General features: G+C 43.9%; 2 protein-coding genes and 1 long non-coding RNA gene across 3 annotated transcripts in view; 2 read left to right on the top strand and 1 right to left on the bottom strand.

Moving 5' to 3' along the window:
* dnk (deoxynucleoside kinase) overlaps positions 1-19515 on the top strand; it is a gene marked incomplete at its 5' end in the record, with an annotated part of 35196 nt that extends 15681 nt beyond the window's left edge. Inside the window, 5 exon segments of the mRNA XM_037427280.2 lie at positions 2217-2380; positions 3488-3576; positions 6770-6849; positions 9788-9868; positions 16943-19515. Coding sequence (XP_037283177.2) covers positions 2217-2380; positions 3488-3576; positions 6770-6849; positions 9788-9868; positions 16943-17059 — 531 coding nt within the window.
* Positions 19516-40864: 21349 nt separating this feature from the next.
* LOC142775555 (uncharacterized) lies at positions 40865-43780 on the top strand. The gene is made up of 2 exons (XR_012886789.1): positions 40865-42889; positions 43577-43780. It is a non-coding gene; the product is annotated as an uncharacterized LOC142775555 (long non-coding RNA).
* An 866-nt stretch (positions 43781-44646) lies between these two features.
* On the bottom strand, positions 44647-46370 carry LOC119176136 (mannose-1-phosphate guanyltransferase alpha-A). Its single transcript, XM_037427279.2, has one exon. The coding sequence runs from the start codon at positions 46011-46013 to the stop codon at positions 44724-44726; it is 1290 nt and encodes a 429-aa protein (XP_037283176.1). The 5' UTR covers positions 46014-46370; the 3' UTR covers positions 44647-44723.
* Between the last annotated feature and the right edge of the window lie 25719 nt (positions 46371-72089).

Raw genomic sequence — 72089 nt, 5'->3', positions numbered from 1 at the left:
GAAAGCCTGTAGAGTGTGTCCATATATTGCTTCTCACAATCAAAAAATATACAGAAGCCCTTGAAGCAGGCTGGCCTTTTTTTATGGAGTGCTGCGTCGTCTTCACTGTATTGAGTTCGTCTGTTGGGAGAATGTAATCCAGAGCCTCTCCCTTTTGTTTTGTTCTCAATTACACTTTACTACACTCCCATCACTACAATTCTTATAGGCTATATCTTTTTGTCATTTATGTCTTCATAAGCAGAGTTGCTACTGACTTTCGAGTAAAATTCACGAAACAACGAGCGAAATGTTGCCAAAAGTCGGCATTTTTCTTCAAATTTCGCCAAAAAAGTCACCACTGTACATATGTGCAGCGTGCCTAGTGATAAAAATTCCAAATTATGTGTGGCCTCCTGGAGTTTGGTACCATTCATAAAACCTGAATTATATTGACATTTCTTAATGCCAGTCACATCACTCGCTTCATCATAAGAGCACTGAGAAAGGGAATGGATGCACTAGCAGCGTCCTTGAATGCTAGCGCCTCATAACAAAAGTTTGTGATGGTTTCAGTTGTAGCAAATACAGAATGAAGCAGTCACTACAACAAGAGAGGGACACTGTGCGTAGTCCTTCTGTATATTTAGAGAATTTCGCTGTAGTGGAATCATGAGTCCAATAATCGGAAAATTTAATTACAAAGCAACGGAAATAAATTCGAAATTGCTGCATAACCGTTGCAATGCCCACACCAGTTTTTCATCGTGGTCATAAGCTTATGCTAAATATTCGCCTCACTAGTTTCTGAAGGCTGCCCGAGGGAGTCCGACATCTTTGCCTACCCATTAACACATTTAAACTGAACATACCAAATTAGGGGGTACTACAGCTGCGAAGAGGTCGACAAGCTATTCACAACCCATAGAGCTACGGTTGGAACAGGCGACCTATAACCGTTGTCAAACCACTTCAGGCGCTAAATTTTGAAGATGCTTAAAGCTCTTGAGGCACCTATAAACATACACCACCACCTCGCGGGGTGCGGAGCAGTCCACTGACCGGAATTGCTGGGAGGTTGCTGGTGGACGCACTAGTGCGCCATGATTTAGGTGAATAGGGAGGTACATATGAGAAACAGGACAGACATACTAAATTGCGTATAAGTGTGCCTTCTACTGATGGGTGTAAAGCTAAGAAAAATAGAAAAAGTTGTCACCCATTCGTTTTGAATACACTGAGTATAGAATGCCTAACTCAGTCGATACCCAAGCCGAAAATCGCCACAAATTTTTCATGTCGCCATCCATGATTTTAGGTTGCCAAGGGACTCTCAAATTTGCCAATTTGGTGAAAAGTAGCCTCCTGTGGCAACCCTGTTCATAAAGCACGAGTGCAATGCGAGCTCTAAACCTAGAGCCCATTGGGATTTCTAGCTTGTGGGCTACACTCTGTTATCTATACTTGCGAAGTCGGAAACTCGCGAAATAAAGGGAAATCTCAAGTTCATTGCACATGATAATCATTCGAGATGCGAGGAGGAACGGGCGGGAAGTGGGCAAATGGGTTGTAAAAACAATTCACAACTGGTATTTCTCGTACACGGACCATTCGAAAGCATGTGCCCTAATCATGACACGTGAATGACCGTTCTTGTGTCACGAAGAGTGCCAGAAGTACGATACGAGTAAAGAGAATAACTGTTTCAATTGTTTATTATCGAAAACTGTTTTGGGGTTTTAATATAGACAGAGTATGCAAACTTGGACACAAGAGAGCAGTCAAGACACCGCAAACACCGCTCTGAAAAATCTTAAAGCTCTAGAAAAGAAGGTGAAGTGACGTATTTTAGGCACAGATTACTTGCTCCGGTTAAAATGAGACAAACAGTGGTGCGCGGCAGTTATTGCGCAGTAGCGGCGATGGCGTGGTCTCTCTCTCGGAACTTCAGCGGCGGCGGCTCCAACGGCGTGAGCGAAAATGGGCGGCGGTTCACGGCTCTACTAATGGTTCAACAATGCTGACACTTTCAGAATTAGATTTTCTATTGTCACCTACGAACACTGCCTGACAAATCTGCACCCCTATCAGGATTGTGGAAGCAGGGCTAGCACTCGTGCACCTATGTACAAGTGGTATTAAAGCATGTTTGTCATATACTTTAGTATCATGTGTACTTTGAAAGAAAGGGAGAGCATCACAAGGCAGAATAACCTTTGTTTACTTTTCTTGTCCAGGAACTGATGTACAAAGAACCGAAGCGCTGGAGCCTCACATTCCAGACCTATGTTCAGCTGACTATGATGCAGCTGCACTTGGAACCCGTGCTGACCCCAGTAAAACTTATAGAGCGATCGCTCCAGAGTGCACGTTATGTCTTTGTGGAGAACTTGTACCGCAGGTGTGCTGTTACATATCACTAAAATTTTAGGGTTGAGTCAGTAATGGTGCTGAATTGATATAAGTGCGCCATGTATTACAACACAGATTATGCAAGTGCAGCAAAGGGCATCACTTTCTTGTATATTAGTGCAAAGCACCATTTTGCAGCTGATTTTTAGAAACACTCAATTTCTGCATGAGAAAGTGCTGCATTGAGATATTCATGCTATCTTAGGCAAAAAAAAAAGAGTACAGAGCTTATGCCAGGGAAAAGGGGAATGAAACATGCTTGCCAATATTAGAAGTGCCTTTAGCATTAGAAAATGTTAAATATCTAGGGAAGTTCAAGATTACGTGTTTGTCTCAGCTTGAGTTCCTCTGGCTCAGCATTGTGTCTACTGCATACCTTGTTTTGTAATTTGGCGAATCACTCTAATTGCCTTAGGCTAACATACGTGAAGAATACTAAGATTCTTAACTAGAAACTAGATTCCTTTTAATGAACACTTTATGGTAAGGGGGAGGGAGATATGTGGTACATAAGTGTTTTCTGCATTTTTTTGTAAATTGATGAAAATATGCATACACTTTTTGGTTTTGCAAGTGCACTTTTTGTTGTAGTTGAATTACTTCAGGATATAGGCTAAGCAGCCATTCTGCTATTTCTAAAGGTAGTAAAAAAAAAAACTGCACAGCTGTAAGCAAGTATAATTAGATTGCATAGATACTAGAATATGCAATAAATACATTACTACAAGCCATTTTTTAATTATCATAGTAAGTCATTCTGCAAATGACCAGATTTCTGTGTTTACACCATATCTATAAAAAAAAAAAACATGCAGGAAATTAAGATAGTGCATCTATAACCTTTTTATGTAAGCTAGGGCTTATGTTAGAAAAATAAATAATAAACAATGCTGGCAAGTGTAAATTCCAGTGGATAGCATTTCCTGATTGTGCTTGGTATGACATGGCAGGTCACTCCAGGTGGCATATGATTGAGTGGCCATAGCTGTATATAGCACTGAGAAAAACATGAGATGGACATGGAAGCTGATAGTACATGTATGTAGTCCATGATCTCGCATGCTTACGCTGTTTGCACTTGTTTTTGTAATTTCAGTGGCCACATGACATCTCTTGAGTTGAGCATCTTGAACCAGTGGTTTGACTGGATAAATGGAAATGTTGCTGTTGGACTGGATATGATAAGTAAGCATATAAAAAAAATGGTGGAGTTTTACTTCTCAAAACTGCAATATAATTGAGGCATATCATAGTGGGGGAAATAGCTTTAATTTTTACTACCTGCAGTTTTTTTAATGCACACCTAAATATAAGTACTTGAGTGCTGCCGCATTCTGCCCCCGTCAAAATGTGACTGCCTTGGCTTCATGTTGAACCCATGCGTATTACACCATAGAGAATGTGCTGCCTGTTTTATTAATGACATGTGATATGGCCATAGTTAATCCCAAAAGCATGAAGTCATTTTATAAGCAGTATTTTTCAATCTGAAAGGCTCTGAACACGGATGAGCCCTTTAATCCAGCAACGCTCAGAGTTGATAGCAATGCTGGTAGCCTTTCTGGCAACTTGTGCATGCTGTCATTCTGCTTTCATAGGAGTTCCTGTAACTATGCTTAACCACGTTTATTCTGAGCTTTACAACTATTTTTGAAAATAAGCCGGTACAATGAGATGATGTGGCTTTATACAGCTTCTCTGTATTTGTACTACGGAGAGTGCGCCTGCACCCAAGGTTCTTGTGCCTGTGTCGTGGAAGGCTTGTCCTGTCTTTGCTACTCTCGACACACGAGCCAAGCCAAGTCACCCAAAACGTCACTGCGCATATGTCGGCCGTGCTGACTAGCAGTACACATAATTTCTGAGACAAATTGTGAATAGAAAACCACGTTGCTCCAAAATCTTAGCTACCTGGAAACTGCGTGCATGGTTTCTTGAGCATGCAAAAAAGTTGCCGAAGACGTGCTGACAAGCATGGGATTATTAGGTCATGTGAAGGCAGTGCCACTAAGGCAGGCTTGTATGTCTATTTTTATGGAATAATATCTTTTACTGCTAAGAAGCTAAGAATATTTTAATATTAACAGGAAAACTGTTGACTGTGTACACTAGTTTATGGTCATGAGACAGGGCACATCAGAAAATTGAAGTTTCTGCCACGAGGTGGCGCCACAAGCTATCTTCGCGATTTTCTGATGAATAAATAAAAATACAACTCCACTTCTCATGAGAAAAACAGAGTTGGTTTGCGTTACTATGAAGGAAATTCTTTCCATTCATGCAGTCATTTCATTTCATGTTCTGGGCAGTAGTCGGTCCTTTTAAAATTTTGTTTTGTTTAGCCGCTCACGATGAAATGACTTAAATTTCTTGCATAAGGGGCTGAAAAATTGCGATATCACTAAAACGTAAAGACCTATTACTACCCCAACAGGCACTCTACTGATAAGAGTGCATGTAATGCTATATTTGAGAATTGCATTTAGAGATATGTATGTGTACTCAATCTGCAATGCACTGTATTTCTGCCTATTAGCAGGTGTGCCCAGCACAGACGTATTTAGAATTTTTGACTTGCCGAAACCCATTGAAAATACTGGAGCTTTCCTGTGCCTGTGTTGGTGTTCAGCATTCTAAAGCGTAGTTTTATGTGCGTTTAAAGCACGAAGCACCAAGCCAATGAACGCATATCATTTTCTATGGTATGTCTCATTTTGTTGTATAAGATACACCCCCTTCTTTTCATGACTTTGAGAGGGAAAAAATAAACTGGTATACAGGCCACAGCTGTGTATGAGACATACCTATTATCTTGGCTAACATTATGAAACTTGATTGTACACTAATTGTAACATGTATATTGCTATAACTTCTAAGCTCGCTACCAGAAAGGTTGTTTATGAACAAAAGCAACACATGGGTGCTACCTTACAAGTAGTGCACTTACAAGTTGTGCACTTAACGAAGTACTGACATGATTTTGAGACATGGTAAAGTTTATAGTTTTTGTTTCCTTTGTGTACAGTGTAAATGCTCTCTTTACACTGGAGTCAGTCAACACGTATTAAGTATTTTACTTTAGTTTTAAGGTTTTTGTTCCTGAGCATTGGCAAGCCAGCCCCACCACAATGGACATTATCCCGACGAGTCAACTCAAACGCAAATTCATGAAGTTTCTGAGGTTCTGCATGAAGGCTAAATTGCAGAAAATTACTGTTGTGATCACTGGTGATAATTCACTCATTATTATTTAACTGTATCACAAGCAGATGACTTATCTACTGTTAGTGCTTCGCGAGTTGATGTTTCCCCATGACGTCACACTGCTATGACACGTCGCTGAGAAGCCGCTCCATTGATATCAAACCACAAGCGGTTTTTCCTAGGCAGTGGTATTAAAAATATATTCGATGCATTCTTAGGAACCATAATACACTTTCTAAGGTTCTAGACACCCGTGAGACAATCCGAAAATATTTGAAATTCATGTCAGCACTCCTTTAAGAGTTTCTTCATGCCTTACTGACATGCCCAAACAGCCATTGTAGTGAGCTGTATAGATCACTTCAAGGCACTGAATTTTCTTTGAGCTTCATATATATGTCACAGCCAAACTTGAATAAATGCTTCCCTTAGATGCAAGAAACCATTGTTTATTCCACTTTACTCAGGTCCACTGAAAGCCTTGGGCTCAGTGCTCTGTGTAAAAGGTCATCCACTTGTGATAGTGTTGCTCCATGACTGTCATGGGCATCTGAATATTTGCTGAGGCATGTTCACACAGGCCCACACAGAGAGGCATGCCCTCATGGAGAGCACTATAGCGGCAAACTGGACAAAGTTCCTACGCTGAGCAATGTCGTGCATTTCTCTGTGATTATCCCCACTTTCACTGCTTCTCTCTCTGCTGGCCTCGTGGCTTCAACTTATGCTTCCATTTTCTCTTAGCTTTTCCATCTTGTAACATCTACGCCTTGATTGAAGGACTGCCATCAGCAACCCACCTAGTGCAAGCAAGATTTTTCTGACATCTTGGCTGTTTGTGAAATATAAAATGGGCATCATTACTTATTCGGATGCTTCTGTAGCATTTCAAATAGCAGATAAATATTTTAAAAGCCAATTGTTAATCTGGAAAACTGCATGAGAAAAACTACTGAGGATGCATTGAACGTGCCAGGCCCGCCCATTCTTTTCCTGTACTCTTGCGGTGTGCAGTAAATAGGGGAGTTTATAGTACATAATGCAAAATTGATTATGTTTTAAGAAGTGTCCAATTGAATTTATGAGGCTTTGATTGCTATAGTCAATTACATTTCATAGCATAGTAAGCAGAGTGCAATTTCCTCAAAGAAAGTAATTGTCTTTTATTTCACAGTCTACTTGAGGACAAGGCCTGAAGTAGCGATGGGCAGAATCCAAAAAAGAAAACGTCCTGAGGAGGACCAACTTCCTTTTGTATGTATGATGAATTTTTAACTATGTATTAGTATGCTGTGATGAGCTGTGGAATACATTTCATCAAAGAAAGAAGTGGTACATTGTTGAGCAGCAAGTAAGGAGTGTTCCTCCACAGTAGTAAGGGAGATTCTTAGGCTGTGTTTCATTGCCACATTCATTGTGTCTAGACCTAAGAGGGGCATTGTTGATGATGCTGCTATGCTTTATAGAGTAACTTGTTCTACCAGGATGAAAAAGGACACGCATAAAGGCACAGCTATAGCTACTGAGGTCCTATTTTGTTTGTCACTTCTTATTGCTTATTAGCAATAAGGAGCAACAGCGGCGCTGGCGTAGTGGCTAGAGCATCCGCATCGCATGCAAAAGGTCCTTGGTTCGAATCTCGGTGCCGGGCAGTTCCCAACCGGATAAAAAAAAACTCTACGACGTGATGGAACTGCATTAAGAGGCCTGGGGTGCGGCCTCACTGGTGACCACCACCAGTAACGCACTCCCTCACCAGAGAAGGATTGGCCACCCTGGTGCAGTATCTGGCCGCTACCTCCCACATGCATACGTCACTTGACTGGCGGCCCTCAGTCCCCAGCAGCTGCAAAGCAACTGACCACGGCGGTGGTCAAATCTTAAACGCAGTTGAGGGTGCTAAGAATCTCTGGATCCGGACAGGCCGCCATGGGAACCTGAGCTTGGCAACGTTTAACGCTAGAACCTTATCTAGTGAGGGAAGTCTAGCGGTACTATTGGAGGAACTAAAGGGTGTTAAATGGGATATAATAGGGCTCAGTGAGGTTAGGAGGACAGATGAGGCATATACGGTGCTACAGAATGGGCACGTCCTTTGCTATCGGAGCTTGGCTGACAGAAAAGAACTTGGAGTGGGGTTCCTAATTCACAGAAACATAGCCGGCTACATAGAGGAACACTATAGCATTAATGAAAGGGTGATAGGCATCGTAATTAAACTCGATAAGAGATACAAGATCAAGATGGTACAGGTTTACGCACCTACATTTGGCCATGATGACGCTTCAGTTGAAAGCTTTTATGAAGACGTGGAATCAGCTATGAGTAAGATAAAAACACAGTATACTATACTGATGGGAGACATTAATGCAAAGGTAGGGAAGAAGCAGGCTAGAGACCATGCAGTAGGAGATTATGGCATCGGTACTAGAAATGCCAGAGGAGAGCTACTAGTAGAATTCGCAGAACTCAATAATTTACGGATTTCGAATACCTTCTACCGAAAATGAGAAAACTGTAAGTGGACATGGAGGAGCCCTAATGGCGAAAATAAGAACGAAATAGACTTTATAATGAGTGTACACCCAAACATCGTGCAGGATGTGGAAGTGGTTGGCAAGGTACGATGCAGTGACCATAGAATGGTACGGTCTCGATTTCACCTAGACTTGAAGAAGGAACGACAGAAACTGATACGCAAGAAGCCAATCAATGAGCTAGCACTGAGAGGGAAAGTACAGTAATTCGGAGTCTTGCTTCAGAACAGGTACTCGGCTTTTATTGAGGAAAACAACTTTAGCGTAGATACAATGAATGATAATCTGACGAGTATTCTTAAGGAGGGTGCAGTGGAAGTTGTAGGCACGGTAGTTAGACAGGACACTGGCAAGCTTTCCCGGGAAACAAAAAATCTTATTAAGAAGCATCAAAGCATGAAAGTCTCAAGTACAACAGACAAAATAGAATTGGCAGAGCTTTCGAAGTTGATTAACAAGCGTAAGGTATCCGATGTAAGAAGGCATAACATGGAGAGAATTGAACATGCTCAGAAAAACAAAGGAAGCGTCAAAGCAGTGAAGAGGAAACTTGAGATAGGCAAAAATCGGATGTATGCTCTACGGAACAAAGAAGGCAAAATAACTACCAATATGGATAGGATAGTTAAAATAGCGGAGGAGTTTTACAGAGATCTGTACAGTAGCCGGGACAACCATGACCTTAATATTATAAGAACTAGCAGTAACCCAGATTACACCCCACCAGTAATGATAGAGGAAGACAGAAGAGCCTTGGAGAGCATGCAAAGAGGCAAAGCTGCTGGTGAGGATCAGGTAACATCAGATCTGCTGAAAAATAGAGGAGAGATTGTGTTAGAAAAACTAGCCACCATGTTTACGAGGTGTCTCTTGACGGGAAGAGTACCAGAGTCTTGGAAGAATGCTAACATCATCTTAATACATAAAAATAGAGATGACAAGGAATTGAAAAATTAAAGGCTGATCAGCTTGCTCTCTGTAGTATACAAGCTATTTACAAAGGCACTCTCAAATTATGACTGGTAGATCGCCACTATCTCTCAAGAGGAAGGTATATAACAGCTGTATCTTGCCAGTACTTAGGACTTACAAAGAGGGTTCAACTTAAATTGAGGACTATGCAGCGAGCAATGGAAAGAAAAATGGTAGGTGTGACCTTAAGAGACAAGAAGAGAGCAGAGTGGATTAGGGAACAAACGGGGGTTAAGGATATCATAATTGAAATCACGAAGAGGAAATGGACATGGGCCGGGCATGTAGCGCATAGACAGGATAACTGCTGGTCATTAAGGGTAGCTAACTGGATTCCCAGACAAGGCAAGTTAGTTAGGGGGAGACAGAAGCTTAGGTGGGCAGATGAGATTAAGAAGTTTGCGGGTATATATTGGCAGCAGCAAGCACAAGATCGAGTTGACTGGTGGAACATGGGAGAGGCCTTTGTCCTGCAGTGGACGTAGTCGGCATGATGATGATGATGATGATGATTAGTATTTGCAGGAAATCATACTTAATAAACTACTTGCCTAACGAAGTAATTTAGAGTAAAATTTTTTTTTTCTAAGATCATTATGTTTATATCCCTGGTATGAAATATAGCAGCACTACTGAATCAAATAATTGATCAGTTAATTTAATATCTTATGCTTTTTTTTTAGGATTGGCTTTGTAAAGTTCATGAACTTCACGAAGATTGGCTGCTTGGTCGCTCAAGTTTTCCACTGCCGCCTAAAGTCTTGGTGAGTATGCTGAAATCTTATCCAGGGACGGCTCTCAGTAAGTGAACAAGTTCTACAGCGTAGATAGTGTGCACCATATTTTTGTGGTGTATAAGACGCACTTTTTTTCCCGATATTTTCGCTGGTGCGTCTTGTATATGCAAAAAGTCATGTGATTCTGTGCGACTACTGTGTTGACATTTGATTCATGGGTACTATAAACTGAGCGCAAGAGAATTCGTAAAAGGACATCTTGGTATAACAATGAATTGAATGTGGTTTTAGATGTCGGCTATTTGCGGCGGGATCGAACTATAGATGGCAGAGTTGTCTCCGCAGAAGTGTGGATAGGCGGTTGGCGGCACGTATTCAAATACACGCAGCGGTGCTTCGTTGCGTGCAGTCTGAGCCGATTGTCAGCGAATATAAATGTGTTGACTGCAGTTTACTGGTAATATTTACTACGCTCCTCTCTTCTGAATCGGTGCATGAAGCCTATGCAATGTTACCATTACTAGCGAGTAAAGTGCATTGTGCCTTTCAAAGGGATGCTCGCGCTTGGTGACTGTCTGTGCGCTTTTGCACTAAATCACGTTTTTGCTGTGTTTTTTGTGGGTGTTAGCTTGTGTTTTGCCTGCTACACGCTGCTGTAGTGGGACGGAACTACTTATTCACTTGTTTATCATCTGTATAGATCAAAAACAAAAAAAGAGAGAAAGAGAAGGTTCCTAGAAAGCTTGCATATCTGTGCGATGAGTTCAGTACCACCATTTGCTCTTATAAGGATATGCATCTTTTTTTCTCATTCTGTTCACCATGAAATGTGGAACAGTCAATAAGTCTAGTCAGAAAACTTAGTGACTGACAGCGCTTCATGCTACATTGCATTTACCACGTATACGTACATGTTCTTGCATCAGTAGAAATATAAAAACCTTCTAAGAGTTGAGCAAAAATTTCATCGATGAATTACATGCATGACAGGGCTACAACAAAGGTCTGGTTATTTTATGGGACAAGCATTTTTTTTTTTTTTCAGACGAAAAATGATCGCTGTCTTCTGTCGGTTAATAACAATGCCACAAAACGCTCTAGACTGTAAAAAAGATGACATTTTCAGTGAAATTATACAACATTAAATGTAAGACATGCCATCTGAATTATTTTGAATGTCTGGACTCTTCAAAGCATTCTTAAATCTAAGCACACGGTTGCTTAGATTTAAGCGTAAGTATCGAAGTGTCACAGTTTATGTGATAGTAATGTTTCGATGTAGTGTACCACGGCTCCTTGCACAATCAATAAACTACCGTGCCGTAGTTGTACACCTACCAACAGTGCACAAGTTTTTTGGCCTAGAGCCTCATTTTTGTTTACAACCGAGTCGCTAAAATGCTGCATTCATGCACCATTTCATAGTCCTCATGTTTGGGAGAATGCCAAGAACATTTTACATGTGCTTGAAGCAGTAAGCGGCACTCACTCTGCAATTGTTCTGGTGAATAGAGGGTACGACTACAATAAACAACACTCTGGAAAGTTGCATTCGCCGATCTTATTACAATGCATTAAAAGCCGAGGAAGACTAAATGCTTTCGTACATCGTTTCAGGCATACGTACAAGCAGTTATACTCGCGCTGACATAACCGGACAAACCACTTTTTGGGAACATGCATGACGTACGCGCAGATATAAACACAACGTGGCTAGCAGATGACGCACAGAGCAATCCACACTTGCGTGCTTCAGCCAGTTGCCGCCAGGCGGTGACTCTGCTCGATCTCGCGATGAATACTTGCTGTTTAAAAGGCTAGTTAGTCAACAGGCTCTGACATTTTTTTACACCCTCCCAAACAAGCTCAGCAAATCGTAGAGTAGGCTGCAGCGATCACGTTTTCTGAATATTACAGTGCTGCGCACAGCGCGAAGCCTTCATTTTGAAAAACAATTCCCGCACATCTTTCCTGCGTCTGACCAACCCCTTTCCACACGCTGTGACGTCAGCTCAGCGATCGGCGACGTGACATAGCACACAGCTCGGCGATTGGTCTAAAACATGTCTCAGCAAGCAGTAGAGATGTCTTCCTGTTTCCATGGTATCTCCCACAGCTACAACAGAGTTATTTAATCATGCAAGTTGCAAAACCTCCTGTACGCTCCATGTATCAAAACCCAGACACGTCACTAGCCCATTTTGTGGGATTGAGCAGATTTTTGCACCACCTGTTGATCAGCACACCCACTAATAAGCGCATTATTTGTGTTATGTGTTGCTGCTCCCAGATGACGCGACAGTCAGCTGATTTCCGAAAAATCAGGCCAACTGCATGTCCAGGTTTTGGAACGCAGTTTTGCTCCAATTCATTGCCGGCTGCAAATCGAGCGACTGGGCTGCGGAAAAGCATCGGCATTGGGTGAACAGTGAAGAGCTAGGCATCTCAGCAAGCGGAAGTGCGTTGTGACTGATCAAGTTTGCCGATGATGTCAATTGCTGACGTCGTGTCACGTTGTCAAAGAGGGCGGAGTCACAACGACGGGCTATGCCTTCCCGTCCCTTTGAGAGAGAATGGTGGTGAGACTGCGCGAAAATTTGAAACCAGCTGCAAGCGGTGTTCTAGCTCCGGTAACTTCCTTAATAAAGCATGTATTTGCAAAATTCTTGTTGCAGCATGTGCATGAAGTAAAAGTGCACATATTTCTCTTTATAACAATTTTTGGACCTTGGGGTTGTTTACTGGCCCTTTAAGCACGAGGCTACCATGGAGTTTATGGCTACAATAAAGGTCACCATCATCACCCAAACTATTGTATTGTTCAAATGGTTAGTTCTTAAATGAATAATTGATCAGCATCATCATCAGCCTGACTACGCCCACTGCAGGGCAAAGGCCCCTCCCATGATGCGTCAATCAACCCGGCTTTGTGCTTTCTGCTGCCGTCTTATACCTGCTAACTTTTTAATCTCATCTGCCCACATAACTTTCTGTCTTCCCTTCGTGTGTTTGCCTTCTTTGTGAATCCAGTCATTTACCCTTAATGACCAACGGTTATCCTGCCTACAGTTACGTGTCCGGCCTATGTCCATTTCTTCTTCTTGATTTCAACTATGATATCATTAACCCCAGTTTGCTCCCTGACCCACTCTGCTCTCTTCTTGTCTCTTGAGGTTACACCTATCATTTTCCTTTCCATCGCTCGCTGTGTCGTCTTCAATTTAATCTGAACCCTCATAGGTAAGTACCGGCAAGATGCAGCTGTTATATACCTACCTTCTGAGGGTTAGTGGCAGATTACCATTCATGAGTTGAGAATGCTTGCCGGATGTAATCAACCCCATCATTATTCTTCTAGTCATTTCACTCTCATGGTTTGGCTCCTCGGTTGCTACCTGTCCTACTACTTTACAATGATTCATTAAACCTATGGAACTGAGGCAATAAATAAAGAAGGGCACCACATCATTTCATTGTAACGTTGCAGAACCTGCAATACCAGTCACAGAAACAAAACTATCATTTTGTTATCATCCTCAAATTCTACATTAGGCATTGCACAGTAGCCGCAGCTTTCGACTTTCTATCGCCATTTACATTTTGTATGCGTTTGTGTGGGTGTGAATTTGGAATGTGTGGCGCGATCATTGTCTATGTGTTCCCGTCAATTCTTATAATCCTGCAGAGACAACACCAATGATGTGCTCCAAGGTGCTATCAATGCCGCATAAAAGAGTTAGTGAGAGGCCAAACACGGCAACTCTACGATGTTAACTGAAGCGGAAGAACTTTTGAGGAGGCATCCAAAGATAATGTTGCTTCTAATCCTGTGGAATGAATACTGGTTTTCTGCACTTATGGACAGCATTATTTACAAGTTTTATACTGCTGCTTAGAGGGTATTCAACACCGTGCATAACTCTGTGTGAGCATACTCTGCGTGTATCGTGTTTTATGACATTGACAGTGTCAAAAATAGGTGCGTCTTACACAAATATGCGTCTTATACATATATCTTTTTTTTTTCTGCGCAAGAGCCGTAAAAAGTAGGGGGTGCATCTTATGCAAACGTACAACTTATACTCTAGAAAATACAGTAGTCCTCAGTTGTTCTTCTGAAACGAAAACTAAACACCCTTTCTGGTATTATGAACATGTACCTAGTAACCATGACTGTAATTATTTCATGACTGTAATAATTTCAAAGTGTGCCTCCCACGCAGCTATATTGCAAGCAATAGGCCTCGCACTCTGTCAACAATGTGTTAGACAAGAAGAGAGTGTTAGACATGAAAAAAAAAAAAAAAGTTTTATTTCTTGTAGTGCCAAGCCTAAATGCTCATGTAGCCCATTGCAGTGGGGTAAAAGAAGTGGCCAAACAACGCTGCTTCGCCAATACACTGTGCCTTCAATGAGAGCTTTCGAGTTGTCGCTACAGCTGCGCCAGGTGGCAGCAGAAGTACTCCGGGCCAAATTATTTTCTCCGCTGTACTTGCAGCTGGTAGTCGTCGCAAGTATTGAAACTATTTTTTTACTTAAAAATTACACAGGTTTTGGGCATGGTGGTATTCCGTTGCAGCTTCTAGTGCATACATGAAACAAAAAACAGCGGAAAGGGCACTAATTAAAAATATAATCTCTTAATCCTTTAGTTTTTAGCTCTCTTTCACCTTGTAATAGTTATCGTTTCTAATGTAAAATATGACAACTGTGGTTGCGCAGGCTTTTCACCAATCCCATATATATTAGTGGGACGGTTTGAAAATAAATCGGTTGGAAGTTAGCGCCTGTGTTCCTCAGTGTTGCTTGTTTTTGTCTCGTGTGTACTTTAGAAACTGCAGTGTATTTTTATGTTTGTGATTTTTTGAAAAAGAGTTTTGCAATATTGTGTTGTTCATCAAAAAGTTCTTGAATAACACTAAAAGATTTGCCACCGCTTAGAATGATACATGTTTGCTTCTCCCTTCATTTTGCTGGATACAGATTGGTTCTGTGAACTATGTAACTAATGAATCGCTTCCTAATGAATCACGTCTGAAAATGATTTTTTTTTAATGTTATCACTAAAGTACACCTGATTTTTATTAAAACTATTACAAAAGCTATTTAGTAGTATGAGAAAACTAAAAAAATATATAGTTACCGTCTTCGGAATGACTGTTGTCATATCAACTAACAGAAATTATATTATGTGTCTGTATCAAGTGCGACAGGTAAATTTTCAACCATCTCTAATCATGCTGAAAAAAAATTTGCTCCTATATGTGAATGTGAGAAGTAGTTATTTAGGTGTCATACTTGGGAAAAAATGTTGTGTTGGCTAGAGGGTGCTTTGCACTTAGGGCATGGAAGTGAAACTGTGTTGCGGTAAATAATTTATATCAAATTACTGGTTTGAGCAATTGCTATGAAAAGAATTTTTTTTTCTTAATCTCAGGGCACCAATGTCTCATGACTGTGATATTTTAGTTCATTTTCGTTTTTGTTCATTATTTCTGGCTTTGGAGAAAAATTGCAAAATGCTGCATGTTTAGTGTTTTGTAATAAAAGCAAACATTTTTTGGCAAGTAATGTATTGACATTGTGGTGAATAATAAATGGTAAAAGTGATAATAAATGGTTAAAATACTCCAGGAGCAAATAAAGCAGCAGTTCCACAGTATTTTGACAAAGTTCACCATTTGGGCAAATCTCTAGGCTGGCTTTCCTGCAAAGTTGTTTTCCAACCAAAACGTCTCGTTCCCTGACCGCTTTTTTTACTCATTGTGTTTTTGTCTTCCCCCACTCCCTTCCTTACGAACGACAGGTGTCTCACCCGCCATGCTATCTGAGGGTTCCTTCGAGGTGGGACAACCACACAGTAATTGTTGGGAGGAAAAGTAGTTTGTCCCACCCGCGTGCCTTCACTGGAATAGGAGCGGTAAAAGCACAGTGAGCAAGAAAAGCAGTCCGGGCACGGAGTTTTTTTTCCCTTTTGGTTAAAAATCAACCTTGCAGGAAAGTCGCCTTGTAGATTTCTTCAAACGGTCAATTGCGACTTCATTTTCGCTATGTAAAATTATGGCTTGTACATCTTTGTGTAGTATGCTTTGTTGGTATGGCATACAGAGACCCTGAATATGGTAGCTTTTTTTTTTTTTCAAGGGAGAAAAAAAAATTTTCGACAGCACCGGTTTAAGGCGATTTGATATTATGCCCATAAATGACACTTCAGTTGCCATTTACGGACGGGATTTAACATTGTCATCCTCCTCTTTCCTGATGGCTTGATGGTCTGAGGGTGTTCAAAATGTTGAAGGCACATTTGGTATAGGTGATTGGCTTTTAAAATTTTTAGCACCTGCCTCTCAGCTTGCCATTCCTGTCTCTGAGCTTGCAGGATTTCAGATTTGATTTCCGTGCTGGCGAGCATGAATTACCACACTTTGTGCACCCTATCACTGCAGGTCTGCAAATTGCACACATTTCATTGTGTAGCTACAAGTTTTAATTTAGTGTGTTTACTGCATGGTTTTATATATATGTGTGTAGCATGGTATCCCTTTGTTAAGCAGAAAGTGCAAAGCAAATGTAGTTATTTAAATTAATAAATTCAGTGTTATGTGGGCAAAATGGGAGTGGATCTACCAGGTAGCAGTCGTGCTGACTGTTTACAGAACCCTTAAATGCCCCTCAAAGAATGCCAAGGTTCCACAGAATCTAGTTTGAGAACCCTGTGCTTGAGCCAAAGGACAAAAAATAAAGGGGACCATTTAGGCAACAAGTGCTGCCTCTTTTTTTTCTTCTTCTTTTCCTATGTTACATGATCCAGATTTGTATTGACTGCACTATGCTTTCTGCACTGAGTAACCCTGCGAAGGGTGCATTTTGCCTGGGAGAATTTGTGTGTGTGTGACCTTGATTTTTGCTTGAAGTGTGGTTTTCTGTTGCACCTTCTGATTAAACTTCGAATTTTTGTATCCTGATGCATTAAAAACGTGCAATACTCAGCTGTGAAACTGATTTTTCTAGCAAGACAAACTGCTAGCTTCATCCCCCAAATGATTAATAATACGTAACACTTCTTGTTGCATGTTTATTGACAAGTTCTTTTGTGTGCAGGTGATTGATGCTAACCAGGATTGCATTGACATCCAGAAAGAGTTTGCACGACACTTGCCCAACATCTTGGAACGAGGACACTTATGTCAAGCCCCCTTTGCTCTACATCCTGTGTGACATGCCACATTCTTTTGTTTTCGCATTGTTGGAATTGGCCAGGCAGGTTTGGTGTACTTTTGTGTTGGTTTTTGGGCTGCACGTTTCTTTGTCAAGATGATGAAAGGAGGCTAAATGAAGGCTGCTGGAAATACATGTCAGGAAATTTGATATCTAAAGCTGTAATTACCAGAAGTATTCATGTCAGTTTTTATCAGTTTCTTAGCAATCTTTCATGTCACATATAAATGTGACCATTGACGAGGCGCTTTAGGTTAAATTATAACTTAGTAACTAATGTGATTTGTGAGCTTTGTGCCTTGCTGCACTGTAAGTCATTCTGTGATTGTGATGTTTCTTCCTGTCATAAGAGGACAATTCAATCATTAGGGAAGTGAGTTACTGTAGGCCTGGTTTATAGAGTTCCGTTAATGCACTGAATTTGTATGACATGCCAGATTGGCTTACAGAAAAAGTGTATTTACTGACAAAGTACTGCCAGTTCTATTTGTACAACTGACAGTATGTGATTGGAGTTGTAATCTCAAACATAGTCACCCGTAATAGTGCCTTCTCTTTGAATGGTTCTCTATCTACTTTGTGTCATTCTTCATAACTTCAGTGTAAATGTAGGCCATTGGAATTTTGCTTGAGGCAACGTCATACAGATTTGGAAAAAAAGAGGAGGTAAAAGGTTTGTGTCCTTCTAATAAACTACCTGTTCTAAGCAGTAACTAAAGTATTAGGTAGAAGTGCTGTTAATCTGTTCATCCTATTGTAATATGAGGTGCCTATGTGTTAGCCATGCCCCCCAGCGGTAGTCTAGTGGCTAAGGTACTCAACTGCTGACCCGCAGGTCACGGGATCGAATCCCAGCTGAGGCGGCTGCATTTTCGATGGAGGCAAAAATGCTGTAGGCCCGTGTGCTCATATTTGGGTGCACGTTAAACTCCAGGTGGTCGAAATTTCTGGAGCCCTCACCACGGCGTCTCTCGTAATCATATGGTGGTTTAGGGACGTTGAATCCCACATATCGATCAATGAATGAATATGTTGTAGCCATTCAGAATTATCCACATTAATGGAAAAAAAATCTTTTCATAATGTCTATAAGCATTCTTGCCTGATGGCATCGTCAAGCTATGTCTTTTGCTTAGCAAAGGGCCTTATAAAGGTATTATTGCTTAACAAAAGTGGCTTATAAAAGTATTATTGTGATTTGGGTTACATGTTAGAAATCGGTTTTGCACTAGCAGTTATTGTATAGTAAGGCACATGTGTTGATATTGCTAGTTTTGTTTATTGCATATTTATAGTGCATCATTAGCTGTATTTACAGATATTACCTGTATTTAATTGATAGCCCATTCTCAGCTTATGATGGCTAGCCATATGTTATAAAAGTCCGGCAGTTTAGAAACGTAATATCGCAACAGCAACTCATGTGAGCAATGCCTTTGTGGCAGAAAAACAGCTATCTTAAAATTTTACTGCGATCGTTGTGGGTTACATTGAAGATGGTTGAAACGTCTTTTTACAAGATATGTGTGATTCTGACTTTTCATGAACTTTTTTTTTTTTTTTTTGGTAAGAATGTTATGTTGAAAAGCCTATCTGGGTTCATAGAAGTTTCCCTTTTTCGTGGGCTTTCATATGGCAGTATTGGTGTTCTTGATTTTATGGTGGTGTGCATTATATTTTTTGATGTCTTAAGCCCTTAGTAACACGATTTGAATAACATGATTTGAATATATTCAGATGGGTGGCTGAATATATTCAGATGAGTGGCTGAACAATTGTATCTCTTACCCTTGCTTGCATTTATTAGGCTATTTTTCATGTGTATTACATTTTGCTGTGTACTCATTTATTACATAAGGAAGAAGTTTTCACGCACTCACTATTATAGACTTCACATTTGTATTACATCATCATAAGATGAGTATAAGGCATCAAAACCCATACTTTACAGTACATGCAAAAACTATAAGTGGAGAGGGTAGAGCCAGGACACCTGGACCCCATCCCTTCCCCTCTGCATGTTGCTGTAGAGTTTAGAAAAGTTTATACACAGCACTGGGTGAGAAATTTACAAGTGGGGCTGCTATGTGGTACATAGCGTTGCCTTTTCCAATGCTAATGCCTTGTCACATGTCATCGGTGGTCACAGTGACAGTTTGCCCATGTTAGCAACTGGATCAGCTGGCTGTATTGCTGGACGATAAGCCTAGCGTGTAGAAATAGGTAAAATGCACCAACACTAAATACCAGCACTGTCACTTGCGACTTTGCGCACAAACTTACTCAATTGTCGGTATCATTTCACGCAATTTAATGATTATGTTGCATATTTCTGTGCACCTCGTTCTTTTTTTTCATGCTGCTCAACTTTTCCCAATCATGGATGCTTGATGTGTACGCTTGTGTTTTGAAGCTTAGGCGCTTCCATATTTCACAATAAACAAGTCATAGTTGAACTGCTGTTGCCTGTTGCTCAACTTTGCTGACCTATAGTGGTGTGATACTGTGGCAAATACATTATGAATAATTGATAGTCTGTGGTTAGTATATAAAAATTAATTGGTGATGATTGTGCCATTTTGTTTGTGCATTTGTCGTAGAAAAATGGGGCATAGGCACATGCTGAGGGTATCATTCGAATTATTTATTAATAATAACACAAATACAAAGCAAATATAATACAAAAGAAGGGGTCCCAAGGTAAGCACTGTCAGGGGTAGTACATGATTAAAAAATGTAGAACGAAAGATTGGCAACTAAGGTAAGAGCAGCAAATGAATAAAAAAAAAAATCACAGTGTAAATATTCAACCTTTTGATAGTTCAAAAATAAATGTGCAACTGAAACATACCAGCAGAAGAACAGCGAATATGAATAATCAAAAGCATCAATAGCATTACTACAGATATATGACAGTGCGTAACATAAAAACACTTATGCACATGTGTATATACATGTACACACATACTACAGATATGCATTGATATCCCCACATATATATATTTCTTTATTCAGATAACATATGTGGTTAGCCAAAACTGTTTTAGATTCCACCAGATGGCAGAGATTTTGAGGGTGAAATCGCAGAAAAAAAAAAAGATGTCACTTTACCATAGTTAGTGCCTACTTACAGCATTGGCCACCATACTTCACAGTGGGGACATGGTGCTTAGGTAGAGATGCTATTGGTGTACAAGTTTTTTTTTTGTCTTTTTTTGTAATTGCATAGAGCATTACAGAGATGACAGTTTCCAGAATTTCCAAATGGCTTCATTTATGTTGAGAACAGGCACTCCTGTAAAATATTAGTGCTTTATTTTAAATGAAGTATTGTTTTATAGTACCTCTGTTATGCCAAGTGGTGTATAGTAGGCAACATTGCATTTAAAGAACACGAAAAAAAGTTTTTTTACAATCTACGGGACCCATAGAGAACAATTCAGGGTGAATGCCAAGAAATTAATATTGAAAACAAAGCGAAAAGAAGGAAAAAGCAAAGTTTAAAGTAATGGACCAGCAACTGACATTATTTCAGTAAAATGTTGGATGCAAAGAAAAAAACGCCAGGCCTGCTTGGAACGTCTAGCACATTCACAATGAAAGCTGGACTGTGCTAGCGGCCTTTCAGAGCCTTTTTTAAACTATCCTTAGGTAACTGCTACAAGGACACTTGCAGGGTACCCACTGTGCCATAAATTGTCATAATTTTTGTGTTCTAGGAAGGCATACACTATACCATCCTTCATTCTTCAGAGAAGCATGGTACATGCTACACACTTGCAAAAAATTTTGCGCGATTTCTTTATGCTGTGGCTGACTAGAATGAAGAATTATCCCTAGTGCTATTGTATTGGGTTGTACCATTCCATGAATCACTCGTCCTTGGTGTTCTAAAGCACTTTATTACACTCATTAATGAGATTCCTTTCCTGAGACAAAGCCTCCTTAGGGTCAGTTTGCAATGAAGTTCCAAGCTCCAGCAGAGCTCAGGGGTAGAATGCTGGGCTGCCATGCAGGAGACCTCGGTGCGAATCCCATTGTGTTTTTGGCATTCTTTATTTACTTAGTTCTTTTCTCACTTTGTGTGATAGTGGTTACAGACACTGGCAGCGGCAGTGAACAACTACGATGCACGCGACCTTTGTGATCTCATAATAGTCTTTGCTGTAAAACAGCACATGTATAGCAACTGTCACAGTAGCAAGTCATACTTACTTGCGTTATATTGCATACAGCAATGTGTATCTGAGAAATTGAACGTTTAGTTTGATACAGAGACAGCAGGCTCCCAGTCATTGAGCCCGAGTTTTTTTTTTTTTTTTTTTCAATATGACTAATTTTTTCCGTAACCTTACGAGAAGTGTAGTTCTACACTGCATTATATCAATCATTGTTTTGAATGTTAATGCATTTAGCTGGGGTAGCTGGTATTGACCGAATGCTTTCGTATTACAAGCAATCATGCACAAGGACTACAGAGTCTTGTCCTGTCTCTTTCTCTGTAGTCATTATGTATGTTCGGTAGAAATATGGAAACGTTCTAAATGTTTCCATGACACCATATTCCTTTCAGTTCCTGGGATTATATACCAAACACAGTATCAAAGACCTCCATGCTGGTTATCCAGTCCACCTTTTTTATTAAAACAATAGCAGGGCAGCTCTTCTGAGCATGCATAATGAGGGGCTTGGAGAGTACCTTAGTAACTTGCACTTCGCCGATGACATTGCATTGCTGAGTAACTCGGGGGACGAATCGCAACTCATGATTACGGAGTTAGACAAGGAGAGCAGAAAGGTGGGTCTTAAACTGAGTCTGCAGAAAACGAAACTAATGTACAACAACCTCGGAAAAAAGCAGCGCTTCGATATAGGTAATAGTGCACTTCAAGTTGTAAAAGACTATGTCTACTTAGGGCAGGTAATAACCGCGGATCCGAACCACGAGATTGAAGTAACTAGAAGAATAAGAATGGGGTGGAGCACATTCGGCAAGCACTCTCAAATTATGACAGGTAGATTGCCACTATCACTCAAGAGAAAGGTATATAACAGCTGTATTTTGCCAGTACTTAGCTACGGAGCAGAAACCTGGAGACTTACAAAGAAGGTTCAGATTAAATTCAGGACGACACAGCGAGCAATAGAAATAAAAATGGTAGGTGTAACCTTAAGAGACAAGAAGAGAGCAGAGTAGAGTAGGGAACAAACGGGGGTTAAGGATATCGTAGCTGAAATCAAGAACAAATGAACATGGGTCGGGAATTTAGCGCGTAGACAGGATAACCGCTGGTCGCTAAGGGTAACTAACTGGATTTCCAGAGAAGGCAAGCGGGTTAGGGGGAGACGGAAGGTTAGGTGGGCAGATGAGATTAAGAAGTTTGCGGGTATAAATTGGCAGCAGCAAGCACAGGACCAGGTTAACTGGCGGAACATGGGAGAGGCCTTTGTCCTGCAGTGGACGTAGTCAGGCTGATGATGATGATGATGAATGAGGGGCGGCTTAAAGTGGCCAGATCATTGTCATCTTGTTTTTGAAAACCTGTATGCATTCAGGTGCACAAGCTATGCAAAGCACTGTTGTGCACATTTTTTTCTTCATAGTGGACAACCTGTAAGTTTTTATGTAAAACTATATAAGTTTTTATCTAAGTTTTTATGTAAAAAGACAGGCGGGACTTGGTGCTGGCTAACAATATAAATGTTTATTTCTTAGATACAAATATGCATGCTTTTTTGGAAAGAAAAATAACAAAAAGAGGGTAAACGTGAAGCCTTACGCATGCATCTAGGCTAGTCCATGGATATGCAGTCTTAAAATGCTGAGATAATTAATATCCTTGTCAGTTTGTACGATAAATGAAGGTATGATAAATGGTGCAAGTGAAGGCTGAGTGAAATGGATTGTGAAAGCTTCATAGATTTCCTGGGCACGGCAGTTGCAGTATCTGTACAAAACTCGCGTCTGTTCAAATTGGGGAATGCAGCCACTCTCCGCCCAAATAATTGCCAGATTGCTTCATGTTTTGGTCTTGAGACTGTCTTTGTGCTCTCGCAGCAGGTCGTTGATGCAGTGACCAGTCATCACCACCAGCGACCTAGAGGCCACCACAAGATGCGTGTACCTCGTATACGCATCTGAAGTTATCTTCAGATAACTTCAGCCTTGGAGGCACAAACTGCATTGCATGTTGTCTCTTGCAAATAGTCAAGAAACATTCACTTTCTTGCACAATGGACTAAAATTGATTGGTGCTAAGAACACAAACCCCACACTGGCACGAGCGGCAACCTTCTTGATCTTGTGCAAAACACAGTGCAGATAGGGCATGACTGCCGCTCACTCCCTGTCATCCACAGCATGAGGTTTCGTTACCTTGCAGTGTTCCTTCAGGTGTGCCCAACCCCTACAGGAACTAATCAGATAAGCCAGCCTTCCTCAATCTGCAAACTTAATTGTTGAAGCTTAAAGTGACTTGATGCAGGCATGACTCAACAGAACAGAGCATTCTTCATAGTAGGAGGTGGGATAGTACACCTGACTAGCTTAAAGTATCAGATGTGAGTCTTGCACAGATGGCATGACTATTGCACCTGGGAAAACTATGAAGCTTTCACAATTCATTTCATTGGACCTTTGTGTTTTAGTGAACTGTCAATTATACTAATTAATTAGAATAATAATTATCTACACATTTTGAAGTTATGTTTTCATGGACTATACGGGACGCATGCATAGAGCTTTGCCTTTCCCCTTGTTTTTGTTATTTCGCTTTCTAAAGAAGTGTACCTTCGAAATAAACGTTCATGTCAGTACCATTGCCAAGTTCTGTCTGTCATCCTTCTCCCGTTTGCCTGCACTGTTTCCCGATATGAAGCTGTGCCTACAAGCTCAAGGTCAAACCCTTTTAGAGGTTGGTTATTTTGTGACCTTATAGCCTGCACCCAAAGATTAGCTGCTGATGTTTTTTTTCTAGATGCCTTATGTCACAAAGTAATATTTACATGCATTGATGGCTTACTATCTCTCTAAGTAGTACATCTATCAAGTCTTGGGATGCTTTGTTCAACTAAAATGTTAAGAAGCTTCACTGTGTTGTGCCTTGTTTTGTCTCTATGCTTTTAGAGGAAGAAGGGGGCAGAAAAAGGGAAAGAAAGCAGTAAGTAGATAAGTGATGTATGTGTGAAGAAGAAGATGTGCTTGCAGCGAGCAGCATCGCCAACGCTCGGCTCTCTCGGGTCGTGCTTCGGTTCGCTGCTGTGCCGGTCTCTGCTGGACGGTTCATCACGCTGTCTTGCTGTTGTCGTTAACGACCAATAAACCTCTTCACATTTGGTGGAGGGTGCTGTTTATCCCCGTCGCTACACCCTGGAGCTGCGAAGCCGCACGCTACCGCCTGTCATGGCTGACAACGCTAACCCATCTGCGTCGTCGCCCCAGATCCACTGTCCCGGCAATCCTACGGGACCCGAAGGTCTTCAGCGGTGCGAATGGGACCGACGTGGAAGACTGGCTCGAGCACTATGAGCTGGTGAGCGCCAATAACAAATGGGATGAAGCCGACAAGCTGGGCCACGTCATATTTTATCTCACTGGCGTCGAAGAATTGTGGTTTAACAACCACAAACACAACATTCCCACAAGGAGCGTCTTCAAGACGTCATGTGCCGAAGTGTTCGGTCGGCCGGCTGTCCGCAAGCAGCGGGCAGAACAGCGCTCGCGCGTCCGCTCTCAGCAGACTGGAGAAAATTTTACCAGCTATATTGAGGATGTCCTCGACCTTTGTCGACGTGCGAATGACACCATGCCCGAGTTGGACAAGGCCAAACACATCTTGAAGGGCATCGACGATGGCGCATTTCAAATGCTCTTGGCTAGGAATCCAAGCATAGTTTCTGAAGTCGTCAGCTTGTGTCAGAGCTACGACGAGTTGAAGAAGCAACGCACTCTGACTCGGCAGCCTCAGCCTGGTGGTGAGTCGCTGTCCAGTTTCGACTCCATGCCTGACAATTCACCATTGCTTCAGCAAGTCCGAGCCTTCGTCCGTGAGGAAGTCGCCCACCAACTTTCCCTAGTGCCCTTTACTCACGAAACCACCACCCGTCTATCTGCCCCACTTCGCACTGCTATATAGGAAGAGGTTGCACAAGCTGTTCCCCTTGCGCACTACGAGCCACTTCTATCTAGCCGTGTTCACTGCCCGGGTATCGCACAGCCGGTAGGCGCTCCTGTCGCCTATCTGCCAGCTGTTCAGCCTGTGGCCGCGCCCCTAACCTATGCAGCACAGCCTGTGGCTCCTCCTGTCGCCTTTTCGCAAGAAATGCAGCCCGTAGCCGCGCCCCTCACATATGCAGACGCTGTACGTAGTAGGCTTCCGCAACCACCCTACATCACGTGCTTACTGCCCGCACACCCGGCTGCTTATACTGCACCTTGGGCGGCAGCACCAGTCGCCAATCCTTGGAGGACGCCCGATAACCGACCAATTTGCTACGCCTGCTTCACTCCCGGACACGTTGCTCGCTACTGCCACCGTCGACCTCAGACAATTGGCAACTATGCCCGGTCGTCGCAACCCGGCAGCCAACCCTTCGCCCAATACGGGCCGGTCCCGTCACCTCGCTATGCTCCTACTGACCACCTTGACTTCCAGCCGCAACGCGCACCCTCTCCTCGTCGGCGATCGCCCTCCCCCATGCATCGCCGACCTGGACCTTCCGACCAGGAAAACTAAGCACCGCAGTTCAAGAGGCAAGAACTGCGCCATTTTCGAACTGTCTAAGCCCTCGCTCCTCTCCTGCTAATGTGGTCGCAGAAACTGTTGAAGGTTTTTGTACTTTCGCCCTTGTGGACACCGGCGCCGCTGTTTCTGTTATTGCTGCTAATCTCTGCCGTTTATTGCGCAAAGTCACGACTTTGATTTCGGGACTGTCGCTTCACACCGCAAGCGCACAGCAAGTAACGCCTCTCGCAGCCTGCACTGCAAGAGTGTCCATCGAAGGCATTCTTTACATCGTGGAGTTTATTGTTCTCACTGTCTGTTCGCATGACGTCATCCTTGGGTGGGACTTCCTATCCCGTCATAATGCCGTCATAGACTGCGCACGCGCCGAAGTTGAGTTTTCACCCTTGTGTGATGTCCCATTACTGGACGCTCTTCATCAGCCGCCGAAGTTGCTCGTTCATGAGGATACCGATATTCCGCCTGAAAATTTCGCACTTGTTCCCATTTCATGCAACACCTACACTGAAGCTACAGTCCTTTTTATGCTTTCTGATATCTTCAAATGTCGTCGAGCTTTGCCGCTGCCTTTCGCAACAATTGACCTTGCCGCCGAAAGAAGCAACTTGTTCGTAAGCAATCCGCTTTCCACACCTGTTACTTTGTTTGCGGGGGAATGTCTCGGCCGCGTGCAGGATCTCGACCCTTCGTCTTTGGTTGATGGCCCGGATGACTACTGCGACCACCCAAAGGCACTGTTGGCACTCGGGGAGTCGTCTAATGATACGTTTTCCAGCGCCATCGCCGACACTCTCACTTCCACCAAACATGCCGACCTGCTGGATCTTCTGCATGAGTTCAGGAGTTTTTTCGATGTGTCACAACCTCAACTGGGCCGCACGTCACAAGTCAAACATCATTTTGACACCGGCCTACACCAGCCACTGCGTCAAAGACCATACCGTGTCTTCGCTGAAGAGCGCCGCGTCATCAACGATCAAGTCGAAGATATGCTTCGTAGAGACGTCATTCGACCATCTCACAGTCCCTGGGCGTCTCCCGTTGTCCTGGTGCGTAAGAAAGACGGATCTATCCGATTTTGCGTGGACTATCGTCGTTTGAATAAGATAACCCGCAAGGACGTCTATCCTTTGCCGCGCATCGATGACGCCATTGACACCCTTCACGGAGCAGAATTCTTCTCGTCGCTAGATCTGCGGTCTGGCTATTGGCAGGTCCTAATGGCTGAAGCCGATCGCCAAAAAACGGCATTTATTACACCAGACGGACTATACGAATTTAACGTCATGTCCTTTGGGCTTTGTAACGCGCCTGCCATGTTTGAACGTCTTATGGATAATACGCTACGTGGCCTCAAATGGAATATGTGCCTCTGTTACAAGATGTCGTGGTTTTCTCCCACGACTTTCCTACGCACCTCCTTCGCCTCAGGCACGTTTTGACTTGTCTGACCAACGCTGGCCTGCAGCTTAACCTGAAAAAATGCCGCTTTGCTGCATGTGAGCTCGTCATCCTAGGCCACATCGTGTCCAAGCACGGCGTATTACCTGACCCAGCAAAACTTCAAGCAGTTGCAGTTTCCCAAGCCGACGACCATGAAAGAACTTCGCAGTTTTGTAAGCCTATGCTCCTATTTCCGGCGCTTTGTTCGCAATTTTGCATCTATCATGTCAACGTTAACCCAGCTTCTTCGCGGTGACGTGAACCTCTCCTCCTGTTCCCCTGCATGTGACGTTGCCTTCACTACTCTGCGCCGTCTGCTCACCTCCCCGTTTATTCTTCGCCACTTCGACCCGACAGCTCCTACTGAAGTGCACACCGACGCCAGCGGCGTCGGGCTAGGCGCTGTCCTCGCTCAACGAAAGCCCGGCTATTCACAATATGTTGTAGCCTACGCTAGCCGCACTGTGACGAAAGCCAAAACTAATTACAGCATGACAGAAAAAGAGTGTTTGGCTCTGGTGTGGGCGCTTGGAAAGTTCCGGCCATACTTATACGGCCGTCCGTTTGATCTAGTAACTGATCACCACGCACTTTGCTGGCTCTCCATGTTAAAAGACCCTTCTGGCCGCCTTGCACGATGGGCACTCCGCATTCAGGAGTACGACATTCGCGTCGTATACCGCTGCGGACGCAAACACTCTGACGCTGATGCCCTGTCTCGCTCACCTTTACCAGCAGATCCGACGTGCGGAAACACTTGTCTCCAGACCTTGTCATCGCTAAATCTCGACTCGATTGCCACCGAACAACGTCGTGACCTGTAGATCGCCTTTCTTATCGAATATTTATCTGGCACGCCTAACCTTCCAGTATCTCGATCTCTCCGACGTCAAGCTTTCCATTTCGCCATCCGTGATAAACTTTTTCATCGACGAAACTACGCTCCCGCTGGCCGCCAGTGGCTACTGGTCATTCCATGTACTTTACGATCGCAGGTATGTGCCTCTCTTCACGATGATCCGCAATGTGGCCACGCCGGAGTGTTCAAATCATATGAACGCCTTCACCATCGCTATTACTGGTGCGGCATGTACAATATTGTACGCAAATTCGTGTAGTGCTGTCCTGACTGGCAGCAACGCAAATCAACACCGCCATGTGCGACTGGCGCATTGCAGCCACTTCCATGCCCTGCCAAGCCATTTGATCGCGTTGGCGTTGACCTCTACGGCCCCCTTCCATTGACACTAGATGGTAATCGGTGGATGATAGTAGCGGTTGACCACCTGAAACGCTACGCCGAAACAGCCGCTTTGCCGAGCGCTACAGCTCAGGATGTCGCCTCTTTCATTTTACAACACTTTATTCTTCGACATGGTGCACATCAAGAGCTCCTTAGTGACAGAGGCCGTGCTTTCTTCTATGAGGTCGTCGAAACTCTGCCTTCGGAATGCCACGTCAATCATCGGAAAACGACAGCATATCACCTGCAGACTAACGGGCTAACGGAATGGTTCAACGGCACGCTGGGCGATATGCTCTCAATGTACGTGGCATCTGATCATAGCAACTGGGACCGTGTTCTCCCATACGTCACGTTCGCATATAACACCACAATTCAAACCACCACGGAATCCTTACCTTTCTTTCTTCTTTACCGAGGCGAGCCTTCCCATACAATTGATACCCTACTTCCCTACCGTTCTGATGCTTCCGAGTGTCCACCTATTTCCGATGCTGTTCGACAAGCCGAAGAGTGCCGCCAGCTCGCCCATGCGTTCACCTCGGAAGAGCAACAACGCCAGAAAGGAAACCGTAGCACCTCTCTTCTGGATCCCAGCTATGCCCCAGGGCCTCTTGTGTGGCTTGCCATACCATACCAAACTCCGGGACTCTCTTCGCAACTTGTCCCCCGGTACGAGGGGCCTTACACCGTTTTGGAGAAAACCTCTCCGGTTAATTTCCTAATTGAACCAGTTTCCCGATCGGACGACATGCGCTGGCGTGCACGTGACATCGTCCATGTTTCCCGACTTATCACTAGCCTCTGCCTGAAACATCTTGAGTCGCCAGGATGGCTCCTTCTCAGCGGGGGCGGTTGTGAAGAAGAAGATGTGCCTGCAGCGAGCAGCATTGCCAACGCCCGGCTCTCTCGGCTCGTGCTTCGGTTTGCTGCTGTGCCAGTCTCTGCTGGACGGTTCATCACGCTGTCTTGCCGTTGTCGTTAACGACCAATAAACCTCTTCACATGTGTAACTTCTATTGTGAAATCATGGACAGTTTTAGAGGTCAGATGTCTTTAAAAAATACAGTAATGCTCTAAAGGCCAGCAGTGTAGTTGAGGTCATGGCCCCAGTATTTTTGTGGTGAATAGATTCTCGTCTCTTACTGCTGCACTTTGCGATTGTCACTTTGATCTAAGGATGTGTTGAATACTTTATTGCACATGGCTCACCTAAAGCAGCAGTTTTACTGGAACTGCTCCTTCCAGTCCGGTTGTTTCTTCTTAAATATTGGCATGTTATTGCATTATAACCATTTCACTTGCAGCACTCATTCCTATGTGCCAAATTTCATGCTTTTGTAGCTTTCACTTGTTTGCTACAATATGCAGTGAGAGCCGTAGCAGTCTAAAATTATAAAGCTAACCAAACAAACAATAGTTAAATTTATGGTTATCAGCACGCATTTCAGCTATCACTGGTTGCTTTTTTTCAAACATTTTATTGCAGCACAATGGCAAGCAACAGTTCAAGCCTTCAGTATAGAATATAGATATTTGAATACTCAAACTTTCAAATATTTTGTCTACAGTGTTTGCTGTTCAATTCGCACTGGCTATTGGGTCATTCCATGTGAAACATCCCAGCCCAAAATTTGATCAGCAATTCTGCTGAAAAGAAATTCTGTTGAAAGGTAATTATGGGAAAATGATTTTAGTGAAGTATTTTTGTTTAAAGAGGAAATGTGTGGTCACGTGACCGTCTTTCAAATGTGCCGGTGAAAAAGAAAAGTTGGGCAGGAATAAATTATGCATATGCAACCTTCAAACTTGGTATGGTGACACATTTGGATTTAAAGCATTATGTTGTCATTGTTCTTTCACGTGACCTCACAACTAAAGCAATATATTACTTCTACTATGGTCCCTCGAGGGACCATCCTTCTACTACAGTGTACTGTACTTTTACTGTGGCAGCGTAACCTTCCAGCCGCAAAACGTCTTTTGCTTTTTTTACCAGCTGACATACTATCTGCTCAAAATATTTCAAACATCTATAAACAAGCTTATTGATACTTCTTGTACAATATACAAAAAGTGACTTTCTGGGGAGCTTAAATCGTAAATTAAGCATCAAGGCCGTCATGCTAAGAATACACGAGACAGTTCATTATGTGATCTGATGCCTTTTATTTTTATGTGGAGAATTTTATTCCTGTGAATTTTAAGACAAAAAAATAATTTTTGATGTGCACAACCAACGTCTGGGGTAAGGACTAGGGAGTAGCGATCTCCGTCTTCCCTATAGGTCGTACGAACACTCATCCACGTGCTTGTTGTTGGTGATTTTTTGGCCTTCCATCAGGACCGCGTGACAGCGTCAGTTGTTCAAGCAAGTTCTGTATGTATATTAGAACCAACTTGCTTGTTTCTCTTGATAACTGGCTTTCTCGGCAATTGGGAAGGTAGTGCCGACGAACAAAACATGGGCAATGGTATTTATTCGCTGACTCTACTCCATTTTATCTGCCATTGATGCGTAAATCAAATGGTTTTTTGTTCTCAGGTACTTAATGTTCACAGAAAAAAAGTGCTTCATGTTTTACAAATAACAAAAAAAGAAAATTATGGCTTTCGTAACGTGAATGTTTCGTCGTTCACTTTATTTCTTTGTGATGTGTCGTCCTCTGTTGACACCTTAATCGTTAATACCAAAATACACTACATTGCCAATCAGACCGGCTTTTTCAGTTGAATCTCCAGAGTTTCTGAGAACGATGTAAGGCCAACATGAAGGGCAGAAAGAGTGGACAGTCTGAAATAATGCAGTTGTCGGGTCTCTATTACAGCTAGCACCATGGCGAATCTGGAAGTGAGCTTGATTTTTTTTTTAAATGTTAAATGAGGCACCTAAATTACTGTAATTCCCTTTGCATTGCTTTTAGCCCACAAAAGTGGTGTCTGAATGTGACCGCCATATAGCCTCTGTAAGCTTGCTTTATTGTGCCGCCAAAACCATCGCATGCACTTTTGCCATGTGAAGTGGCAAAGAAGCTTCAATATGTTGACAAGTTGTGGTCCTGCTCGTGGTAGCAAAGGTTTAAACAGTTATTTTTGTTTTTATATTGAAAGAAAGTTTCATCAGAAGAACAATGGATCTTTTTCACTTGTGGAAGATCTCGTTTCACTACCTCCAGTACTTCGCAGTAAAATGCGTGTATGGTGACTGTGTCCTGCTCCGGGCAATCTGTAATAACGGCAAAACATGGCACAGAAAGACCTCCACGGGTTCTTGGCTGGTCAATAGAGTAGACAACTGCAGCAGGGTGCACTGTGACCTGTGCATTCACTCAGTGGTATGACTGAGGCATGTTCTGAACTATAAAACTGTAATTTTCAGTGAAATACATCACCACAACAACGTCTTGAGGACTTAAACTTGACCTAATTTCTTGGAAGCACCTGGACTGCTCCTTGCTAATGAAATGATGCGTCTTCAGCTGATTGAGCTTGTCTGCAAACCTTTCAGAAAGTTCTTCTTGTCTGAGAACAATGGTTTTGAGTGAGAAGCGAACTCCGCTTATCGATTGCTGGACATGTGTGCTGTCTCTACTCTCAAAAATACGGGCGAGGCTTTGCTGAAGCAGATTCATTGCATAAGTTGTGCCGGGGCAGGATGTGCATTTGCTAAACATGCAGTCTTCATTACTAAGCCCGCGTACTAATGTAGCCAAGAGCTCTTCAGTTTGTTTGAGGCCGCCCTGCCATGGTAATCTAGTGGCTAAGGATACTCCGCTGCAGACTCGCAGGTCATGGGATCGAATCACAGCTGTGGCGGCTGCTTTTTGAATGGAGCTGAAAATGCTGTAGGCCCGTGTGCTCAGATTTGGGTGCATGTTAAACAACTCAAGGTGGTCGAAATTTCTGGAGCCCTCTACTACGGTGTCTCTCGTAATCATATGGTGGTTTTGGGATGTTAACCCCCACATATCAATCAATGTTTATTTAAGGCCGCTGGCATGAAGCATTAACTTAAAGTTTTGGTGTCTTATACACACGCACACTGTGTGGGTGCCACTACCACCAGCCAGGACACAGTGGCAAGGACGCAGAGAGGCAGATGTGGAGAACTGGCACTTTAAATTGAAGGTTCTTTTCTGTTGTTCATGTATCTCTTTAAGATTCATAAAAATTACGTTTGCCTTGCAACATGTCCTTTCAAATGCGAAGCGTTTTTTATCGAACTTCGGCGACTTTGACTGTATCCGTCTGCATCCATCCATCCATCCCGCCTACGACTATTAGCTCTCCTGGCTATAAACTTGGTAAAGCATAACATAAATATTATGATTTACATGTCATAGTCTTGCTGCTCTTGCAGTGATTTCCTTCACATTTGTTAAACTGGTATGGTATGACATGACTGCATGGCGCACATTATTGACCAGCCCTAATGTGCTAATCATGACATGCGTGTCATGTAAGAACATGCCTACATGTCACGCTCATGATGCACTCGTGGTAGTTTTGCTAGCTTCACATACACCATGTTTGGAATTACGTGACGTGAATGAATGATGATGGTATATGCAGAGTGTCTACCAACCTGTAAAACCTGGAGAAGTCAGGGAATATAGACCCTTCTGGAAAAGCCAGGGAAATTCTGAAAAACTTGGCCAGGTCATGGAAACTAATGGCAGTGTGTGCGTTCGTCACAAAAATCAGCATTATCATTGATCAAAGGATAAAAAGTCTCTCCTTTGGCTGAGAGAATAGCTAGAATAGGTGGGAAAATAAAGCAGTGCATAAGTGTCACTTCTTAGTGCAATCACGGAACGATACGCCAACCAAAAGAACACAGTTTACTGACATTTCGGCACCTCATGCGAGAGCCTTGTTCACAATAAAAGCCATAAAAAAAGGCACAATGTATTTGAAGGAATGTTAAAGAGCAAAACTATTTTTCTTGTTTTAGTGTAGTACAATAGCACAATCCCTAAAACATCATTCTTACCGTGACACAATGTTTGGCAAGTGAAAAAGTGCACAAAAATAATATGTGAGTAGGGACGCCACCGTCAGATTCCTGTACCAAACGCCATAAATTTTAAAGGCGGCTACTGGGTCCTACATAACTACTACACCATAAAAATGAAGTACATTGTCTTCTGTAGATGCCATAGATCTAGCTAGCATACGAAGTTCCAGGACATTTCCTCAAGCCTATGTCATGAAAATACAAAAAATGCATTTTGAAATTCCTCTTCACAAGCAGAGATTTCAGTGCAAAACTTAAAAATGAAACTTCAACCTTTATTTTTTCTTATGATAGTGAAAAATAAGGCATTAAAGTTCTCAGAGTGCAGTTTTTCAATTTAAACCAAGTCACTGTTTCTCTTTAGTGCCCCTTTGAGTATGCCTACGTACGTGACATAAGCCCTGAGAGTACATTGTCGAAAAGGTCCCATCACTCCTGTTCATCGTATGGGCTGTTGTCTGTATGTGAAGGGATTTCATGTGCAGGCATGATGCTATCTTCATTTTTTTTTCGAGAGCATGTGCGCTTTACAATTAGATGACTTATAGATTCCACATGTTCAGCAAAAGCATTTGAGGCCACGCACGCGTCGTTTCGCAGCATCATGTTCATGTTGTCTAATTATCCTTGAAATCGCCGATTACACCGTTGTACTGGTTGTCACAATCGTGGCAGCTAATGGTGTGAACAAGATGGGGAGAATTTCTGCTCAGCAACTTGTCCTTCGCGTTGACTATATCATTTCATAGCTTCCACATTGGTTCAGTAACTATTTAAATGTCTGTTGCATCACACAGCATACCTGACTTTCAGCGCACAATATTACTTATATAGGTAAATTTGTGGATTTGGTTTTGGCCACAATTTCGGCTTAGCTTGAAGGCCTTCTAGTTAGGCTAAAACTGCCATCAGCAGAGGCTTGCCGGACTATGTCATGCCTTTTATTTTTGTTGTTATTACTATTTTTGTTATTGGCGATGTTACGGCAAACGTCCTCAGCTACGCATCTAATGCTGGTAGTTTGCGTTTCAAGGGCAGCATTGAGTATTTTCAGCTAAATTTCTCATTTCAGTTTCTTGAGATTGTGTTCTTATATCTGTCAGTCAGTCAGTCAAGAACTTTAATATATGGTCCTGAGGAGTTTAAGCCACCAGGGTGCCCACGTGGGACATCCTAGCAGCCGCTACCGTAGGCGACGCCCGAGTCGGGGCGGGAACGTGGTGGCGTTCCGCCAGTTCTTGGGCCCTCTGGACTGCCTTAAGTTGGTTTCGGAGATTGGGGCTCCTGAGTGCCTCCTCCCAGTCGGACTCACTGGTGAGAGGTCCCTGAGGTAACGCGGGACATTGCCAGAGCATGTGCGCGAGTGAACAGTACACTTCTGTGCAATCTGGGCACTGTGAATTTATGTCTGAGTTATAATGGCTGAGTCGGCCCCGTGATGGGTACGATCTCGTTTGTAACATTCTAAAGGCTACTTCTTGCGCGCGTTCGAGTTTTGAATGGGGTAAAGGGTATCGGCTTCTGTTGTGTCGGTAGTGGGAGGTAATTTCATGGAAGGTGAGTAGTGGGTCATTAAACTGCACGTCTGGGCCCAGCTCTTCGGTGGCTGATTGATCGTCACGGCGGGTCAGTTCTCGTGCTCGATCATGAGCCATTTCGTTGAGGTTGGGTTGTTGTGGGTGAACGTCTTTGCCCATGTGGGCAGGGAACCAAGAGAGGTAGTGCGAGCCCGTATATTTCCGTGTTTGTAAAATGCGGGCTGCCTCTGGAGCGATGTTGCCGGTTTCGTAAGCCCGAATGGCGGCGCGAGAGTCTGTGAAGACATTAGTGAGTGAGGGGTCGGTCATCGCTAAAGCTATAGCAACTTGTTCGGCTATGGCGCTTGTTGATAGCCTAACCGAGGCGGCTGAGCGTAGGGCTCCGTCGCCATCTACTACCGCGAGTGCGAAAGAGGAGGAGTTACCGTATTGCGCTGCGTCGACGAATGCGGTAGAGTTGCGATTCGCGGCGGTACGGTTTAGGATCGCGCGAGCGCGGGCCAGCCGTCTGCCTTCGTTGTGTTGTGGGTGGACATTTCGCGGAAATGGGGTTACCATGTAAGTAGCTCGGACAACTCTGGGGAGGGTTACTGCGCGTTCAAGGCAGGGGTGTGGGGACATGCCGGCCTCGCTTAGAAGTCGGCGGCCTGCCTTGGAGGAGGAGAGGCGGATCACTTGGGCCGTGGTCTGGGCCTCGATCACTTCATCGATGCCGTTGTGCATGCCTAGTTGGTCGAGACGGGAAGTGCTCGTGTTTTGAGGCAAACCAAGGACTTGTTTAATGCTTTTGCGCATGAGTGTGTTTAGTTTCGTCTTTTCTACCTTCGTCCAGTTGTGGGCAGAGGCGACGTAATTGATGTGACTCATTAGGAACGCGTGGTATATGCGCAGAAGGTTGGCCTCTCCAAGGCCTCGTCTACGACCCGAGACTCGCTGAATGAGTCGGAGCATGTTCTCGGTTTTAGCTGTGATATGTTTAATTGTTCTTGCATGACAGCCAGTGGCCTCGACGAGGAGGCCGAGAATGCGTATGGAGTCCACGCGGGGTATTCGCTGCCCATCTTTGGCGTGTAGCGCTATGGGTAGATCACCTAAGGGTGTTAAGTTACGAACGCCTTGGCGAGATTGCCGGTACAGTAGCAACTCTGATTTTGTGGGCGACAAACGAAGTCCAGTGTTTTTTAAGTAGGCTTCTGTGGTATTGAGAGCAGCTTGAAGGGCTTGCTCCAACTCCGCCAATGAGCCTCCCGGGCACCAGATGGTGATGTCATCTGCGTATATAGCATGGTTTATGTTTGGGATCTCGCGGAGTTTGTCAGATAGTCCCTTCATTACTATGTTAAAAAGGAGTGGAGAAATGACTGCCCCTTGTGGTGTCCCGTTGGAACCTAATGTGTAAGTGTCGGATGTAAGTTGCGATAAATGCAGCTGAGCTTTTCGATTTTGCAGAAAAGAACGAATGTACGCCTGGAATCTTTTACCGAGACCAAGGCTGGCAATGGATTCCAGTATAAAGCGGTGTGAGACGCTGTCGAATGCTTTAGTGAGGTCTAGGGCGAGAATGCCACGAACATCTCTCGTTTTTGAGTCGAAGATCTGTTTCTTTAGTAATAGCATGACGTCTTGTGTTGAAAGGTGCGGACGGAACCCGACCATGTTGAACGGAAAGAGTTCGTGATCCTCTATGTAGCGCGATACACGATTTAGGATGACATGTTCAGCTGCTTTTCCTATGCATGAGGTTAGGGAAATCGGGCGTAGATTGTCGAAGTTGAGTGGTTTACCTGGCTTTGAGAGAAGGATTACCGTGGCCGTGCGCCATTGTTCAGGTACCTGGCCAGTTTCCCACATGTAATTAATGTCTTTTGTGAGTAGTGTGATGGCTTGGTCGTCTAAATTTCGCAACAGGCGGTTGGTTACCTTGTCAGGACCGGGGGCTGATCTGCTGTTGAGGTTGTGTAATGCCTCCCGAATTTCTGACTCCGTGAAGGGTTCGTCGAGTTCGGGTATCGTTTCGCATTCTATTTCTGGGTAGTCGGTGGGTTGTGCTGTGTTTAAGGGGAGGTGACGTTTGGAGATTTCTTCAAGAAAGGATGAGTTTGTTCCTCCCATCTTTTTGTGCGAGTGTAGGAGCCGGTCTATGGCATGACTCTGGTTGTTTTTTGTTTCGCAGTCGTCCAGCATGTATTTTAGGAGGTTCCATTTACCCCCAGTTCGCATGCGGCCGTCGACCGCCGAGCAGAGTTCATGCCATTGGAGTCGTGTGAGCTCCGTGCAATATTTGGCAATGTCTTGGTTCAGTATTGATAGACGTTTTCGTAAGCGTCTGTTTAGTCGTTGTGTTTTCCAGCGCGCGAGTATTGACGCTTTTGCCTCGAGCAAATGTGCCAGATGTGGGTCCATTCTCGGGACTTCGAGTTCTGTTTGTATTGTTTTCGTTGTTTTGGCTATGTCTTCCTGAAGTGAGGTGAGTAGTTCGATGAATGTGTTGTATTCCTTTGTGTTGTTTTTGCGGAGGGTGCGGAAGGCATCCCAGTCCGTTAGCGTGAATGTACGGGGTGGGGCTGATGCGTTGGCTGTGATTATTTTTTAGTGTCACATCCATAGAAGAGTACGTAAACGAAGGTTACACGCTGGCAATCATAACTCATCTAAGGAACCAAGATAGCTGTTCCGACCTGACAGATTTCTTGTTGACATCATATTGTTTAAATGACAGCTCATAAACTGTGGGCCATCCAGCGGGCCGAGGCCGCCGCCATAGCTCATGGGCTCGTGGCTGATAACTAGGCGGGATTATCTGCCCAGATCCCTGAATAACTTGCCGGATGTCTTCTTTTTTTTTAATAATGTTGCATCTATCTCTCTCTCTCTTAGCTGATTAAATGCTACCTCCAGCTTTCATTGCAGGCATCTGAAAACTTTCATCCTGCTCCAAGCGTTAATGTCCAGAGAAATTAAACACCAACATGCATCTGCTTGTCGAGGAAAAAAAAAGGAAGAAGATTTCGCAGTACGGCCCCGTTCTTGCGACATTGTTGTTAGTCGTTGTCAAGGCAAAGGGAACTAAATGCGCGAGTAGTAGTTATTCTTTTCGGCTGAAAAGTATATTTTAGAGGTGTATAAATTAGGTGGGGATGCAAATCAATAGTGAATACAGTAGTCCATGTCAATCTAATTCAATTCAATCTACATATGCTGAGTGTACTGGGCTGTAGCCATTATATTAAACTAGAGTGGCAGAACCCGCCGGGCTCTCGCGTCCTCATTTTACACGGATGCCACGCGAAGGCACCATTTCTAAGTTTCGTAGCAGTTTTGGTTGTGTTGTCGAACTATCAGGGGCTTTTTCAAATTTTCAGCTGCGGGTAATTCCAACTCCCGAATTTGCTTCCTGATTCTTCCAAATATCAAACAGCCAACTTGCTCACTGCCTGGCTCAGATGTTTTATTTTGGCCAGATGTACTTTTTCATATTTACCACATGTGCTCAGAACATTCTCAGCATGTGCGGTAAATATCTTTAGTTATTCTATATGAGTGCCTGACTTGAAAACTTTTTTTCCCTTGAAGGTTTGTTTTCTGTGCACAGAGTTTAAGCAGACTGGACGGTCATGGAAATTGCTTTTAATCATCATGGAAAACCTGGGAAAGTCAGGGAATTTGAAAAAATCAAAATGGTAGACACCCTAATATGACTGATGCAAACATAATCATTATATGCGTGTCATGTAACAACATGACTACACGCTACGTTCATGATGCGCTCAATGTTGTGTCGCTAGCTTCATGTATACCAAATTTAGTATTACGGGACGTGAGTGGATGACGAAAGTATATCACTGGTGAAAACATGATAATCATGACATGCGTGTCATGTAAGACATGACTACATGCTACTCTCATAGTGCACTCGCGACCATTTCGCTAGCTTCACTTATATCAAATTAGGTGTTATGTGACGTGAATGGATGACGAAGGTATATGAGTGGTGCAAACGTGATAATAATTACATGCCTGTTATGTAAAACATCACTACATTCTATGCTCATAGCGTGCTCACGGCCATTTCGCTAGCTTCCCATTTACCAAATTTGGTATTACTTAACGCGTGAATGAACGACGAGCACAAATGCCAGGCGGAAACATGATAATCATGACATGCTAGTCATCTACAGCATAATTTACATTTTCCTCATAATGTTAGGCTAATTTTAATGTAACAAATTAACCTTCCTCATTCGTGCTTCGCATATCATCGATTCCCACTGTATGTGGGATCTACCAATTTTTTTTTCATATGCTTCACCCCATAAATTTGTCGCATTGCAGTAAAGCCGCCTTTTATACTGCTATGATTGCAAATTTATTGACTCTAGAAAACACCGATTTTAACATAAAGGTTCATTGTGGCATTTCAATGGCTCCTTCATATTTATCACACTCTGGTATTGCAGCAAAGCTGTCTTTAGGGCTCTGGAACGGCCGCTAAATAGATCAACTCACGAAAGCGCTGGTTCGAACCTACGCGGCTTATGTGGGGGCTGTAATTAATGCCGTTTCCGACCAAAAAGGCCAAAAAACCGGACAAAGATTTTCAACATCCATAATTTCAGATGTTTTTATACATTGGGGTGTACAGGACAGATTAGCAACTCCCAATTTGAAGGGAGCACGCCCTTGTCTGCCAAATCAGTTGGGCCTCAACCTAAGGTGGAGAAAACAGTCTTTTCCTTTCACATGTAAAGTGTCGCTGACACCACATTAGTTGCACCAAATCCTGTAAATAAATACAGTGGCCTCTGCATTGCCTGATCTTCAATAAAAAATCTAGGGAACATCATCCCTACAACACTTCGCCAAGCTAGTCAAAAGGAACACTTCCATGTTTCAATGTCTTACGAATGTGCTTAGGGATTTCTGGCAACCTTTTTTCAGTAGATTTCACATTGAAGTATTTAAAGGATATTAAACAAATGTTCAACAAGCATTCAAAAGTATTCGATTCACACTCAAGCTTTAATATTCGGATTCACTTTACACCTTAAATTTTCCATTTGCACACCTCTACTATAGACACTACGCACTGCAGTTTTTTACTTGCAACAGCAGGCAGTGGCTCAACTCACAATCTAGCGATGTGAAGAAGCAAAATTGGGCTGCGGTCAGCAAAGGGCAACGTGCACACCTAATCGTGGCTGGACTAAACAAGGGACACTCACATGCATTTCATTTCTTAATATCCTTATCTGCCAACGTAGGTGACGTCGAGAATCAGGGATATCAGTGCCTATTAAATGAGAGTGACATAGTGCTTTCTAGCCAGTGCACAGTGCTTATACTGTCATGATGCACTGACGGAAATATGCTGCAAATGATCAAAAAGTATCAGTGCATTTCGCATTCTGTGCACTTTCTGTGCTCAAATGCAGCTGGAGTACTGTACTGCAACTACCATTACGCATGTCTGTAGTAATGGTGTAGCGAAACTTGTGGCGCGATCGACTTATTTAAAAACATGTCAATTATTCCGAAAACGAATGCCCAACAGCTCGGCAAGTGTGCTGTCTCTATTCCTCCTGGCTCTCAAACATTTCAACTTGAGGTTGCCGCGGCGGTATATAATAATTACTTGGGTGGGACTAAGCATGCACTACTTCGTCTGCTTTGGACAGCAGACCAAATAGTGCTTTTTTTTGTGTGTGTGGTAGCAGGAAGGGTGTGAGAAAAGATGCTCACACTTGATCGTGAAGCTCGTGTTAGGCGGATGTGGATAGGTTGTTTTATGGGAGGTATCCTAAAGTAGACATGCTGTGTCACTGCAAGTCTCTGTATCAAGCATTGCAAGCTTACACCACAAAAAAAAAAAAAAGTGTTTTAGTTCTTCATAAAAGCTTTGTACGTTTCATAATCCTGAGCCTCTCTGCTCTCCGGATTCAAAGGGACACTTAGCTTTTTTTTTTTTTCAATAACCATCATTGCCGTGGCACAAGGCAAAACCACAGAACCAGAATTAATATCAACGCTTATAATACTGCAAATTTCTCATCCATAGTTACAGATGCAAATCTGCCAAGTTGACCCAGTGTTAAAAAACAAGAAGTTGGAAATAATTTCTGGTTCTATTGCTGCAGTGAGATTTGTTCAGCCACGCGTGAGGCACCCTCATTTTTTACTGATTAAGTGGCAGGTTAGGTTGGTATGTTTTAACAAGTTATAAGGCATATGTATCAGGTCTGAGTTGTATTTTTCATTCTCGTCTCACTGTGCATCATCCCTAAATGTATATTTACTCATACTTATAACTAGGCTTGGGTGAATATTCGAATGCTTCGAATGAATAATGCAGTATCTGAATTCACTTCGAATCAAATTTAAATTATTGAAAATTTTGAATTATTTGAGATTATCGAATATATGCTCAATTATCCACATGTAACATCTTGTAAAGGTAGTTTCACTACAGTAGAGGAGTAATAAGCAGTGAAAACATTTATTTGAATACTTAATAATTTACATGCAACCTTTTCTAAAAAGGCTTCACTGCTGTGAATTACTGCTGAGCTGTGAAAACACATAATCAATAAAATTCCGCACTGCTGCAAAGCCCCACTTTAAGGTTATATGAAGATATTACCCTCACATCAATTCATTTTTTTTAAATTTAGAAGCTTATTATACGAACTTATATGCTCCAAGTATAGCAAATTTTAAAACATAACATATTCTATAGGCTATCACTTGCATTCTACAGAAATTCAAATCCTGTAACAATTCAAAGTTGTTCCCACTTTCTTTGATGCAAAAAAAAAAAGGCATTTGTACATGCCTTGTTTCAATTTAAAAAATATATGTGCAGGTTAGTTTGGCTATGACAAATATTCCCCTCTTTATTTATAATATGTTTATACACTATTTGAATTCAATTTGAAATTAGTCAACCAAAATCACTATTCGCTTTGAATTCACTTCAACCCTGAATTTGACTATTCACCCAAGCCTATTACCCACCAATTTCACCATTTTTTTTTTCTGGACTAGCACATGAAAAGGAGCTAGCTCTGGTTTATGTAGCCATGAAAAAAAGTAGATGACTGCGTTTGAGTGTCCATATGTGCAAATTGCTTTGAGTAGATACTCATGTGGGAATGGAAAAGATCATGTGTGTGAGTGTTGCTGATTATGCTGATTATGTGGGAATGCAGCAGTGCTGACCAGTGCAAGTGCACAAAAATGAAAGTTCACAACTTACAAAATTACAAGCAACTAATTATAAATTCATATCCGCTTCAATTTCGTTCTCTTTAAGTGAGAATACAGTTGAAAAACCATAAATGTCCTCGTGCTTTCCTTAGCTTAATTGTCTGTCAGCGTACAGCAAAGTAACCATTTTGGAGAAAGCCCTTACTTTTTGTAAAATTATAGGCAGGAATTGTTAATTGTTGAGCCGCACAGTGGTGGCACAGCTGCCCCAGTTGTCCTGGTAGCAGTTTCTCGCTCCATCCTGCTGTGAAACAGCATTGTAGCAGCAAATTGTGCTACAACCATAGTCAAAGAATCAAGTGCTGCGTCACTAATAAAAATGCAAAAAAAAACTGATGTGCTGTTATAAAGGGAAGCTAGTGACCATTTCAGCCATTCGAATGAGTTCAGGAGGTGCTGCACTCTGCCATTTGTTCCAACAGTGCAGCAATGGGATCCTCTAAAGCATGTCATTCCTTTGAAAATATGCAGAATTGAACTGCTGGTTCACCATTTCTCTGCACCTTTCCTAATGATTGTGCCAGCTTGGCCCCAAAACAAGGACATAAAACAGCAGTAGAGAAGATGACTCAACACAATGACGTAAGCACAATTTGAATCCCACACGCATCTGATGTGTTGGTGCCTGTGTGGGGTACGTTTAGACATTGTATGCCTTCGATATGTGCAGTTTGCAACCTATCAAATTCACATATTTAAGCAGACAAAACATGGGACCTACACAGTGTTGGCACATTGCCATATTGTTCACAATTTTTTTTAGTTTGTTTCATTCTCCGCATACCCTCTCTGCTTTTAAGATCACCAACAAACTATACTCTCATTCCTGATGAAGGCCAGGCAGACTCCGGCTGAAATGTTGAAATAAACAATGTTGTGACTCCTCACAGAAGATCTAATTTGAATATATATATATATATTTAGTTGCGACTTCTCACAGAGGATCTAATTTGAATATATATATATATATATATATATATATATATATATATATATATATATATATATATATATATATATATATATATATATATATATATATATATATATATATATATATATGTGGATGTATATATATAAGGGAAACAAGTGTATACTTAAGGGCTCGTTTTTCGTGTTTTTATACAATATTAATAAGATCTAACAGACAATAATGCCAAGGAAAGTATAGGGGAAGTTATTAGGCCAATTGCAATGTAAATGAGAACAAAGAAAAGTGGGTGAAAAGATAACTTGCCGCGTGTGTGTATATATATAATGCTGCGACAGGTTTGCCACGTTCAAGTAGCCCGCAACAGTCATCGTGGCCCCAGCACCAGCAAGACCCGGCTGGCATGTGCCACGCGTTCGTGCGCTCCGGCAACGAGGAAGAAGATAGTTGGATCTGTGCCACTCGGCTACTCAGACTTGACGACCATAGTCTTTAGAATCGTGGGCACAAGTTCGCCCTAATAAATACGCTTGTTTTTCTAACCTGTCTGCCTTAACATCGCTAAATTTCTGCATTTTATATATATATATATATATATATATATATATATATATATATATATATATATATATATATATATATATATATACATACATACATATATAGGAGGGGTTCATGTCTGTTTTTGCCAAGGTGAGAAAATGGGGGGAAAGGGGTTGTAGCAGCTGTTAGTGGTGGGGTATGCCCTTCCCCTGGTTTCTAACCTGTGGGGGGTGACGGCCTGCATTTCCATCCCCCCCCCCCCCCGGTTCCAGAGCTCCTGCCTGGGGTTCTTTAATGTGCAACCAAATCTGAGCACAAGGGCCTACAGCATTTTCGCCTCCACCGTAAATGCAGCCGCTGCAGTCGCGATTCGATCCCGCGACCTACGGGTCAGCAGCCGAGTAACTTGGCCACTAGACCACCGCGGCAACGCTGAATACAATGGCAAGATTACACGATATTGGGGAACAAGTGAGCTGCTAGTGGTGTAACATTTCCAGACAGTTATTTAAGAAAACAATTTGGAGTTATTGCTCTGCAACACCTTATATAACTTTAGACTTGCCCGAACTCAAGGCATCTCCAGACTAAGGGCACTTCTCCCAAGCTACCTTTTTAAGTAAACAAGTTTATTTTTTATCTCTAACCAGGTGTCAAAAACATCAAACATCAGTGATGCATAAATGTCTATGCATACCCTGTATTAGTGCAAGATGCCTTAGCATTCTTAGCAACTGCATTCACCAGACAAATGAATCATGCTGTCAGCACACCCTGCCATGCCTACAGTGCAGTACAGTGATGGGGCATGTTCTCAGAACCTGACATTGGTGTCCACGTACAACGAACCACACTGCCATTCATGTTTTATTCCCATTTGCCACAAGCACATTTTATTGTAAACCATAGAGGTGTTTTCCCAATCCTGCTTTCATCCCACCCTTAAAGGATTATCTCATTTTTGTAGCTTTGAGCCAGGTCCTTGTGAGGTAGTACAATGGAATTGAGCACAATGACCTCTGCAGGCACACTGACATGGCAGCCGAGCACTGTGATCGAAGGATTCAGACGACCGTCGGCGTTGAACAGCGGCACATTCTCCATTTTGGCAAAGGGCCGGTCCGGGTTGGGGTCACAGGGTGTTCCTTCTACACGGCTCCAGGCGCCAACCGAACTGTCGAGGCCCACAATGGAATGGAGAACGAGCGCGTGGTCGCAGACAGTGGCGTTTGCGAGCACCAACGACTCGCGAATGCGCACACCGGCTCCAATGCGCGCCCCGGGTCCGACGGACACGTTAGGCCCCAGTGTGGCGCTGGGGTCCACGCACGCTGACGGGTGCACGAACACGTCGCCCAATATTGTGGGCCCGTCGGGCCGCGGCTGCGCTAGACGTTCCGGGTGCTCCAAGCGGTAGAGCTCGAGGTAGTGCCTGTTGGCGTAGATGGCTGACCCGGCCGTTTTGAGCTGACTCCACCAGCGATTCGTCTGAAAGACGTGTAGCTGTCGGCCGGCGGCGGCCAGCGGCGCCAGCACGTCGTGCTCCAAGCTGAGCGCGTCAAGACTGTCGCCCTCTCGAGCGTGTCGGTCGCGCAGCGCTGCCCCAGTCCTCTGAAACACGTCCGGGCTGCACAGGTAGACGCCGCAGTTTATTACGGCGCTGACGAATGTGGAAGGCTTCTCGACGTAGTGCAGCACCTGATGCGTCGCCTTGTCCTCGACTATGCAGCCGTAGCTCAGCGATTGTTGGCGCGTTGCCTCGGTGGCCAGCACGGTGACCAAGTTGCTTGTGGGCAGCGACCGGTGGAATTCCAACATTTCTGAGAACGGAAAATGACCACACACGTCACCGTGGATAAGCAGAAAGGCCTCTGGGTCACCCCGGCGAATCTGGTCGCGGAAGTGGTGAATGCCGCCCGCCGTGCCCAGTGCCGCGTATTCCTGGAGATAGCGCACTGGCAAGCCGTACTCGCGGCTGGCACTTTTCACAAACCCCGTCAGGTCTGCATCGTCGGCCGGGTAGAAGCCGATGAGCAGAACTTCGCGCACACCTGGCAGACCACAGCATGCCTCGACCAAATGTTGCATCATCGGGCGGCCAGCGACAGGGAATAGCGGTTTAGGGATGTCGAAAGACAGCGGTCGAAACCGCGTGCCTTTTTGGGGCCCTCCGATTAGAATTACGGCCTTCAGCAGCCCAGCAGTCTTCTTGGGCATAGGCGACATTTGCATGATGGCAGTTTCAACACATACAAAATTTATCGCTGCGCTAGCTCTTGACAGCAAGAGGACACGCAGTCAGCGCTAATCAGGCTCTCGCGAAAAACCGCGAGACGTGTTGCGTGGCAAGCGCAGACGTGTTGACTTGGACGTGGCCGCTTCATGAAAGATCGCGGTGGCGTTTCTGATGCCTAGTTCACGGTTGGTACATTTTTCGATCGCTCCGGCGGAAGCGCGAACGTGCGGTAACCTAGCAGCTCAGTCAGTAAAACCCAGAGTTGAACCGGCAGAGCTACAATAATCGAAAACACCTCCCTTCATGCGTTCCTTCCTTCATGCCTCCATCAACGCCTCCTATACTTTGAGATGCCTGGCACGTCGGCCGCTATCCTATTGTTCACCCGCGGCCACAGTGTTTTACCGGACTGCCGCGAGGCAGTGCCAGCTTCTGACACTACGCTCCGCCACAGAAAGTCACTACGCTAGTCGCTCTGTGGAGCTTCGCAGCGCTCATCTTTGTGAAAATTTTGTCCTTCAAGGTTTGTAGGGCTTAGCAGAGTGAAAATAAAGTCAAGAACTAAAATAAAAAGTGAATCAAGTGGAACTACGATAGCACAATATTTATTCACTGCAGCAAAAGGCCAGCCTAAGCATTCTCTGCCAAGAGCTGGGGTGTGCTGCAGATAACGCAATATCACAGTAAGGTAATAATACGAATAGATATAGCTTCAACATAAAAAAAGAAATAACATCGATGTAAAACAAGATCAACTGCAGGTTCATGCACATAATGGCCAGAAAATTGTAAACAAAAAAAGGGAACATGTATATATTTTATCAGAGGAGTAAGTATCACAGCTATACAAAATAGCAGCAGCCTCGGCTGTGAAGAAAAAAATGCAAAATATTGGTAGTCAAAGAAAGTGTAAAGCAGAAAATGACTTTGTTGTCACAGACAATGCTAAAAAACGAGGGGCATCATCATGCGTATGTAGCTAAACTAACAATTTAAAGCGAATTGGGTGGAAGAAGAGTTTCCCAATCCATGACACTGCTATCACAGTTGATGTCTGCAGTCTAAAAATCACTTCACTGAAAAAAATCAAAGAACAGAACCAATATATGCCATTTCAAAGCTTCAGTGCTTTGCGTGACAGCGACTTGTTGTGATACATCTTAGCCACTGCATTCTATCTGCGCTATTTGGATCAGGCCTCTCATCGGAATTTTCGCTGGCACGGGACGTGCAGCATTGTTGCATGAAGTCCTGAGAGGCGACGCTGCTGTTGTCACACACGGGCACGTCCGCGCAATCAATGGACAACATTGAGTCCGACACGTTCTGCTGTGTTGAACGAACACGAGTGAGGTTTTCAGACGCGCCATTGGAAGCTAATTTCGTCGGTGAACATTCGCGTTTCCTTTTTGCAATGGTTCTCTCACCTCGCGGCTTCGACGGTGCTGACCTGAGGTAAGAAGGGTATTGTGGGAAAACACTGGGCACAGTACCTGGCTTCAGCATGCGTCTCTTGGTGTCTTCGCGAAAGTCCGCATCGAGAAAATGAAGGCTGCGGACAGCTGAGTAGTTGGATGTGGAATTTGGCTGCCAGTCCTTTCTTGATATAACTTTCAGCCATTGTTCCCGGAGTGTTGCATCTGCAGGTATCTCGTGGAACGAAACGCCAGGCTGCTTCTTGCGCTGGCTCGAGGTGCAAAAAGGCACGCAACAGTACCGCATGGCTGGGCTTCAGCTGCGGTTTTTAGATCGAGCTCCGAAGAGGCAATACGCGCGATAAAAAGTAGCACGTGGCACCCTGCGAAAAAAATGACCAACAGCATTAGCGCTCACTCCGAACGGGCTACCGCAAAGACTGCGCGGGCGCTCGCCTGCCGGCAAGGCACACGATAGTGTCAGAACACAGCGCCGTTGCGCGGCGGTGGCGTGCGTAAGCGATAAAGGGTCGCGCGGAGAGGGTCGTGCCGACGCGCCAGGCATCTCAAAGTACAGGAGGCATTGCCTTCATGTGTGAAACAGCGCCTTCTCTATTTTCAGGTGCCTGCTGCGTCGCCCACTCTCCCATTGTCCTTGCTTCGCCGCGACCGCTTCTTGGGTTTACCACAAGGCGGCGCGAGGTTCTGACACTACTAAGGAAAGGATCTATGATAATACTCGGGGTAGTTCTCTACTGTTTGAGGCAAGGACGGGAGTACTGCGAACCAAGACATATCGGGCCAAATACAAAGGGGTAGACACAGTATGCAGTGCGTGTGGAGAGGAAGAAGAAACTGCCGAACACTTGATAATGTTCTGTAAAGGGCTTTACCCTATAGTTCAGGATGATGGCGCAGAGTTTTTCAAAGCACTGGGGTTTAGGGACCGGGAGGGCAAAATAGACTTTAAGCAAGTAGACTTAACTACAAGGAGGTTATCTGATTGGTGGCTGAAGTCAAGGCACGAGTGAAAATTAAACTCTTCACTGCAAAGTACGAATCCTCAAACTCACTTTTTAAGGAAGAAAAAATAAATATAGTTTTGGGTTCATTAAGTATTACGGCTTGATAGCGCTAGCCGCCGCCCGATCTAAAGGGTACAGCCATATCCATCCATCCATCCATCCATCCATCCAACCCGTTCAGTCAGGGTACACTTTCGTGGCATAGTAGAAAGCGCGGAAAGCCCGTACTTGCCAGCTTCTTTTTTTTTAATTGTATCTGCGAGGTTACCTGCATAACTAAAGTCCATTGTCGGCTTGAAAATGCATAAAGCGGAGGATCCAAGAATGCAACAAACAAAAACCTCAGGATGACGGCAGAAAAGAGCCAGTATGATGAATTTATTCATTTCTTTATAAATACTGCAATTTTTTACAAGATCTTGGCAGCGTGGTACTATACATACATATAGGTGCATAAAAAAGAAAAATAACAAGGGAAAACAATTAACGTGTTCGCACATGAGTTTAAAACAAGAAAACAAACAGGCAAGTGATGTTATTTCAACATTCTTCAAATCAAACAGACAATGACCTAGCATCAATAAAAAGGAATAAAATAAGAAACGCACGAAAAACATCTCAGCTAGGCAAGAAAATGCTTCCTACTGAAAGACATGGTCTTGTAGGAAACAAAATTAAACTCCATTCATAAAAAAAAGTTACAAAAGCAGAAGCACCACTTTCATACAATGCGCACTGAACATAAAACAAACATATCAGCTTGTAGGAAAGGCACTGTTGATGAAGCACATATGCACGCATAAAAAAAAACAAAGAGAAAACAGGTGCATCACTCCATAGAAACGATTGAAAGTTTAAGCATTTTGAGCGACAGTGGCTTTTTTAATATAATTTGGCCTCTGCATTTCGGTCAGTGATGTCCAATGCGTGGTTATAAAGCAATGGTTTCATAAATTTTTTGCATATCAATTCCACAGAACTTCTCCTGCAGCTATCATCGCATTGATCACATCGCAACACAGGTAAATTTGTCACAATATTGACGCTGTGCTTCATGCACTCCTCAAGAGGCTTTCGCAAAGATTTGCGGTCAGACAGCATAATGTCACCATGCAATATTCTGATAGGCTGCTGTGTAGGATAGAACAGACCACCTCTGTCTTGGTGTGCGATAAGCCCATCCATACCAAAGTCCCCGTTCGGCTTCTAAACTAGAGATATCCAACTGTCACAGACAGTTTTTTCGCTCACTACACTTGATATGTATCCAGCGACAAGTGCAATGGCAGCCATGTGTGGAGTAGGTAGGAAGCTGCTTGTCGACATGCACAGTTATCGAAGCGCTTGCTGAGCAAGCTTAACATTTACAGATACCGCGACTGTGCTGCCATCCACTTAAGCGACAGTTACTGCTCGTGAAGAGCAGAATGATTCAGAACTGCTCACGTTACTTTTTCTGTTATGCTGCAACTATCCCTGCCTTCAGCATCTTCTCTACCCCACAAAGGGCACTTCGCACGTCCATGACGTCGTTGCAGCCTGCCGTTCGTCTCAAAAATCCAAAAAAGGACTCTATTGGGTCGCTAAAAAACTTTCTTGTGAGAACAAACTGAAAGTTGCACTTGTTCAAAAGAAATCTTATGCCCTCTACATTTGAGACGGTTGTAAACACTAGTGCATGGTATATTTCCTTGCTTAAAAAGTTCTCCTGTAAGCTGGCCTCCTTCAAATCTTCCACATACTAAAAAAATAATAATAAGTTCAAGCCAGTGCAACCTTACATCTTCGGGGTCAGAAAATTCTTTTGTATGAGGATTGTTTTGGTGAATGTGCTGTTGGCAATTGCTGACATCCATCAGTACAAACCACCTGTACATGTTCGACATGAATTCCACGGTTGGACCTACATTTGCGAACTTTAAATCACAAGTGTGACTTGCCTGATCCTTCATGAAGTGCAAGGCAGCTGTGACCGGAGGCGAGAACACTTGGATAATTGTTCTCACTCCAATTTTTTCAATGTTCGTGGGAAAAATGTGCTTTCTAGCAGAAAGCGAACTGGCTTCACTGTGGAGCCTTGCTGCACCTTGTACAAGTCCTTGAGATATACAGATAAGATTTCTTTATCCCACCCATTTCTTTTGAGAGGAACTGCGACTGTACATTCTTGATTATATGGCTTTGGCCAAAATCCAGAAACAGTTGCCTCGAAGCATCAGTTGAGTGGGGTATCCGGGTTCGCAGTTGTTCTTGTGACAGAATTTCCATTGCAAGAACATTTATCTTGTGGTTGTCCGTCACTAACCGCAGAATTAATGCGGTATCCCACTTCTTCAGTTTTCTTTATGATGAGCTTTATTGCCTGAGCAAGTAACTCACCTGAAAATCCTTTAGTAAAGAAAGTAGCCTATGGGAATTTCAAAGCTGCCGTGCAGACCACAAAGCAGAAAACATAAAAGGGAGTTCGCAAGCTGACTTTTTCTGACGTAGGCAAAAGGTGGTTTAGGTCAGCACCTAAATCAACATCTCCCAGAAATGCATCCCTCTGCTTATTATACTGATTTTTTTTTTGTCGGATACGCATCTAATCTACGACGAGGCTGCAGTGTTTTGACTGCGAAGATGTGAGGTACTCCAGCTCAGTACTCAGCCGTGCCTTCACCAAATCACTAAATCCTCACCTACTGAATTTCCCAGGTATTTCTGCAGAGTAGCTCGGCAGGGAAGGGCAAGCAGCTTCTCAGTCCTAATGTGCTTATACCTAGGCTTTTGCTGATAGGTGCCGTAATATATAGTGCACTGTCTGACTGTTGCTTCGGACTATGTCGGCTTTTTTTGCCTTGTAGTTGATCACTTGATCTAAGATTAGCTTGGCCTTAGTGCTTGGCAGTTCTGAGTCTTCAACAACTTGCAGAAACTTGCTTACATAGCACTCGTATTTCAGGTGATCAAACTCTTGCCTATATCTATCTACAGTGAGGCGCAACCTTTCATTTTGTGCCTTCAAACTTTTTTTCTTTCTCGCGCCACTTCTTTTTTTTTTGCAAGTAGGCAGCTGACGCGTTTGATACGTTCGTTTGTGTGCCAAAGACCTCATAGCGCGCACCGTAGGCACGAGAAGTGGCACTTTGCTGGCTTCAGGCAGCTGACGATCCTCCAAGAACTCACTTGTGACGCCGGAAACGCCGCATCGCGCAGTCACTGCATCTGCTGCTGCTGTTTCAGGTGCAGAGGCATCCAAGCAATCCACAGTCGCACTGTCCAGAACACTTAGTCCTGTATGGAGGTCTACATCAGGAGCGCGCGCGAGTATACGCTCTACGTGAAGCTGTCTTTGCCGGCGATGGTTCGCGCTTGCGTTTGGCGATGCTCGTGTCACTCCACGGCCTAGGTGGTATTGGCCGGAGGTACGACGGATAGGATGGAAAAACACTGGGCACGCTACCTTGCTTCAACATGCGCTTCTCGGTGTCTCCTCGGAAGTCGCTTTCGAGGAAGTGGAGACTGCAGACAGCAGAATAGTTGGACGTTGAATTTGGCTGCCAGTTTTTCTTCGATATCACTTTGAGCCATTGTTCCCTCAGCGTTGTCTCCGCAGGGATTTCGTGAAACAACACGCCGGGTTGTTTCTTACGTTGGCTCGATGTACAGAAGGGCACGCATGTTTCGTAACCACGCGGCGCGCAGTAAAACACAAAACAGCACACCAGAACTTGTACACCGACAGACACGCCGAGAGAGCAGCAACGCACTTCCACAGAACACCTGTTTTTTAATTTACTAGCACAGGCGCCGGTGTGTTGGCGGCTGGCCACAGAACACCTACCAGTGGGCTGGGCGATACGGATTTTAGGCACAGAACACCTGCCTTAGGTTGGATGGATGGAGTGGGTAGATTGATATGGCTGTGCCCTTTAGATCGGGTGGTGGCTAACGCTACCAAGCCGCAATACTTAGTGAACAAAAAACTAGATTTATTTTTTTTTCCTTTAAATAGCGAGGTTGAGGACACGTACTTTGCAGTGAAGGATTTAATTTTCACTCGTGCCTTGATGTCACGGACGGCCATTTTTGGCGGCCCCGCGTCACGGCAATTAACGGGCGCCGTACTCCCCCACTGACCGTGGGAACGGCGGGTGCATAAAAGAGAGCCGAGAAGTGCAGAATGGGGTGCTCTTCTTGGAACGTCACCGTCGACGTTTGATCCTTTTGTAACTGCGGCGGCGTCTGCAAGGTCGTGGAAGGCCGCGATGTACCCCGAACAAGGATTAGACTACGGGACGCACTGGCTGAGAGCCAAACAGTCTGACCGTTTCCCACGGGGGAAACCATGGGAAAACCTCTGGTGGCCAAGTCGTATGACAACACCCCAATAGGTTGTCACTCTCGCTAGTTGAGGGCCCTCTCTTTATTAAAAAGGGGTGGGGTCAATATATTTTTGGGGCGGAGTTTCCATCAATGAAACGCGCATGATTGGACCCATGTAGAGGTCTCTTGTCCCCGAAGAAGAGAGCGAGGAGACACGAGGGGGATTTAAGCGCAGGATTTTGCCCTGCTAGGCAGACTAGTCGCTGACCAACATGGTGTAGAAACAGATCAACAAGCATCTCTTCTAGAAGTTTTTAGTGTGGCTCTGTATCGGCTGGCCACCTAAACTTTGCCGTTCGTCTAGTTGTGACGCGATATTAACGTCTGCAACGTAGACATCGGGACTTCGCCTCGAGTTAGCTCAACCTGCTCGAAGTCACCTGCAAGCACTAGCCTCCCGGAGCCACCAGCGTTGCAACACCGCCGACATCGCAGTCGTGCCAGAACTCTCTTCGACTTCTCGCATCCGATCGTCGGGGACGCAACACTGCCGGTCATCACACGTATGCCTTCACCTGTTTATATTTTCGAACTTTCTCCTCCGTAGTTCTATTGTTGTTAGTTTGTGTAGTTTGTAATAGTTCTCTCGCGTAAGCTGATTTATTGTTTTTATATGTTTTTTGTTGTATCAAGTGTTGATGTATTTTGTTAGTTGTATTGAAGTGTTGTACTAGATCCCGTGTGCTGCAATATCACTAGAGTAAAGTTTGTTTTGTTTTCTCACATCTCTGATCTCTTCACTGTCTCTGCTTGCATACGGAACGAACCAACCTGCTGTCATTCCCGTCGCCGACTTCGCGCTGGCGACGCTTGAGTGGCAGCTTGTAACACTTGACTTTAGCCACCAATCAGATAACCTCCTTCTAGTTAATTCTACCTACTTAAAGTCTATCTTGCCCTCCCTGTCCCTAAACCCCAGTGCCTTGAAAAACTGCGCCATCATCCTGAACTATAGGTGAAGCCCTTTACAAAACATTATCAAGTGTCCGGCAGTTTCCTCTTCCTCTCCACACGCACTGCATACCATGTCTGCCCCTTCGTATTTGGCCCGATATGTCTTGGTTCACAATGCTTCCGTCCTGGCCAACGAGGATTAAAGAAAAATTGCTGGAGTGGAAGCTCCTGCAATGCCTTGCCAGCAGAAATGAAGCCACCTTTTGCCACTGCCAAGATGGCGGAAACATGCTCTTTTCTGACAGTGCCCACCTAAAAATCAAGTGGCTTTGATACGTTATGTAAATGCTACGTTAGTTCTGTATTAAATGATAGTTGTTTTCGACGAAGTAACACAGAGAAACAAGTATGGATGACTGAATCTTCAAAGAACTTTGCCTCCAATCAGAGGCTCACTACAGAAAACTAGCAACATTAAGACGCACTTGGAGCACTATGTGGCCCGAAAAAGTTCCCACATTAAACTGATAGATAGATATGTGGGGTTTAACGTCCCAAAACCACTATATGATTATGAGAGACGCCGTAGTGGAGGGCTCCGGAAATTTAGACCACCTGGGGTTCTTTAACGTGCACCCAAATCTGAGCACACGGGTCCCACATTAAACTCGTTGGGCATGCGAGGGAAACGCTTCGTTTTTCATCGCTGAACGGTGATATTTTATTATGCCCTTGTAAGATGGCCGCCACAACCGCCATCTTGCCAGAAGAACGGCTTCACTTCTGCGCAATCATTTCCACTCCAGCAATTTTTTTAATCCTCCTTGGTCCTGGCCTCAAACAGTAAAGAGCTACCCCGAGTATTATCGTATATTCTTTCCTTGGCAATTTCCTGCTTAAAAGTTCGATAGATCGCTAGTGCGGACTTCTTAATCATGCCAACTCTCCACATATCGGCCTCAGCTTCCTTCACCTTCTTCTTAACCGATAATTATTTTTGGTTGGCCAGCCGCCAGCGCACCGGCATCAGTGCTCTGTGTACAGGTACAGGTGTTCTGTGGAAGTGCGTTGCTGCTCTCGAGGCGCTGGTTTAGTGCGCTTGCACATAAATTATGCTTGCATGCGTGACTTCTTCACTACACGAGGGCACGAAAGAAGAACATTTACATGAATATGCGTGCGCAGCAGCCAACGGTACAAATATCATCAAAAACATAACCAGTGGTCTCTTTAATGAGCAGTCTTTCTGCTTGCACAATAAAAAAATGACCAGGAAATGTGACAAAATAAATCATAGAATCATGACAGTGATAGCCTCCATGATTTCATGCTTAAAAGTCACGGAGGCCACAGTATCTATATGGAACCACCACGCACGTCCACTATGAGGACGAGTGTACTTACAGATAAAAAAAAATGTTTTAAAGGTTGAGGTCATTTATACTGAGAAACAATTGCACGTTTAAACGCTTTAATTGGGAAGTACATTGATTATCTGCGACATCTATGCAGGAAATTCACCTATTAATCGGCTGATTATTCTCATGCATTGACTAGCTCAATGGTATCAGCCATATGAGCCATGAGAGGAGAAGTAGAAGAAGCAGCAGCTTCTTCATGTGCAGCTTCTTCCTTTTTCTCGTCGGTTATCAGATCGTCATCGTGCTTACAACCAGCAAGAAGGTCACGGCCGACTTTTATCTGTGCACATCTTCGCACCTCAATGTCGTGGCTGTGGACCTGGTTGTTCGAGTACGCTTCCAGTTCGGACAGTTCGGACGACAGCACATCGGAAGCAGAGAAATTTCATGGTTGGTGAACTTTATGCATCTTTTAGTACTAGCATGCTTCTAAGAAAATTGTGCGTTTGTGTGTGGCGAACTAGACAGAACAACTTGCCACACGCAATCAGAGTTCACGCGAATATTGTTTTTCGCAGCAGTGTGGTTACGGCAAGGTTCTGTTTGGCATTGCACCGGCAAGGTTCTTAGAAGTGTGGCAGCTTGGGCTAGTTGGTATGACATGGCGATGGTTATAGCGCGAGAACAGAACGACGATACATAGACAAGAAGGACACAAAGGGCACTAGCGTGTCTTTCGTGTCCTATTTGTCTCTGTGTCTTCGTTATTTTCTCGCGCTATAACTATCAAGGTTCTGTTTGGCGTACGTTCGTAAGTCGGTTGCCAGACTTGGGGATATTTGGCCCTGCACTTTGGGCTTTCCCGTATGATTATTGTGTAACCCATTGCGTCGGTGTGGTGTGTTGACATGGTCGTTTTATTTAGCAGCTCGTGTGTTTTGCAAATGTGTGAGCCCTATTTTTTCACTGTACGTTCCATTCTAATAATAACAGATCGGACTCGATCGTGCCTCAGAAGCAGGGAATTCACGAGTTCGCACTCGAAGTAGGGAACCCACGTGCATCGACGGATTTACCGGGGGAACTGAACGGAGGGGGCACTATACATCGCTGTCGCCGAAGTATGAATACCTCTGTTGCTGTGCGGTGACCCAGGCGACTCGTGCTCATCATGGACGCTGCAAAAATACTGACAACCCCGAAGCGGCACGTATGTTGCTGGTGCCCTTGTGACGCAGGTACAGCCCAGACGCTCGCAAAATACTGAGAGCGCCTAGGTTACTGGCACTCTAGTGACACAGGCACACCAAGTACCGTCGCAATCTTTTTGAGAGTGAACACAAGAGCGCATCCATGGCTTTCGGTACTACTAGCGCCGTTAGATGCCGTTGGACTGGCGCTCTTCGATTTTCATGCCTCTGGCAGCTCGAGCTAGCCAGAGGTCAGTCAGCTAGTTCCGGTCCGAACAGGAAACAGCGTCGTGGTAACGTGTGTGGAGAACCCCTGGACAGTCCGAAGCTGCCTGAAGATCGCGAAATCGAACCCTGGGGCAGCCAGCGTAAACGTATAGTGTACTAGAATATTCTACTACACTATAGTAAACGTAAACAAACTCCACCGTCGTGGCAGCAAACAAAACATTGCACCGCGTACACGTTTGTTTTTTAAAGACGGTAGTCTTTCTTTTTTTCTGCATTGTCCGCTTGGAAATACATAGCGAAGCTCGCCAAAAAGCTGATATAATATCCTCGAGCGTACGCACTTGGGGTACGACTTCGTACGCTCGCACGATCACTCGCGGCGTCCGCGAACGAAACGGCCAGCTGGTGCACGCCTTCTCGAGAACGATACAAGGTGAGCTGCCGCGACGCTGAAGGCTTAACAAGCTCACGCCTTTTTAGTACATGTATCAGTCACTGTACAACACGAGGAGAAATCACGCGAAAGTGATCGTGTCCCCTAAAAGTTCTCGAGGATATATACCTGCTCGGCTATCGCATAGTATATGCGTAGGCGCCGGTACCACGAGTGCGCGTCGTATATAATATAAACTTATGCATGACACGTTTTCGACTCGTTTTGGAACTTGCCTAGGCCTGTTTTCCAGTCCTAAGTGGTACTTAACAAACGTCATGTATATCAGCTTTGATTTGGCCTACTAGGTTATAGCACCTTCTGCGCGGCATTATTTACGGCATTACGGAATCAACGGAATGAACCGCGCCTTGCAGACATTGGGACGCGTTCTCTTGCTGCTGTGCAATTAAGAGGCCGTTTTAGTTAAAGGAATGAACGGTGCCTTGCAGAAGTCTGGGCGCGTTCTCTTGCTGTGTGCGGAGCTGTGCAATTAAGAGAACGCGTCTCAGTATTTGGGACCACTGGAAAAACTGAATAGAGTCGCAGCAGGTGGCAAGCGCCCCCCCCCCCCCTTTTTTTTTCCTTTTTTCCCCAGCTGATCGTGTTGCGTCGACCACGCGTCACGACGGGGACACTACGCTTCCCCTAGCTAGTGTCAGCACAAGACATATCGTTCGGACTCGTGTACATATGACGAATAAACGTCCCAAGGCTGGCTAATCGGGGTATGTCGGATATGCTGCAGCTATATACGCCTGGAAGGCTGCTTTATTGACGCAGTTGGAGCGAATTAAGCGCGACTCGTGCGTACCTGTAAATAGGACCCCGCCGACGAGCCGCCGTCGCTTGCAGGGCCCCACCCACAATAAGCACAAACGACCAAAATTCCAAATAATGAATGTTATTGTCTCTCATCTCAAGACCGCAGTATAACAAAAAATGGGGTAAATAAGAATAAAATGGCAAAATATTTCTCACTACACACTCATCACAACATGACAGGGATCTTTAAGTGGGTTATCGGCAAGCGATGACCTCCATTAACCGAAGGAAAGGGTCTTTCACGTTGGGACGTGCGACGACCAAGTACGTCTTGACCAGCAAAAAAGGAGCCTTGGCCCTAGTCTACCCTGCATCGTGAGTGTCCCGCGGAGCTGGGACAGCTAGCTGTTTCCTGCAGCCATTGCACCTGAATTGTGGGTCGATCTGGTCGTTTTTTTTTCCGGGGCGATTGTACGTAACGACTCACCGCATCCTGGGTTGCACCCGTCGTCCCCAATACTGAGACGCGATCTCTTAATTGCACAGCTACGCACACAGAAAGAGAACACGCCCCGACTTCTGTAACGCGCGGTTCATTCCGTTTTACGTTGCACACACACTCGCGAACAAGTTCATCGCACTCGCGAAATGCTCGGCGGATGACGCGTCATTGATTCCCTAACTCTGAGACATGGTCTCTTAATTGCAGAGCAGCGCACACAGCGAGAGAACGCGCCCAGACTTTTACAATGCTCGTTTTATGTTCGATTTGTTAATTAAAATGGCCGTAGCTCACGCACTCGCGAAATGCACCGTGGACGACACCAAATCCTCACGGAGAAGCCACAACTACAAGGGCAAATTTTCCTGTTAAATTTGGTGGCAGTCTGGCAACAACCACCCCTAAGTCTGGCAACTGACTGATGTAACGTCAAACAGAACCTTGCTGGACCTTCTATCACCATCGAAGATCAATCAAGTAATCAGGAGAGAGGTTCTGAGAGGTTCACGCCGCAAACATACGATGGAGTGAGCTAGTTCGACCATACATGCAATCTTCTTCGCTAAGTACACAGAAAGCAGGCACGGCTCCACAAACGACTAGAAAGTTCTAGACTGCTACGAAACAAAAATAATAACCTTAAAGTTGTCTCTATGCGTGCGTATGAACGTGTAGTACATAACTTTTGAAACATTGCACGACGCAGTCTGCAGGCAACAGTTCGCTGCGTTGTTCACAGGAGGAAGCTTCACGGGAAATATAACAAAAGCGATAAACAGTAGTTTCAAACCCTCGCCGCCATCATAATCGCCTCATCTCGCAAGGCGGAACATGCTTTTGAAGATAACGCCATGCGTAATGACAAGCGAAGGCGCAGTCCTCAAGCGCCCCCATTGCAATGTGTCGAGTGGTCACAAAGATGGCGCCGAGCGCGTATCGTAGTTTTCCGGCGTCTGCTAACCCGAAACCTGCCCAAAACATATTGCTCGGGGGGGGGGGGGGGGGGCACTTCGTGCACATCATGTCACCGCAGCGCTCGTGTGTCATCTGCTAGCTGATTTTTGACTTCTCTAATGATCCTATTATGATCGCAACTAAAATTTGGGTGCTTTCAGGTCAGATGACTTGTATTTTATGCTTGCCGTCATACAACGAACAGGCGAAGGAACGCAAACACTCGAACTGTTACTTGGTTCACGTTTGACGAAATACTATGTGCGATCAGTAATCTGTAATAGTTTCACTTAATATTACACTAGTATTTTGTCTTGTCCCCCTTTGAAAAACAAAAGCACTGCTGCCATTCGGGAAATTATAAAAAATAGCGACCCAAAGTTACGATGTGCTCGAACATTCTGCCACTCTGGCATACCTTGAGTTTGTCCACAGTCGCAGCTTAAACAAGATTTCGCAACATAGCTGATTTTATGTATATTTCCTCATATTTTAGCAAATTCTCATGCTTGCCAGAAGAAACACTTCGATCCGGCCATTTTCTATGTGCTCGTTCATTACTTTTACAATGTGCACCGGTACCAAGTCATGCTGGAACACAAATTGTGAGTTGGAGAAAGCGCCCACTGAAAGATAAGCGATCATCTAGAAGACGCCAGCAAAACATAACTTATTTTCAAGTTTATTTGTATATCGGGTGGAACATAATTGCAAGTTATCAATTGTTGCCACTTTGCGTCACATGGCTTTTATATTGCTGTGCGCGTGCAGCAGATGGCACGTGCTAGCTTGCCTGACACAATGCGCGCGACGGCAGAATTTTCGCAGCCTAGCCACACTGCGCATGAGCGATACTTCTTGCCGCCACCGCATAACAGCGCTGGGAGCTCCGAAAGCCACGCACTGCCACGTTCACTCTCAAAAAGATTGCGACTGTACACTTGAAAAACAGTGAGAACCGATGGAAAAACATTAAAGGGAAGCTTAAACTGTACGCGAAAACATAGCCGCTAGAGTCAGCAGCAGTCTGGCAACACTAGCCCCTCAAGTCTGGCAACGGCTTATGCAGCGCCAAACCAATTGGTTGGTTGGTTGCGAAACTTTATTGTGGTCCTGCAATGCGCGCATCAGCGCGCAGCGGGCGACTCCCACGTCGGGACCGTTAGGCCAAGCCTATCGGCCGCTCCGCGGGCCTGCTGGACGGCCCAAAGTTGGTCGGCCAGGAGGGAGCTGCGTAGGGCCGCCTCCCACCTGACCGTTGTAGTGTTGGGGTTAGTGTACATTGCCTTGCACTCTCAGAGCATGTGCACCAGCGTGGATACATCCCCAGATGCGGGGCAAGCGTCATTGGGGAACACATCAGGATAAATAGCGTGAAGGGATCTCAGGTTAGCGTACGTGTCGATCTGCAGTAGTCTGAGCGTAAGGGCTTGTGGCCTATTAGGATTTGGACGAGGGAGTGGATATAGTCTTCGCGCGAGGTTAAAATGTTTTGTTATTTCGTTGTACGTGGCAGGCGCGTCCCTGTTTTCCGCAACCCCGTTGGCCCCGAATCGTTGCCCGGAACCGGCGCGGTCGGTTAGCGCGCACGCGGCCTCGTGGCCATACCATGATGAATGCGCCGGTTCTCGTCCGCCAAACCAATGCCTTCTAAATAAACTATGCTTAGAGTGTGAGACCCGAACGTACTGCCCTACCCTCAAATTTTACCCTCCCCCTCCGATACGCAGGCTAGCGCCTCTGACGGCCGTCCCTTGCAAACACAGCTAAGCTCTCACAATTGCCTCCGAGCAGCTGCCGAGATACTCTCACGTGACTGAGCGGTGCGGAGGCGAGAAGTCTCATAGCGGCCGGTAGCAACACACGGCATGTCCTCCGAGATTACGCGCTGACAGGAGGCTTACAGAGCCACGTTCCAGGCGTAGTTTTTTAGAAGGCGTTGGCCAAACAGAACCTTGGTGTCCACCCTGTACTGCCTGCTTTTGCTGTTTTGAAGTGCGAGCACTTTCAGTGATTTGCGTCTGCTGGTTTCACCGGAGCTCTTTCGTCAGTAAAGGTGATCCCAGCGCCAAATTATTGCACAAGTGCTGACGATTGAATGTTGGGACATGAGTTCTGAGAAGTCCGGAATGATTGTATGGTACGCTCTTGCCAGGTCGTTTAACACTCCTCACAACACATATTCCGGTGCCTTGTTCAGTGGCCACGGGAGTCTGTACGATCAAGTACGCTGGCCTCACTGGCTAATCGAACAACAGAGTAGAAGACAGTCATGTAATTTATGAATGTTTAGACGAGACGGAAGCTTGTCGGATTTTTTTTTGCATGTCACCTGTTTTTGCTGTGAGCATTGTATGCCGTGTCCCACCATGACATTGGGGTACGCCTACCGATGGTGCGTATTTACTGAGGCGAGAAAGGACCCTTCTCCCCCCAGTTTCAGAAGTTGATGGGAGGAGGTCAGCATTATCTCCTCTCTCTTGTCTTCTTTCACAGTGTCCTTACAAAGACTGAAAAGGTACTGCTTTTAATTAAAGAGCTGTCAATGTCAAAGTAGCAGAATAATTTAGTATTTTCTGCAAGAGCTTTGCACATTATGACATTGGTGCTAGTAGTTTTACATCTTTAGGTTCGCCGGTTGTTGTAGCTTTTATTTATCTGTGCTTCAAATGTGAACTGTGCTCCACATACATTATCATCAATAGGAGATGCGATTCAGAAAAGAAGGGTTAATCTGTTGCCCAGGGCAATGAAATTTTCTCAGTTTATATAGGCTTTTATGCTGATCTCAAATATGTAATTTGTTTTACAGCAAGTTTCACAGTTTTTGTTTTGTGCCATGACAATATATAAAGTATTGTTCGTTTTTGGAGAAACTTTTATGGTTATGAGTCATTCATGGCTCAATTTCCCCCACATTAACTTATAAAGCAAATAACTATCAAGGAAGAGCACGTAAGACATTATGTTGGTCAAGGAAAATTGTAATATCCTCAGCCTCAGATATTATGTAATCTTCAGCTTATACTAATTTCTTACTTTATTTGTAATAATTATTCTGGTGATATCAAGTTTTAAAGGAGACAGGTACACCATTAAGGTGTTCAGGAATATGTGGCCGAAATCCCATCCCGATTGAGCTATCAGAAGTACCAAAAACATGATGTCCAAACTCGAGAAGTTGCCTAAACGTGAATATTGAGAAAAATGCATTGTAATGGAGTAGGTGTAAGGTCATCTATGTGGAAAACATGTGTTTTTTAAAGATGAATTTTTTCATCATGAGAGCTTGGCAATCATGCTTATTTTGAGCATGGGGCTTTATGGAACCCCTCATGTAAAATGCAATGGCAAGCAGCCTGGTGACAATTTCCAGGGGACTCTAGACAATGCACACTTTTTATTTATTTATTTTTATAGCCACCTTGTGCTCTTTAAAAGCGATTTTAACCTACTTAGGATTTAACTGCAATTTGAAGTTTTCTTTTTCCTGAAAGTAGAGAAACTAAACTTGTTAAAGGAAATAAGGAAGAAAATATGTAATTTTGGAAAAAAATTCACGTTTTTCGACTTGCATCTCCACTTAAAGGGCCAGTCAACAGGCTCCGACATTTTTTATTTTTACACCTCCCAAACAATCTCGGTAATTTGTAGAGTAGACTGCAGCGATCACGTTTTCTCAATACTACAGAGCTGCGCACCACGCACATGTAGCCTCCATTTCGAAAAGCAACTCCTGCACTCCTCTCCTACGCCTGACCAATCTCCTTGCACGCGTAGTGACGACAACTCGACGATCGGCGATGTGACGCAGCATGCAGCTCGTCGATTGGTCTAAACCAGGTCTCAACAAACAGTAGTGAAGTCAATGACAGTTCCTGTTCCCACCCACATCTACGACAGAACTATTCATTCATAGGAGTTGCAAAATTCTCCATAGGCTCCATGCATCGAAACTTTTGAAAGCGGGACACTTCACTGACCCAGTCCTTGGGAGTGAGCAAATTGTCGTGTCACCTGTTGGTAGGCACACCCACTATTAGGCGCAATATTTGTGTTTTGTGTTGCTGCTGCCAGATGGCGCGGCAGTCTGCTCCCAAATAGAGATAATGTATATGCTACCTTAAGGTAGCGGAGATACGTATACCTTTTCTTTCCGCCGCTCCGTATACCTTTTCCTTCTGGCTTCATGCACAGCCGTTAAACATAATGGCAGCACTATGCGCAACTATGCTCCCATAGGGAGCATATACGGTAACTCTGCTCCCCAAAACTTGAACTCCAGAAAAATCGGGCCAACTTCAATTTCGGGGTTTTGGAACGCAGTTCTTCTGCAAATCGTTGTTGGCTGCGAATCCAGCGACTGAGCTGCGAAGAAGCATCGGCACCGGGTAAACAGAAAACAACCAGGCATCGCAGCAAGAAGAAGTGTGTTGCGACTGATCGAGTTCGCCGATGACGTCGATCGCCGAGGTCTTACCACATTGCCGAAGTGGGCAAAGTCACGACGACAGGCCACGCCTTCCCCTTCCGGGTGGCGAGACCACGCGAAAATTTGAAACCAGCTGTATGCGATGTTCTAGCCCCTGTAACTTGCTTAAAATAGCATGTATTTGAGAAATTCTTGCGGCAACATGTTCACGAAGTAAAAGTGCTCATATTTCTCTTTACAACAATTTTTGGACCTTGGGGCTGTTTACAGGCCCTTTAAGGCATTTATTTCTCTCTGTTCTGTCGTTATGTAAACATAGAATCATACACTGACCCTTTAAGGCATTTATCTCTCTGTTCTATTGTTATGTAAACATAGAATCATACAGGAAAATAAAAAAAAAACTGAAAATGTCATGATTGGTGAGCTGCTCCAAAACTTCTGTAAAAGACCCTGATTGTGAAAAGTGTCCATTGCTTCTTTTCCATAATAGTGTCTATTTTAGATGCCACACTGTGTTAGTAATTTTACGACACTTGGGTGTATGATGATGGGAATTATCCAGCTTACCTCACCCACTGTGACTCGTCTGTTTATGACCTGTCTCAATGTTTTGTTTTACAGAGGCTGATCATGAAGGTAACAAGAAAAATGGGTATGTTTTATGTTGCAAACAAAAATATAGAGGTCATGCCAGCAAGACTGGGATAGTTAAATAGTGTAATCATTGATTATTCATTAATTGTGGTATGTTATGCTCATTAAGAGAAGTGATGTATGAATCTGTATTAATTTTACAAAACAACTGTAGAGGTGGTGCTTTCCCATGCTGCAGTTCCACCAGCTCAGCTGCAAAGTCTTGCGACCCTAGTAGAGAGACTCCTGTGAAACATGCTGAACAGGCTTCGACGAGTTCCAAGGGACCAAGGTTAGTGGCTGAGTTGTAATTTTGCTCTCTATCTGTAGATGAGAGGTCCTATTTTTTATATCTAAGTACTAAAACAAAAGCACTGATTCTGATAAATAGTTCAGTTTTTTGTCTCACACCTAAAACCTTTATTGCTTTGCTATTACACCATGTATTTTACACTTGTAGCAATAGTTCTTGAGAAGGAACAGCTTATGGTGTTTTGTTGTTGAGTGCATGCACTGAGCACAAAAACTTTCGAGCTGCTAATTTGGTCCTTCGAAGCAAGGTTTTGATGCTCCGAAAGCTGTGCTGAAAAGGCTTTATTCAATGACATCACTGGGCCTGGGAATGGTGATTTGCTACTGTGAGGAGCCAATTTACAAAGCAGAACATTAATATTCAAGCATTCAGGGCTTTGGTTGAAGACTTCACTAAAACAGACTTTTCTGGCTCTTTTTTCGAGGAGGGGAAGGGGATATAACGCAGCACAGGGACAAATGAAGAAATGGGCAGCACAATTGTCTCTGTCTTTCTACTTTGCTACAATTAACCTCGTTTAACTAGCCCAACTTGCAATCCTGATCAGTTCCATCATTTTATTTTTTCATACCCTTTGTGGGAAAACTGGCGTCACATAAATGAATCCTGCAGTACACCGAGAAAACTTTGCTATTATGGATAGCAACATCAAAGTTACACCAATATTTTGAGCAGTTTGGAACATGTGTGATGTTGATCTATGGGGCTGTGATCATAGGCTAGATATGTAATGAGTTATTTCAAGTTGCATGCTATTGCAAGTACTTTGAGAGCAGCGAGGAATGTATGGTTTAAGTATCGCCTGGCTGTCATGAGGTAGGTGTTCCAGGTATGGAAACAGTGCCACCAGCATGCAAAGCACATGGTCTACGACATCTTTCCTGGCAGAAGGATGTTGTAACCATTTAAACATTGCCATCAATAAAACATCAAGCTTGCCAAACATCATATCCTAGCTTTCGTGTGGCAACTTCAATGTCCAGCTCCTGCCTTTCCACGGCAGTATTGTTTTAATGTTGAAGTGGCACCCAAAGCCACTGAAACTCATGTAAAGGGAAGTGTTTGACATTTAGAAGTATTTGTATGTAGAAGTTACTGTAGCGAATAACTTATGTTTGTTTGTATTAACTACCATAGCTTCTCTTGCTGTTACGGTTTGTACTTACTCAGAGTAGGACCCATTTAATCAATAAAGCGGAGTCTATTTTGGCTGTATTAGTAAGTTACCCTTTCAAAACACCAATAGCCCCGCTCTTGCTGTGGGAAAATGCTTAGTCAGTGACAAAATGCACAAAAAAAAAAATGCACCACCATGAAGCTTCCATACCAACTCGCCTTCACATCATAGGTTTTATCAGTTCCTAATGGGGTCTACGTGGTCTTAATTGGTGAAAATAATATAATTTTCCTGTAAGTGGGCCAGAGATATATTATAATGATTTTAAAGAAATTTTGTGCAGCAAATGTGGCTAAAATATAAAAGAGCACTTAATTATCCAAGATGTCACGCAGACTTTTATGTACAAAGATTTTGGTATGAAATTTAAAAATGAAACTTTCACATACCATTTCTTTTTTATTATAAACCTGTGAGGGCAAAATGAAGGACAGTAAAGATTTTAGAAAATAGTTTAAGTCAAAACTGGCTTGGTGGTTCAAAGTCATTTAAAATGTGGGTGCTAAGAAGCTTCAGTAGATTGATCGATTATATAAAGTTGTAGTTAGATGCATGAGATTCCTTGTTGACTGTGTATTGGGCCTGTTTTTTGCTTTTAAGAGCTTCCATCAATCATACCTCAGAAAATTACATCCTGTGAAGTGTGGTAGTGCCAAAGAATAAGCACATATTAAAAGAAGTGTGATGAGCCTTTAAATTTTTTTCATATTTATGCTAGGGATTTCAAGTTAATCCTATATTCAATTTGGCCGTTCTTTTCTAGCTGCAGCTTTCGGAGCTTTTTTTTTAACTGTTAAGTTTGTTGGGTTGAGAAATAACAGCGTAATAAATCTTGTCATGCTGCCTTATCATAAGTGTATAACGCCAAGGTTTAGTGAAATTTTTCTGCCAGTGCTTTGATTGGTTTTCACTGCATTTTTAAATTTGCAGGTACATGCCATTTGTTATACTTACTCACCTGTTAATATTTTTTTTGGCCTTTTTGTAACTGGGGTATGTTCAAAGTGGTGGCTGTGTATTAAGATTGTTCTGTCATTTTAAAGGCCCTTTATCCTAACATAATGTTCAACTCTAGAACAGTAGCTTTTGAACATTGTATTTTAGCAGTTTGTTCAACAAGTCTCATGAATATTTTTTGCCCTATTATTGTGCATTGCATAAATAAAACTGGCAACATTAAGGGACCCTGCAATACTTTTCCAAGTTATCATCGAATGGCTTCATCCAAGCGAGCTTTAGATGCGAAGCAGCTCTTTGACTCAACTGTGTAATGTCGTACCTACGTACATCTGAACGAACACACCGAAACGCGTTCGTCTCAACGCAAGTGTTAGAGTTGTGTCAAGTAGGTGATGCTGCTGTTGTGCTCCCCTCGCACGCTTCCCTCACAGGTGCACGCTGTCGTCACTCTCATCCTCACCAGCACCATGCTCGCCGCAGTGCCCGCAGCAGCCGGCTTCTCCCCCCGCTCGCAACACACTTTTTTCTCGCCTCACCCTCTCCACTCTCTACTGCAGGTTGAGTGGAAACACTCTTTCGGCTCGTTTATCTGTGATGAAACGCACACGAAAATCAACACCACCTCCAGTGTCCTTGCGTTTCAAACCAAAGTTTACTTGAGTAAACGCTACGCCGAGTTTCGTTTCAAACCGTTTTTTCAGCACATTCTTTTACTTGCAGCCCATTTCAACCGGGTCAGGGCAGTGCGCACCACTTCTGTTTCGCATCCCGTGAGGCTTCCCTTCTGAGAGATGGTCCATAATTTTATCGCCTCATTAATTCATTGCCACAAAACTTTTAGAATTTTTCAAGTTTGAGCTGAGTTAAAGGGTTTTGCCACGTGCTTTAAGCATTTTCATTTCATACCAGTGAGTGTGCTGAAAGCGACGCAGGTTTAAGGCATGGCAACGAGCAAAAAAGCAATGTTCATTCAAAAGCATGTGCCATAAGCTTGAGCACTCTTACTTTTTTTTTTCTTCAGACACGAGGCTTACTTCCAGTCTGAGCACAAACAGGCATATCGACCTTAGATTGTGGAACTTGGGTTTATGGTGAATTCGTTTGAATTTATAGCATTAATTGTCATTGAAAGGAAAGGGAGCCATTTCTCGCTGACTTTCAGAATTTATAGTAAATTTTAGGCACTCACCTCTTTTCCCCACTGCTTTCTATATTATGCTATACATGGCTATGCTTGCTCTCTATTTTTCGTTCTATTTTTTTCTTGTCTGTTTGTTTCTATCTGTTTCTTCATTTTTCTCTTTCTGTTTTTCTATCATTTCCTCTCTTCTCTTTCTTTCACTATTTTCTGTCTCTTTACTACTTTGTCTTTTGGGTTCAATTCCGACTGTGCTGGTTTCAATGGAGGCGAAATGGTAAAGGCCCGTGTACTGCGTGATGTCATGGCACGTTAATGAACACGAGATCATCAAAATTTCCAGAGCGCTCCGGTGTCAAATTGTGGTTTTGGGACGCATTATGCCAGATATTTTTATTATCATTAGCTGTTAGTATTAATAGTAGTAGTGTTTTTTTTGTCTTTCAGTGGTCATTCTCTTGCCTTTCATCATTTCTCTTTTTTCCTGTTCCATTCTAGCTATTTCTCTCTCTTCCTGTACTCGTTGTGTTCTTTTCTCTCCTCCTAACCCTCACTTTCCTTTCCCCAGGCAGGGTACAACTGTGCCCTTGCGTTACACTGCGACCTCTGTGCCCCTCACTGCACCCATTCAGGTGTATTTTGTGCCAACTGCTCCAAAGTTCTTATTTCACCTGCTTAAACAGTAGTGTGGCATTTATGGCTCAATATATTATTAGTTTGGCCCAAGGTACACATAGCTTTTGCATGCTGCCAGAGAACTCACTTCTCCTATTTTCCCACCAAAATGTGTTTCCTCGTTATAATTGGTTTAACCAAAGTATATTGACGGCTCGGTATTTTGTATGTCGTTTGGAAACTCATCGCTTTTATTGAGGAACTGTCACTAATTAATACAAAAAGTAATGATTTGATAACCTAGCCGTTATGCATATAAAGCATGCAAGCGATGCAGCTGCGCCACTTCAGGCAACGCGCTGTGTACTGATTCTACACGCGTAATGAACTCTTACATTTTAAGCATCAAAACCACGAGGCATATTCATGCATAGATAGCTTTAAAATAATATAGTTATATTATAGGCAAATATGTCGCAAAATGAAAATTTACACGTCGATATCGTTGCGGTACGTAGGTTTTTGACGTGCGGATTATAACATAAAGCGTAAATGCACGAGCACACATCAGGCACGAAGTTGTGCCGCTGTCGCTGACATGCATCGTCGGGATTGTCGCGAGGGTTGCTGTAGATGGTTACTTTGCGCCAAACTGGCTACTTTCTGATCCTGTCTAGCTACAAAAATTTCAAGTTGGTGCCCTGGTTACTTTTTTCTGCATTGTACTTCAATTTTGTCACATTCCGTGGAAATTTCTCCATATTATTTGAACATCAAACAGCAGCACTTTAAAGAATAACCATTATTTGCAAGCTTCTTTCATGTTGGCTTATGCACACACATGTCCTTCCCCTGCCAGGGGGCTAATGTACATCGAGGCGCCCAACGAGGGTCCCTTCATCTGAAATGACAGAAAAAATGCTTGGCTATATAGACTCCAGATTATAATGCTGAAACATAGTGCGCCAAAAAGAATTCCTCAACAATATAAAGCTGGGTGGTTCATCTTCAATCTGATTTTGCTTCTTGTATCTTGAGACTGGCATTATTGTAATGTTGTACCATGAAATATAGGTCTGTGGCTGCAAGAAAAAAACAGCTTCAAAGTTTAATGTTCCTGATGTGTTGTTGGCCTCAAAATTACTTTCGCAAGAACTTTATTGTAGCCAAACTGTATTAGGGGCACCAAAAGTAAAAAAAAAACTTTATAAATTTAATTGCAATATACATGAGGTTTTGAGACGAAGCAAGAGGGAAAAAATTGTGCCTGTTATACTCCGTTTTTGCTTTTTCAGAATCGTATTATTTATTGTCGAATTCTAACAACTCTATACTAATCGCTTTTTTCCTATTTGGCTACGAATTTAGCGCTAAAATATTAAATGGCATGGCTACTTTGGTTACTTTTGGCTTGATTTCTGGCTACTATTGGATTTACTGAATAGCAACCCTGTTCGTCGTGCACCTTCATTTCAAAACAAGTTCCTCTCATCATGCAAAACTCCTTGTTTACCTCCCATGCACTTACAAGTTATGCTTGCGAGTCTACTTAGTGCGGCCTTGGCAGGTTCACTAATCAAACAATTTGGCGAAATGGTAAATGTGAAGTGCCGCTATCATGCGAGTTTCTCCATGTTCACAGAATGCGGAAGCACGGATGCGGCTTGCGAAGGTTTCCTCATTGATTCCAAAGTGCAATTTAAATTTGTTTGTCTAAATAATGAACCTTGTAAATAAGTGTGAAACAAAACGGTATGTAGTTAAGGTAGCTTTCACCCCGCAGGGGCGCCTGCGCAAGTAGGCGTTTGGTGTGTAGCGACACCACGGACCCGAGCTAACGGGGGAGTTTCTACTCCCTCCCACGCCTAGCCGTGCGTGGCTTTGCCGTGTCCGGGGAAAAGGGGATCCTGAGGGTTGAGCCGACGCTGAGTGATTGGACCTTTAAGGCCCCCTGGCAGAGGCAACACACCCCTTTGGCCCCGGCTTCACGTAGACGGCACCCCTGGGCTGACCCACCCAGGGGAAATCGGCAGTCGCCTTTTCCTATCTCTCTCTCCCTACATCTTAGTCTTTATCTCTCACTTTTTATCTGTCCTGTCTTCTCCTCTCTTCTGTTTACTTCCAAACTTCCTGGCGGCTAGGGTTAACCCTGTGCAAATAGCCTACCTTGGTCTATGCGCATTGGGTTATAGTTGCGTTGTACGGCTGGCGTCTGCAGGTTTTAGCATCCACAAACTTGTAGCGTCCCCTCGTTGGGCTCCATGGTGGGTGGCCGCCAACGCTTCTGAAGAAAATTAAACTAGCATGCATAGAGCATTTCCCTTATTAAATGATCGTACCGCCTTAAAGCGTGTACGCACCGAAGACTTAGGCTTTTTCAACCGATCAAGTGAAAACTTCCCTCATTTTCATGTTATACATAGTGAGATAAGCAGCAAGCAAGCCAGAACCGTATCACCCTTTGTAGTAGCCAGATGTCTCACAGAAACTCTTGGAGCCGGGTACAAAGTTACCAAAATGGCCAGCGGAGACCTCCTCCTTGAAGTTCGAGAAAAAGAACAGTTTGAAAAGCTACAGAGTCTATCAACTTTTGGTGACACTCCCATCACTGTAACGCCACACAGATCGATGAACACAACCCGTGGAGTAGTTTCTGATGCTGATTTGCTCGGCTTGACTGAGGAGGAACTTCTGGAGGGTTGGAAGAGTCAGAATGTGACCAATGTACAAAGGATCACCATTAGAAGAGACAACAAGGTAACACCAACGAAACACCTGATACTCACGTTCGATTCCAGTAATCTGCCAGAAAGTATTCAAACAGGGTACACAAAGACGTCGATCAGACCATACATACCTAACCCACGTCGTTGTTTCAAATGCCAGAAGTATGGCCACGGCTCGCAAAGCTGTCGTGGTCACCAAACTTGTGCACAATGTGGAGTGTCAGGCCACAACTCTGACAATTGCGAAGAACCATCACACTGTGTGAACTGTGGCGGAAATCATGCTGCATACTCACGGTCTTGCTCATTTTGGAAAAAAGAAAAAGAAATAATCACTCTTAAAGTCAAAGAAAACATCACATTCAAGGAAACAAGACGAAGAGTGTCGCCATTTTACGGCGCAACATATGCTGATGCGGCGCGTCAGGGGGCAACGCCGCACCAGCCCTCGCCACCCCTTCGGCCTGCGCAGAGCGAGCCGTCGGTTGTGGCACCTGCCCCCAAGGCGGCTGTAGCCCAGGCTACACCGCCTACTCGCAAACAGAGACCGGAGACTCCAGAGTCTTCTGGTCTCAAGGCCTCCCCTCACCAGGCGAGGCCTAAAATCCAAACTAACAGCCCGCACGTGCGGGCATCCAGTGCCTCCGAGGAGGCAATGGATACGTCGGCACCCTTGGTGCCGAAAGAGCGGCGTGGCTCCTTGGAGCGCGCCAAGAAAACAAAAAAGCAAATAACAGGGCCTGGTGACGGCCCTGTTAAGTGAACTCAAACTCCCTGTCTAAACAGCCACTCGCTTTTCGTACACACAGCATTATTTTACATTCACCATGAACACTCAAATTATACAATGGAACGTCAGGGGCCTCCTCAGAAACCTTGACGACATCCAAGAACTCCTACACGAACACTCACCAAAAGTGCTGTGTGTACAAGAAAC

This window comes from Rhipicephalus microplus, chromosome X, assembly GCF_043290135.1.
Source record: "Rhipicephalus microplus isolate Deutch F79 chromosome X, USDA_Rmic, whole genome shotgun sequence".
Lineage (NCBI taxonomy): Eukaryota > Metazoa > Arthropoda > Arachnida > Ixodida > Ixodidae > Rhipicephalus > Rhipicephalus microplus.
This window is presented reverse-complemented; position numbering and strand designations above follow the sequence as displayed.

Coding starts and splice junctions, on each gene's coding strand:
- LOC119176136 (XM_037427279.2), bottom strand. CDS start 46,013: ATGCAAATGTCGCCTATGCCCAAGAAGACTGCTGGGCTGCTGAAGGCC.